This window comes from Cupressus sempervirens, chromosome 9 (assembly GCF_028749045.1).
Source record: "Cupressus sempervirens isolate cs-2001-9-10 chromosome 9, ASM2874904v1, whole genome shotgun sequence".
NCBI classification, from domain to species: domain Eukaryota; kingdom Viridiplantae; phylum Streptophyta; class Pinopsida; order Cupressales; family Cupressaceae; genus Cupressus; species Cupressus sempervirens.
Window position 1 is genome coordinate 531,494,519 of NC_143126.1, and position 72,089 is coordinate 531,566,607.

At 34.8% G+C, this 72,089-nt stretch overlaps 1 pseudogene; it reads left to right on the forward strand.

Moving 5' to 3' along the window:
- The first annotated feature begins 13,118 nt into the window (after positions 1-13,118).
- Positions 13,119-45,624, forward strand: LOC149539685 (uncharacterized; annotated as a pseudogene).
- Positions 45,625-72,089: the final 26,465 nt, after the last annotated feature.

Genomic DNA, 72,089 nt, shown 5'->3' on the forward strand with positions numbered 1-72,089 from the left:
TATATATTATACATTATATAATAATGTATTACACATATGGTTAATATATTAATATTACATATATGCTTAAAGGTGAGTCATACATATAGTTAACTAAAGATGATTAACTATAGGAATAGAGACATGTTTCCTCTTTTCTTCTCATATTTATATAAGATCTAAATTTGCATTTGGAAATCATCAATCACATTGGCAATGTTACTACATTTGCAGAAACGATCCTAGAAAAGCAACAACATGTTTTTATTAGTTACATGTTTCTGCATAAAGAAATACAAATCCAATTCATTCCAACTACTACGATATTTTAGTGTTTGATTGATATTTTATTGCTAGAAGATTTGGTTTTGAATACTATTGTGATTGCATTTACAAGTAGTAGACAACTTGCACTAATGATTTCCCAGAGGCTTTTTTGGGCTAAGTTTAGAAGACAAATTTTGCTGAAGCTTATCGGCCAATGACCTCTTGGTGAACCAGTTGAGAGGAATGAAAGGAGGATAGCAAAAGGTAGTACGACAAGCACTTTTTCAGCAATACATACTGGCATAAGAAAAACCCCTATCATGATTCTTACCATCTAAGGCTTTAGCAGTTACTTGCGTACTGGCAAAATTGATTAGGTGTTTTAGTTGTAGAAAGTAGTAAAAACAAGCCTTGTTAATAGTGCAACCAAAATGCACCCACTTCTCATCATGCCCATCCCATGTCATAGCTCCATGTACTCGTCTTTCTTATTCGCTCCTGTAAGGCGGGCAGACAAAATACAAAACTTATTCTGATTTAATTTTTAATTTTATGTTGTAGAAGTGACATATTAATTATGCTGGGAAGCATTTATACAATGGTAGCATGGATGTAGAGTCCATGTACATAAAAAGGATTTGTCTGTTACAATTCAAATACTAACAGTTCCAGGGGTGGATGAAATGGAAGATAAAGTAATTGTGGAAGATGTCATTTCTTTTTAAAACCCCCTTGTGATATTTTTTTATGGGCTTAGAGCTTTTCCTTCGAACATACAAGAATAAACAGACCCTTTCCATGAGCGGGCCTGTGCCTTTTGCCACTACCGTCTTTTGTTGTCGAGACCTCTGCCGCTCGGGAATAGTTGGTGTCTACCGCTCACCCTAGCTGTGGTCTGCTTGGGCGTCGCCGCTGTTGGTTGCTCTGCTCCACTCCAGTCCTCCCATTCCTTTGACGTCTTCTGTTAAGAGACTCTACCACAAGAAAATCACCAAGGACTGGTTTGGTGCCAACATCTTCAAACAAGTTAATTGGGTGACAACTGTTCGATAGATTGTGCATCACATATGGCTCCAGATTCCTTGCTTGTTGTTTATAGACTGTTTGACAAAATGCCTGGTCTGTGGTAAAGTTGTGATTTTCCAGGGGCATTTTCTTTTTGTAGGCATACCTTCCTTATGAGCTATGGCACCCTTATCTAATCCAATTACACTTTAGTAGCTCGCTGATTGCTTGACCATAGTGGAGTCCAGTAATGTTGTCTTGCAAAATGTTGTTTCTTAGTCAACTTCACTTTATATCGAACTCGCAGAACGGTTGGCTTTGTTGGAATCCGAGAACCACACTCTACGAGATACTGTGTAATCTCTAGTCGTTGAAAATATAGGCCTCAAGGCTAATCTGGACTTTGCGACCATGTAGCTTAGGGAGTTAGACACTATCAAGGAGAAACAATTAGAGATCGTGGATAGGCATTCTTCACTATTGACGGAGACTGAATTGAAGGTGAAGCCTTAGGCTTCATTATGCAGCCTTGCGGCTGAGGCTCCCCTTTCATGGATTGAGACGTTAGTACAAGGGAAGATGAACGATGAGTGGGTTAGGAGGACCTGTGAACTAAACGTACGAGTCCGTGGTCTCTCCTCCATTGATGATCCCTCAATTGTTGGATACTCTTTCCGCAAGGATCAACTGGACATTTCAGACATCAGTCTTGGCAGGTGTTGGTTAGGCCCAGAGAGCACTCTTTTTATCCGGTTCCTCTCCCCCGATAGGTTGCGGGCTCTTAGATTAAAGAGAAAGTTATTCTCTCTTTCCCCTAAGATCTACCTAGATGAGGACCTCACCCGATCACAAGTGGCATAACTCAAGCAAGCTCGTGCCCTTGTTGTGGCAGCTAGACAAGAGGGTAAATATACATTCATCAGAAATATTGAAGTAGTAATCCGCAACACCTTCCCTATAGGTTGGGTTTTGAGGGTAGCCTCTGAGGCCAAATGACGGGCTTAGCAACAGTTGAGCACAGGCTCTTTATGCCTCAACTACTGGAACGGTAATGGTATTCTTTGGTCTATGCCTGGCTTACTTAACGACGTTATTAGTTCTGCTGACCTTTTTATTATAGAGACAGATGAGAGCCCCATGCCTCCTCTTCCTGATATTTCTGGCTATTAGTGGCTCTCCTCTTTTAGAGATGTGGTCCGATGTTCTGGTAGGGTTAGAGGTTCTAGTGGGGTCGCCTGTCTTATTCAGGATTACCTTTTCAGTACTATTTCCTTGGTTCACTTCGACAACTATGCCAAGTTCATGTGGATTCGCATTGATCAAGGGACCTCGCTCAATAGAGATACCTATATCGTTGTTTGCTACTTCCCGCCAGCATCTTCATACTATTCAACTCACAACACTAAGGGTGGGGACCCCTACGAGGACCTTCTCGAGCACATTACTGGATTCTCTGTCATTTGGAACATCATCATTTTGGGAGACTTTAATGTGTGGACTAGAGACCTACAGCCTCCCCTCCATGATCGTAGGGCTGATCCCATGTGTACGATTGCTTCTGATCTTGGTTCTGTGGGTCTGCATTAGCGCTCCGAGGATTGTCAAGGGCCCTTCACTAGGTATGATCAAAATTTACTACAGCTTTGTGAATCATCCGACTTAGTGATTTTGAACGGGCTTTATAGCTTTCTTGGCTTCGAACTCTTCACTTGTTGGCCACATGGTGGTGGTGGTAGTGTTGTGGACTATGTTCTCTCTACTGCCTCCTTCATCCCTCTCATTTTCCACTTTACCATCTCTCGCCTTCCTCTGGCAGACCATGCCCTCCTTAGCATCACCCTTTGGGGATCCCTGACACCTCCTTTCCCTTACTTATCGGCTTCTTCTTGCCCCTCATCTTCTAGTGGCCTCCCCCCTCTCCTTCCCTCCCCGCCCCCCACGCTTGCACTTCTTTTTGCTTCGCTAATGGCGACACAGAGCTCTTAATCCATCACCTTAGACGACTTCTCCCCTAGGACCCCTTCTCCGACTTAGGTCCACCTTGTGGGAGTCTACCCTTCTTAGTTCCCATTGCACCTCCTTGCCCACTCGCAGGTCATGCCCCATGAACTAGTGGTTTGATGAGGACTGCAAATCCTTTCATCGCATGCTTCGCTTTGCTCCACCTACTTATTCCTCCTTTTCCTCTCAGTTGAGGCTCGACTACAACTGTTTTCTTCGCCATAAGAAACAGAAGTTGGCTTTGTTGTAGTGTAGATCTCTTTGTGCCACATTCTTCTAATCTCCAAAGCTCTTTTGGGCCACCATGTTTCCTTACCACCCTCCCCTCCTCCCTCCACTCTGGACCTTCACTCCCTTGCCTCCCACACCTCCACCCTCTTATGATATTCCTAGCCAGCGCCCTCCCCATCTCATCCTCTCCCCCACCCGTTGTCACCTCTTTTCCTTTTCCCACATTTGTGAGGTAGTTAGAGTTATGAACAGTAGCAGAACTCCAGATGAGGAAGGATTTCAAGCTAAATTTGTCAAGTTGGATATCTTTGTCCTGGGTCCCTTTCTTACAGTGCTCTTTAATCAAATGGTTTGTGTCGGCTTTCTTGACTCTTGGTCATGACATATTATCTATTCAATCCATAAATCTGGGCCAACTTCTGACCCTGGGAACTACAAGACCATCATGGTTGGGCATACCTTCGCCAAACTCTATGTAACTGTGTTGAATGGTATGTGTTGAACGGTATCTTGTCTAGAGAGCTCAATCAGCGACATTGCCGGGCTAGAGGTTAGGCTGGGTTTCGTATAGATTTTCAGACCATTGATCACATTTTGACCTTACGGGCCACCATTCAAGAATCTTGCCGCCACTCGGCGAAAGTTAACTGTTGTTTTGTTAACTTTTGCAAAGCCTTCAACTCTGTTCCTTGGGCGGCTCTCTTTTAGTATCTTAGGGACATCGGGATCTCAGAGATTCTCCTTACAACTATTATGAGGTTATATGAGTGTGTTGTGGGCAGATTCGAGACTTCACAGGGCTTCTCTGACCCTATCCAAAGCACTAGTAGGGTGAAACAAGACTGCCCTCTCTCCCCCACTCTCTTTGACATCTACGTCGACAAGCTTGAGGCATTTCTCCATGATTGCTCGCTCCCTGGCAATGGTTGTTACTTACATTAGGTGTTGATCTTTATTCTCCTATTTGCTGACGATGTGATTCTCCTAGCATTTTCCCCCGATGGTCTTCAGTGGCTCCTTGATGGCTTGGCCTCTTTCTGTGACTCACGTGAGCTAGTTGTAAATCTGGACAAGACTCGAGTTATGGTCTTCAATTGTTTGAGGACATCACACCTCCATTTTTACTTTCAAGGTATTGAGATCGAGATTACATCTTCATATACTTACTTGGGGGTTAAGTTTTCTAGACCTCAGTTCAACCTAAGACTAGCCATGCAACCTAGAGTCAACAAGGGGCTCAACTCCCTCTCTATTCTTGAGCGACAATGCTTTCGACACCACTTCCACTACACCATGACTAAGATGTCCCTTCTTGACTCCTTGGTCAAGCCCACTGTCCTTTACGACTCTACTGTTTAGGGCCCCTCCTTCTTGGAGTCTGACTGAGCCTCTGTTGAGAGAGTCCAAACTCTTTTCCTTTGGCGCATTATCAAATGTCACTAGTCCACACCACACAACATCATTCTCGCAGAGTTTGGTGCTCATCCTTTCACATTGGGGACCATCTTTGATTTAGTTTGGCTTCTTCACCAACTCCGGAGCTTCGCTTATTCCTTCGACGGTCATCACATATATTGCTACTTGGCTTACTGTTCCTCTATAGAGGTTGCGGGTTCAGATTCTAACCATAGGTCTCATTGTTGGTACACTTAGGTCTCCGCCCTCTTGGGCTCGATTGGTATTAGTTTGTATCATCTTCCCCCCTTTTTAGTTTTCTTTGGACGCTCTAGCCCATCTTCTTCCATCTCAACGGGAGTTGAATGAGCATGTTAGACTTGACATCTACAAATAGTATGTTATCACGACTTGGAGGAATCCCTCAGGTGGGCTCTGTTCGTGTATGACCTTTTATGCTGAGCACTTCCTTGATATTGAGGACGGGATCATCTTATGCCCCTGGCACCTCACTCGTCGTTGGACTCACGCTCTTTGCATCTTCTTGGGATCTTTTTGAGTGGGATCTCACCCACTATGTATTTAGACTGATCAGTAAATTGGCTAGGAGGACAGGATCCGTCGGCTTTGTCACCTCAAGGAGGTTGAGACCAAGTCTCATTTTATTTTTCGTTGTCCCATTTACTATGAGATCTGAGGGAAATTCTACTGTTTGTTCAAAGAATGTTGGTCTCTTCCCTCATTCTTCAGATATATTGACCAGCACTGTCTTGCACTCTACCTTCAGGAGACCATGCGGCTTTGCGAGCACACTATACAGTTCCATCTTTGCTTGACATCGACCCCTATGCAGCTCATCACCTCTTTCTTCAATCCTACGGTCCCTGGCCGAGGATTGTAGCGGCCTCCCTGCACTATCTCGGTTCACACTAGATCTGTGAGACCCCGTAGAGATCACACTCGATAGCGTCTCTCTAGTAGACCTCAGAGGCGATCTTCTAGAGTACCTGATTGCACTAATGCCCACCTTTCCATTATGGACTACTTCTCGCCTGTGAGGAGTTCTTAGTTGTTGTTATTCCTTTTCTTGGTTCTTTTGTTGTTTTGCTTTCATGTTCTTTTTGCAGACACCTTTTGGTGCTCCCCCAGCTTGCGTTTGCCCTTTGTAATGTTTCCAGTCCCTTAGACCCTCGTTGGTCTCTGTTGGACATTAATAAATTTATCTTATCTTATCTATCAAACCTTGGTTAAAATAAATAGACCCTATACTGAAATTGATATAAAGATCAACAAGCTCTGTAACGTTAGAAACTCTGTCCGCTCAGCTTATTATACTGCAAATAGAGGCGATGGAGGTAGCTGAGCTTAGCAACAACCAGGCACAAAACTTCAGAAAGCCCTTTGTTCTACAGAGCAACATTCACAACTTTACCCTATTCATTGCAAGTTGCGCCTTCAAAAGCAGTGCTAGTGCTTCCACTTCTGCTCTGCATTCCATTCTGCAATCAAGTACCGGGCACAAAACCCCTTTACCCTTGTAACCCCCATGGAGGAATCACAGGGCCAAACCCCCCTAGACCCCTCATCCCCCTCCCACCACCATCCCCGTTAACCTTACAATCTCCATGGAAGAATCACAGACAGCTTTGTAACATTGTCCAAATGAGTGAATCTGATGTTGGCTCTTACAGCCCTCTACACGCATTCTTCTAAGTGAAGAGGCAAACAAACTGAATAATCTCCTCTACAGTTCAAATCCCCCACTTCTTCACCACCACAAATTAGTAGAACCTTCCATTTCCACTTCCCAACCGGCCTGAAAATATACTCAGATTTTCTTAAAATGCTCGACTTGACTTATGTATTATCTTCCTCAGCGCTTAGATTCTTCCCTCTGAAATGAGGTTATTAATTGCAAACTTTGTATTGAGTGTTGCCCCAACTCATCCGGTGGTTCTGACATAACAGCAGCAGATTGCATCTACATTGGGTTTTAATTGTCTTTATTGGCCTTATCCATTTTGACGTGTTTGAATTTTGAATATAATTGAAGTAATTATGACCGTTTTTTCAAAATTCTATGTGGTTTTTTTTCTTTTTTCTCCTAATTATCAGATTCTACCCAATATGTGAGATAAAGGTGAGGATTTTGATTGGCTCATGGGCCTAACCATGTGGGGCAATATCTTTGTTCATATTGTGTTGTAATGATATATATTTTTTGAAATTTATACTATCATTTGCACCAAAAGGAGGTGCAAAGGTTAAGCAGATAGTAAAATATAGTCAAGTGATATATAAGAAGATACGAAGTACATTGGGCCTAAACTCTATTACGATATAATTTCTTTTTCCTCAACTTTCTTTTTCAAAATTTTTCACTATTATTAGTTCCTATCAAAGGCAGGAATACTAATGGATTCATTTAATGCGAATATTCTATTTGTTTGACCAATCAGATTTCAGAAATTTTCAAACTCTATAATCTATTCCATAATTCATTTTTTTATAATGTATTTTTAAAATAAAAAATTATTATTTATATGAATTGTTATTGACTCTTAACAAAAAAAGAAAGGCAAGGAGAAAAAATTCCAAAGAAATTAAAACATTTAAGCACAAATATCATATGGTAAAAGCTTGTCAAAAATTTGTCAGTCAAATTTAAATGCACTATCAATGTATTTATCGAAACTAAATTTGAAAATTCTATGTTAAAATGGACAAATGAATATTCAACTTCGAGTTTAAAAATAAGCAAGGGTTTTACTCAATTTTTGGTAGTCTCCTAATCCTAGTTTCTCCAGCTTGTTCACAGCTCTGTCCAACACTTCAAATTTTCGGATTCTGACTTCTGAGTCAAAAGTTGTGGCAGGTTAATCAAAGCTTCTAAAATACATGTTTTCAATCAAAATATCAACCTTTAAGTTCAAAGAGGTTAAGAAACACACCCAATACACATAATTCTTTTTCAATTCTTAAGCTCTCTAACCAAAAAGAGGTTAAATAGGAAATCCAAAACACGCATTTTGAAGAAGATTCTTAACCTATTTGTCAAATATGAGAGGTTAAAAATTAAGAGGTTAATGAACCTCAATAAAAGTTAGTTAAAAATTGTGTGAAGTGGTACTTATAAGTGAAAGCCACGACCTATGAAAATTGTAGTCTAGAGATTTCAAGAAGTCAATGAATTCGATTGCTGAAAAGAATCTTAAGAAGACGCAGATAACCCACCAAAGCATAGAGATTGAAACCAATCTGCATCTGAACTATTTGACTGAATGCGAAGAAAAGATGGGAAAGTTTTTTTTTTTTTTCAGATTTATGAAAATACTGAATTTTTTTCAAAATTTTTGTTCTTTTCGAATACAAATTATGCAAATCATGAAGATCAAATGCTGAAAATTTCATAATGTTTTTTATTTTGTAAATTTTGGTCAACAGTGTGTTTTGTCTGAAGCTTAGTCGTGTCCTTTGATAAGGTGCATTGTTGGGGAAGCAGTTGGAGGACTTTTATAAAGAATGACACCTGCAAAAGCTCTCCAAAGTAATCATGTTGAGTGTTTTATCAAATTCAAACATACACGGAGTATTTCATGAGCTTGTCTAATGGGAATTCAAACGCAATATTGGTGGAGACATGTAAGAAGCATTTAAATTGTCTGCCAAAAATGTCTCAAAAGCATGCGAATTTTCTTATTCTAACATTGTTCATGCCCTTTTGGTGAATGAGAGCCTCAGAAATCGATTGGTTGGGACAGTGAAAGTTCAGGGGTGTATATTTGAGCACACAGGAGAACCGTCTCATATAATGCTTACCTATTTAATGGACAATTGCTCGTGAAAAGGTGTTTGTAACTTGAAGAGAACGTAATTGGCAGGTTTGAAATGCAAATATGGAGTCCACAGAGACAATGTGAATCACTAGACGCATGGCTTATTCGTCAACGTGCATCAAAGACATTTTGTAAAGGAATAAATTTAATAGCGAGACATGATGGGGTGAATTCAACATTCAATCAAATGCGGACTTCGACTAGTCCAAAGAATTTCAAAATCTTTGGAATGAATGTGTGACTAATTTTAAATTCAAATTTCAACCAGCTTCCTACCTATGTCTCGATCAATGTTTGAGCCAGTTGTGGGGCAAGCGTCAACCCAACCGATAGAATTCACTATTTTAGTGATTTAATAATTAATTAATAAAAAAAATTACAGTGATTTTTTATTTTTTATTTAATTAAGAAATTGCAATAGAAGGAATTCAACGGCGGTTGTGGGTACCTCATTACGAGATCGAATTGGTAAGTAGCACAATGAGCCTTACTAGTTATTGCAGGGGAAAGTGAAGCAATTTCAGTTGATGGCCAACCTTCTAGCAGCCTACCGATTATATATGAGACCCTCTAAACATTTCTATTAAAATGCCAAACAAAATTTGTGGTGGTTGAATAGGCGTGTTTTCTTGGTGCTTCTATATTATAGATAAACACCCACCACTTGGAGTATGTGGTAAGAAGTTCCATCAAGGATGATGTGTAAGGAGGGTGAATACCTTGATGAATGTACTACTAAATTGGTTTCATATGGTGAAGTTAATGGATGAAGAAGTGTTGGCAGATATTTATCGAGGATCTTACCATCTTACAACTTTTGTTTTTACACAATGGGAAATGATCAAGTTTAGTAGTAGTTCTTCACAACATTTCATAGCATGTTCCAACTATAAAGAATTATATGTAGAGTGTACTAAATGGTAAAATGATGTGTAATGAGAAAAGTGAGAGGCACTAAAGTAGGCATGTGGATATACTCTTTTCAATATTTGGTGCATGATGGGTAACAAATCATTTGATCTAATTATTTCCGTTAGAGATATAAGTGCATAATTTGATCAAATCATCATAAGAGCCCTATCATTATTCAAAGGTTGTTTATAATCGTGGAAGAACATAATGCACTTAGCAAACCCATATGCAAGTGGAGGAATGTGGACATGTCGTTAAGTTATTTGGCGAATAAATATTTCTTTATGTGAAGAATCAAGGTAGATGTTAGGAGTTGTTAGAAATGAAGAGAGTAATTGAGAGGGGAGGGGTGAATCAGTTACCACAAAAACAATTCCCTCTCCCTAGATGTCAAATCAAACTTTTCATTGATAATGCAATATTGTCCAATTTGGTTATAACTAAGATATTACAGTCACTCAGTTAACAAAACAATCTCATGATTATTAATTTTTTTTTAACCTTTAGTAACTTAGTTGGAGAAACTTAAAGCATAAAGAAAGTAACATGAACACAGATGACACCAAAATTTAACGCGGAAACCTAATTTCTAAAAACCACCATGCAACTAGTTACAATATTCTTTTCGCTCTTCTAAAGTGAGCCCTGTTAGGAGCCAACCCTGTTAAAGGTTACAAAACATACCATTAAGTATGACTTTGTTAGATGATTTAGATCAACTTGTTAGGAGTGGCTTGGTTAGAGGTCTTAAAACACTTTAATCTTGAAATGTCACCTCGTTAGAGGGTTTACAATACGAAAGTTAAGTCAACTCTATTAAGAGATTTCTTCATTGTTACAATGGTTATAAGGTAACAACAATTTGACGTGATTTATGAAGCAACTAACCTTGCTGATTCAGATCTCTGTTTTGGCTTGACCTTTGGATCCTTACTAATCAGAGGTTCTTTGCAACTTATCTTCCACACTTTCGTGCTCTACTTCTTCCTTCGCTCACATATCCATTTTAATCCATATTCTACTTGTACACTTTATCCTCACAACTTGACCTTTCTTATATACCATAAGCTTTGTCAAGTCGACTTGACTACCCTTTCAAATAATCAATAAATATCTAAATAGTTGACCTCAATCAATCAATAATTAAACAATTGTAATCTGGTCACTTGGTCAATACTGAGATTGAACGCTCGGTTAACACTGAAAATCCTTTGATGCCCGACCACTCAATTAACATTGCAAGCAGGATATCCTTCATTAACCGATTCCTCAGTTAATACTGAAATTTCTTCATTACCTGATTGCTCAGTCAATGGTAAAATATGCAAGGTTAATACTACAAACTCTTCATTGCTTGGTTTAATATTGATATTTGTGAAACATCAATGACAACATAAAATTGTAGAATTGTTTCCAACAAACTCCCTCTGTGGCATTGGTGGCAATACTACATGTCAACATACACTGATAAAGGTATGAGCAATTAGATAATATACTTAGTTTCATTCCGATTCTCATCCATACACACTCCCTCTAAGATACTGTCTGGATTTGTCTCAGCAGCTTCCACATGAATTCTCCTTCTTACATCTATCATCTCTTTATTGTGAACTATTATCATTTTATCCCTCTTTGTTGTACATGCCATCATTTGAATATCTTCCTTCTGAGATACAAAACTCTTCCTCTTATTAGTCATTCTCTCCCCTGTTCCATCTTACTTAGTGCAGATCTCTGTTTAGCGCAGAGGCGACATCATTGGATATTTTACGTCTCAAGCTTCAAGTGCAGAGGCGACATCCCGTGACCCCGTGTTGAGCGTCATCCTGTGCAGAAGCGACATCCTGTGACCCTGTGCAGAGGCGTCATCCTGTGCGGTGACAACATCCTGTGCCCTCTAATCCTGTGCAGTGACTTGACACTGTAACCAGATAGGTTCCATCCTGTGCCCTCTAATCTTGTGCAGTGACCTGACGCTGTGATCCCTGCCTGGCCCTAACGTTTGACTGTTGATGCCCTAACGTTTGAGGCCCTTGACTGTAGATGCCTTGCCGTGAAGTTATCCGTGAAGTAATCATCCCCCTGCAGTGAACGTGCATGTAAAGTATGGAGAAGTCGTAATCAGTTCATACTTACACCACAAGACAGAGTATGACCCACAAGATAGTTCGTACATGATTTGTTTGACAGAATGTCCGGTACCGTTTCTGCTTTGTTTTATTCAAATACGACTTAGTATTGTTTATTCATATATTGTTTAGTATTGTTTTGAATCATGGACCCCCCACCCACTCCAGCAACATTACAACAGATAGTTGACCGCTTGGCATTATTAGAGAAGGATAATGCAGCTTTGAAAGTCCCAACTCTTTCCCTCTCAGCAATTTCCCAAGGTCTCTTAGTGCAGCTCCAGAAGTTCGAATCAATGAATCAAACTCTCCAGGATACTATTCACTCCCTATCTCAATCATTAAATGACTTGAACCAGCAGGTTGTAGCTAATTCTTCACGCATCTAGGACCTTTCTGAAACTTTTACCACACAAACATTAGGCATTACAAAAGATATCAGCTCCATTATTAAAGACTTCAGAGACATTGGAAACCTCAAGGATAAGTAGACCGAGCTTGTTAAACAACAATCATCTCTTTTGACTAAAACAGAGCAGCAAATTAAAACTGGGCCTCTACTTGCAAAAACTCCAGCACTACGCCTTTGCCAGTGGTTGAAAACATTGTCCAAGAGAAGTTAGCTGAAGACCGAGTTAGACGCTTCAGGGAACTCAACCTTCGGGTTAGAGGTCTTCCTTTGTCCTCCATTGATCCTCTCCCCATAGGCTACTCATTTCTCAACGAGCAATTGGGTATTTCAGATATTACATTAGACAGAGCATGGTTTGGATACAATGGCACCCTTTTTCTTAGGTTTCTCTCACTAGCTGATCGACTACAAGCTCTCAGGGAAAAGAAGAAGCTCTTCCTTCCCACAAAGATATTTCTTGATGAGGACCTCACAAAATCACAGGTAGTTGAACTAAAGCACTTTAGGAGTCTTGTGGTAGAAGCAAGGAGTAACAGGAAATGGGCAGTTATAAGGAATCTAAAGGCAGTTATTTGTGACTCACCTCCCAAGGGTTGGGATGAGAGACATACCCAAGCCAAATGACAGTCTAAGCACCAACAGTTTGGCAATTCTAAGCCCTCCATTGGCTCTTTGCTTGTCAACTGTTGGAATGGCAATGGTTCCCTGTGGTCTTTTCCAGGCTTACTTCATGATGCAGTTGGGGACGCTAATTTGTTAGCTGTTACCAATACTCATGAGAGTCCTGCTCGGCCCCTTCCAGGTTACACAGGGTATCAGTGGCTTTCAGTTTGCAGAGAGGAGGTCTGAGCTTTGGGTGGTGTGTGTGGTTCCAGTGGAGTTGCTTGTTTGATTAGAGATGATCTGTTCGGTAATACCACATTGGTTCTTTTTGACACTTATGCCAGAGTTATGTGGATTCGAGTTGGAGGTACCAGTTACCGTCAGAAAGATATCTTTATTGCTGTTTGTTACTTCCTGTCGATTACCTCACCTTACACTATTCATAGTGTTGAGGATGGGAACCCTTTTTCAGACCTATTCGAGAGCATCTCCAAGTTTGGGGCTATGGACGACATCATCATCTTGGGAGATTTTAATGCACGGACTAAAGATCTCCAGACCCCCCAATATGACCGTGGGTCCGATTTGATTTGTACTACTGAGAGGGATCTTACTAGTATGGGGCTTCAGCGTTTATCTGAGGATCACAGTGAGCCTCTAACTTGTTATGGTCACCACCTTCTCCAGCTCTATGAGTCCTCCAACTTGGTAATTTTGAATGGCCTCTCTTGTTTCCTAGGTTCTGAGCTTTTTACGTGTTGGCCTCATAGTGGGGGTGCAAGCGTGGTGGATTACATCCTCGTTGTTGCTTCCTTCCTCCCCTCCATCCAAAATTTTACTATCTCCCATCTTCCCTTGGCTGATCATGCCCTTCTTAGCCTTTCGGTCTGTGTTTCTTCCCACCCTTTATCACCCATCTCTACTCACCCTGCCCGGTTCCACCCCCACACTCGTTTCTGTTTCGAGGATAGTGATCAAGACCTCTTCATTTTCCATTTGAGAATATTCCTCTGCCCAGCTAGCTTCACGGATCATAGTCAGGTGTCCACCATGTTTCACTCGCTAGCTACCGCGATTTGGGAGTCGGCTTTCCTCTCTATCCCTCACCGCTCCATTTCCAACACTCACAGATCGGCTCGACGAAATACTTGTCCCATGAATCAGTGGTTTGATGACGACTGTAAAACTTTCCATCGCTCCTTGCGCTTGGCTTTTGATACTCATTCCTCTGCTTTCACCAATTTATGGCTCTCTTACAAACGCTTTCTTCGCCATAAGAAGCGATTATTTATTGCTTCATAGGGCAGATCCCTCCGAGACACGCTTATTCAGTATCCCAAGTTGTTTTAGCGCATCATGTTCCCCAGGCGTAGCCAACCCCAGTCCACCCCCCACCTTCATCTCCTTGCTTCCCATATCTCCATGTTGTATGACATCCCGAGTCAACTCGCCCCCCTTCCCAGCTCGCTCCCCCATTGTCACTTATTCTCCACCTCTAGCATTTACGAGGCCATCCGACTTATGAGATGCAGCAGGGCGGCTGATGAGGAGGGTTTTCAGGCGGAGCTCTTCAAACTCAGTACCACGATCTTGGGCCCTTATCTCTCTACGCTCTTTAATAGAGTGGTTTGTTTTGGTTTTCAGGACTCTTGGTCAAGACACATTATTCACTCGATCCATAAGTCTGGGCTGACCTTTGATCTTGGAAACTATAGGACCATCATGATTGGGCATACATTTGCCAAACTTTATGCTACAGCTTTGAATACTATTTTATCCAGTGAGCTTAATAGGAGGAATTGTAGGGCTAAGGGTCAAGCAGGATTCAGGACAGACTACCAGACCATAGATCATATCTTTAAACTACGAGCTATTATCGAGGAGGCTCGACATCACTCGAAGAAAGTCTACTGTTGTTTTGTGGATTTTCATAAGGCTTTTGATTCCATCCCCGGAGAAGCCCTTTTTTAGAGACTGAGAGATATTGGTATTTTTGAGATCTTATTGACAGCTATTATGAGGCTATATGAGACTGTGATTGGTAGACTCAAGACCACAGAGGGCCTCTCTAATCCTATCCAGAGCACCATTGGGGTGAAGTAGGGTTGCCCTCCCTTGCCCACCTTGTTCGGGATCTACATTGATGAACTCGAGATTTTCTTAGTGACTCCTCGCTTCCAGGTGATGGTTGTCATCTACACCAGGTATTGATCTACATCCTTCTCTTTGTTGATGATGTGGTTCTTCTTGCTTCCTCTCCTGAGGGTCTTCAGAGGCTTTTAGATAGACTTGCATCTTTTTGTGATATGAGACAGCTGGTTGTGAACCTTGAGAAGACTCAGGTTATGGTCTTCAATGGTCTGAAGACTTCACATCTCCATTTTCACTTCCAAGGTCGGGAAGTTGAGATTACATCATCTTACACATACCTTGGGGTTAAGTTTCATGGATCTCATTTCAGCTTGAGATCAGCTATTCAGCCTCGGATTAGTAAAGGGTTGGGTTCCCTTGCCATGCTCGAGAGACAGTGCTTCAAACACCACTTTCAGGATACATCGTCTAAGCTATCCCTCCTGGATTCCTTAGTAAGACCCACAGTGCTCTATGGTTCAGTGGTTTGGGGTCCTTCTCTTTTAGACTCGGATTGGGCCATGATCGAGCGTACCCAGATTATGCTCCTCCGTCGGATTATTAGATGTCACGGTTCTACTCCACACAGTATTATTTTGGTCGAATTCAGACTTGCAGCCATTTTTGACTTGATCTGGGTTCTCCACCATCTTCGTGGCTTTGCTGACTCGAAGGAAGGCCAACACAGATACCCTTATTTAGCCTACTGCTCCTTAGTTGCTATTGCTGATGTCGATCCGGCCACTAGAGCCCATAGTTGGTATGCTTAGGCTACTATCCTATTGAGTTCAGTGGGGATCAACATTGATCATCTTCCTCCCTACCAGTTCTCATTGGATGCCCTTGCTCATCTACTCCCTTCTCGGCAGGAGTAGAATGGGCATGTCAGACTTGACATTTACAGGAAGTATATCACACGGACCTAGGTGGATCCTCCAGGGGAATTACATCCAAGGATGGCCTTCTACGCTGAGCACTTCTTAGTTATCTGAGATGGGATTATTGTACACCCTGAGTACTTACATAGATATTGGACTCACACCCTGCTTATCTCCCTTGGCTCCTTTAGGGTGGGCTCGCACAAACTCCGGATTTAAGTCGATCACCATATTGCTAGAGGATCAGGTGTGTACACTTTGTACCTTAGCAGAGGCAGAATCTGAGATTCATTTTCTTTTCAGATGCCCCATATACTACGAGATTAGAGGGAGATTTTATTGTTTGTTTAGAGATTTCAAATCCCTCTCAAATTTTTTTAGGTACACCGATCAGCGTTGCATTGCACTCTATCTCCACGAGTCCTTATAGCTTCGTGACCATACTTTACAACTTTTATTTTCCAGGAGTCAAACCCAGACACAACTTATTACGACCTTCTTCTCGCCCTTAACTCCAGCTCGGGGTGTGAAGCGACCATATAGTTTCCCTAACACGGGCTGTTCCAGATCGGTGAGACCTCGCAGGGGACCTTTTTGCTAGCGACACTCCTCTCGTGGCACTCAGCTTCATCATAGGGCTTTTGGTAGCCGCACAGATCAGTCACTGTTGGACTTTTTCCTTGTGAAGACGGATACCTAATCTTTTTCGTGTTGTTTCCTGCTTTCTTCTTCTTTTTTTGTGCTTGTTCTTCTTTTTTGGACACCGTTTGGTGCTCCGTTTGTCTGTTTTTTTCTTGGTTTAAGCTTCCAGTCCCATAGACCCACGTTGTGGTCTTTTGTTGGACATTAATAAATTTATCTTATCTTATCTTATCTTTCACTTTGACATCAATTCTCCCTTGTTGTCACTAAAATCTCCTTCTTTGACATCAAATGCCAAATGATACAAACTTTGAAGTTACTATGTACCTTTCTTATTGATTCATATGCAATATACTCTACATTTCATGCTTGAAGTATGACAATTTGCATCAACTTGATAGATCTTCAATGAAGCTTGGTTGATGCCTCACTATCTTTTTCTTTAGTGAGCATCAGATAGGGGAATAACCCCTAGTTTACCTCTAACATACATAAATTTATCCTTGGGTAAAGCCTTAGTAAATATATCTGCTATCTGCTCCTTAGTGTTCACATATTCCAATCTCACCTCTTTGTCTTGAACCAATTCCCTTAAGAAATGATACTTCATTGCAATGTGTTATGTTTTTGTGTGCATCACAATATTTTTGGATATATTGATTGCACTTGTGTTATCATAGTAGATAAACATTGGTTCATTGATTTCCTCTTTCATTCCTGACATTAATTGTTTGATCTATATTATGTTAGAACAATTGACTGCTACAATAACATACTTTGCCTTTGTTGTTGATTGAGAAAGGCAATTATGCTTCTTGCTTGTCCAAGATACTAATATCTTTCTAAGAAAGAATGCTCCTCCACTAGTGTTTTTTCTATCATCAATGCTTCCTGCCCAATCTGCATTAGTAAAGACTCTTAACTCAAGATCTCATTCTTTCTTATGCTATAAATCATATTCTTCAGTCCTTTTTAGGTACCTCAATTTTTTTTTATTGTCATCATGTGATTTTCTTTAGGATTAGCAAAAAACCTTGGAAACTATGCCAACTGCCAATGCAATATCAGGTCTGGTGTGTACCACACACTGAAGTTTCCCAATCATTGATCTGTAGGTAGTTTGGTTTACCTCTTTTGAATCATCATTTTTTGAAAGTTTATGTCCATTAGACATAGGTGTTCTAACTAGTTTGGAATCTTCCATTCCAAATGCTTTTAATGTTTCTCTGATGTACTTTGATTGAGTGATGAATATGCCATCCTTCATTTTATGATTATATTCTAAGTTCTCATTTGGGCATGTGGCTTGCACTAGAGATCAAATAATGCACATGAAGTGCTTCACAAAATGCATGATTAAGACACTATGTGCTCGTGAAAAGGTGTTTGTAACTTGAAGAGAATGTAATTGGCAGGTTTGAAATGCAAATATGGAGTCCACATAGACAATGTGAATCACTAGACACATGGCTTATTCGTCAATGCACATCAAAGACATTTTGTAAAGGAATAAATTTAATAGTGAGACATGATGGGGTGAATTCAACATTCAATCAAATGCGGAGTTCGACTATTCCAAAGAATTTCAAAATCTTTGGAATGAATGTGTGACTAATTTTAAATTCAAATTTCAACTAGCTTCCTACCTATGTCTCGATCAATGTTTGAGCCAGTTGTGGGGCAAGCGTCAACCCAACTGATAGAATTCACTATTTTAATGATTTAATAATTAATTAATAAAAAAAATTACAATAATTTTTAATTTTTAATTTAATTAAGAAATTGCAATAGAAGGAATTCAACGGCGGTTATGGGTACCTCATTACGCGATTGAATTGGTAAGTAGCACAATGAGCCTTACTAGTTATTGTAGGGGAAAGTGAAGCAATTTCAATTGATGGCCAACCTTCTAGCAGCCTATCGATTATATATGAGACCCTCTAAACATTTCTATTAAAATGCCAAACAAAATTTGTGGTGGTTGCATAGGCGTGTTTTCTTGGTGCTTCTATATTATAGATAAACACCCACCAGTTGGAGTATGTGGTAAGAAGTTCCATCAAGGATGATGTGTATGGAGGATGAATACCTTGATGAATTTACCACTAAATTGGTTTCATATGGTGAAGTTAATGGATGAAGAAGTGTTGGCAGATATCTATCGAGAATCTTACCATCTTACAACTTTTGTTTTTACACAATGGGACATGATCAAGTTTAGTAGTAGTTCTTCACAACATTTCATAGCATGTTCCAACTATAAAGAATTATATGTAGAGTGTACTAAATGGTAAAATGATGCATAATGAGAAAAGTGAGAGGCACTAAAGTAGGCACGTGGATATGCTCTTTTCAATATTTGGTGCACGATGGGTAACAAATCATTTGATCTAATCATTCCTCTTAGAGATATGAGTGCATAATTTGATCAAATCATCATAAGAGCCCTATCATTATTCAAAGGTTGTTTATAATCATGGAAGAACATAATGCACTTAGCAAACCCATATGCAAGTGGAGGAATGTGGACATGTCGTTAAGTTATTTGGTGAATAAATATTTCTTTATGTGAAATCAAGGTAGATGTTAGGAGTTGTTAGAAATGAAGAGAGTAATTGAGAGGAGAGGGGTGAATCAATTACCACAAAAACAATTCCCTCTCCCTAGATGTCAAATCAAACTTTTCATTGATAATGCAATATTGTCCAATTTGGTTATAACTAAGATATTACTGTCACTCGGTTAACAAAACAATCTTGTGATTATTAATTTGTTTTTAACCTTTAGTAACTTAGTTGGAGAAACTTAAAGCATAAAGAAAGTAACATGAACACAGATGACACCAAAATTTAACGCAGAAACCCAATTTCTAAAAACCACCATGCAACTAGTTACAATAGTCTTTTCACTCTTCTAAAGTGAGCCCTGTTAGGAGCCAACCCTGTTAAAGGTTACAAAACATACTGTTAAGTATGACTTTGTCATATGATTTAGATCAACATGTTAGGAGTGGCTTGGTTAGAGGTCTAAAAATACTTTAATCTTGAAATGTCACCTCATTAGAGGGTTTACAATACGAAAGTTAAGTCAACTCTATTAAGAGATTTCTTCATTGTTACAATGGTTATAAGGTAACAACAATTTGACGTGATTTATGAAGCAACTAACCTTGTTGAATCAGATCTCTGTTATGGCTTGACCTCTGGATCCTTACTAATCAGATGTTCTTTGCAACTTATTGTCCACACTTTCGTGCTCTGCTTCTTCCTTCGCTCACATATCCATTTTAATCCATATTCTACTTGTACACTTTATCCTCACAACTTGACCTTTCTTATATACCATAAGCTTTGTCAAGTCGACTTGACTACCCTTTCAAATAATCAATAAATATCTAAATAGTCGACCTCAATCAATCAATAATTAAACAATTGTAATCTGGTCACTTGGTCAATACTGAGATTGAACGCTCGGTTAACACTGGAAATCCTTTGATGCCCGATCACTCAATTAACATTGCAAGCAAGATATCCTTCATTAACCGATTCCTCAATTAATACTGAAATATCTTCATTACCCGATTGCTCAGTAAATGGTAAAATATGCAAGGTTAATACTATAGACTCTTCATTGCTTGGTTTAATATTGATATTTGTGAAACATCAATGACAACATACAATTGAAGAATTGTTTCCAACAAACTCCCTCTGTGGCATTGGTGGCAATTCTACATGTCAACATACACTGATAAAGGTATGAGCAATTAGATAATATAGTTAGTTTCATTCCGATTCTCATCCATACACACTCCCTCTAAGATACTGTCTGGATCTGTCTCAACAGCTTCCACACGAATTCTCCTTCTTACATCTGTCATCTCTCTATTGTGAACTATTATCATTTTATCCCTCTTTGTTGTACATGTCATCATCTGAATATCTTCCTTCTGAGATACAAAACTCTTCCTCTTTCACTTTGACATCAATTCTCCCTTGTTGTCACTAAAATCTCCTTCTTTGACATCAAATGCCAAATGATACAAACTTTGAAGTTACTGTGTACCTTTCTTACTGATTCATATGCAATATACTCTGCATTTCACGCTTGAAGTATGACAATTTGCATCAACTTGATAGATCTTCAATGAAGCTTGGTTGATGCCTCACTATCTTTTTCTTTAGTGAGCATCAGATAGGGGAATAACCCCTAGTTTACCTCTAAGATACATAAATTTATCCTTAGGTAAAGCCTTAGTAAATATATCTGCTATCTGCTCCTTTGTGTTCACATATTCGAATCTCACCTCTTTGTCTTGAACCAATTCCCTTAAGAAATGATACTTGATTGCAATGTGTTATGTCTTTGTGTGCATCACAATATTTTTGGATATATTGATTGCACTTGGGTTATCACAGTAGATAAACATTGGTTCATTGATTTCCTCCTTCATTCCTAACATTAATTGTTTGATCTATATTATGTTAGAACAATTGACTGCTACAATAACATACTTTTCCTCTGTTGTTGATTAAGAAAGGCAATTATGCTTCTTGCTTGTCCAAGATACTAATCGCTTTCTAACAAAGAATGCTCCTCCACTAGTGCTTTTTCTGTCATCAATGCTTCCTGCCCAATCTGCATTAGTAAAGACTCTTAACTCAAGATCTCATTCTTTCTTATGCTATAAATCATATTCTTCAATCTCTTTTAGGCACCTCAAATTTTTTTTTACTATCATCATGTGATTTTCTTTAGGATTAGCAGAAACCTTGGAAACTATGCCAACTACCAATGCAATATTAGGTCTGGTGTGTACCACATACTAAAGTTTCCCAATCATTGATCTACATATAGTTTGGTTTACCTCTTTTAAATCATCATTTTTTGAAAGTTTATGTCCATTAGACATAGGTGTTCCAACTAGTTTGGAATCTTCCATTCCAAATGCTTTTAATGTTTCTCTGATGTACTTTGATTGAGTGATGAATATGCCATCCTTCATTTGATGAACTTGTAGACCAACAAATAATTTAACTCTCCAAACATAGACATTTCAAATTCTTTCCTCATTTTTTCAGCAATGTTTTGCATAACATCTCATGTTCTCCAAATATGATATCATCTACAAATATTTCTGTAAGCAATATCTTGTCCTGTGGTCCTTCCTTTATATACAAATTACAATTATCATTTGTTTTTTCAAAACCAATTCTTACCAGATCTCCATGCAGCTTTTCACACCATGCTCTAGGAGCTTGCTTTAGCATATCGAGCTTTGTGAAGTTTACACATCATGTCCTTTTCGCTTGGATCAATGAAAGCTTTAGGCTGTTCAATGCAGACTTTTTCTAAGATTCCATTCAAGAAGGCTGATTTTACATCCATTTGATATACTTTGAATCTCTTTTGTCAAGCTTTCATTTCCTTACATCTTTTGAGATATAGCATTTGCTTCCAAATACTCTAAAATAACAAACTTTATTATTGTACCCATACCATAATTCATAAGGTGTTTTGTTTGTATCTTTCTTCAGTTGAACTCAATTAAGTGTATGAATTGTTGTGTTCATTGCTTCCTCCAATACTTTGATGTGACATTCTTCTCAGTCATTAGTGTTCTTACACATTGCATGATGGATTTGTTTCTTCTTTCTACTATTCCATTTTGCTCTAGTGTTCCAGGTGTTGATCAATACCTATCTTTTGATTACTCTTTCATTGCATAACTCATTGAATTCATTTGAGATGAATTTTCCTCCTCTATATGATCTCAGGCATTTCAGATTCTTCCCTATTTCTTTATCAACTCTAGCGAAATACCATTTGAACTTTTGAAAAGCGTCAGATTTATCTTTTAAAAACATTGCAATCATCTTCGTAGAATAATCAACAACAAATAGAATGATTTATATGTCTCCACAATAGCTTTCCATATCTATTGGTCCACAATGCTCTGTATGAACTAGTTCCAAAATTTCTTTAGAATTGTATGACTTACTTTTGAATCATCTTTTACTCATCTTTCCAATTTGACATCTCTTGCACATGCCAATCTGAGGTTTCTTCAAATAAGGTATGCCTCTTACTCTTTTGTTCTTGCTTATGGTGACCAAGTTATCAAAGTTAACATGACACATCCTTTTATGCTATGCCAACTTTCCTCTATTTGAGTTAATAAACATGTACTTTCAGTGAGATCTAGGTAACACAAGTTACCTTTTGTCTGATTGCCAGTCCCAACCAGATTTTCTTTGCCATCCAATAGTTTAGCTTTTTCATTCATAAATTCTACCTTGTATCCTATATTGTTCTATTGTGCTACATAGAGTAGATTATGTCTTAATCCTTCAAACCAGTAGGCATTTTCACATTTGATTCCTTCAAATAATGCTATGATTCCTTTTCCTTTTAAATAACATGATTCATTGTTTCCAAATCTAACACTTCCACCATCATAATGTTTTAAATGTCACTACTACATTTGGGTCTAAATTGCGATGACCACTCGTTGCCCAAGCGATAGAACCACAAATTGGCTCTCGTCGAAGGGGCGTCGGATTTTTGCTGTCACAATTTGTGAGGGCAAGGGCATCAGTTGCAATTGCGATGGATAAAACTGTCATAACTTGGAAGAAGAAGAAAGAGTTTATTTTGAGGACGTCGCAATTGCGATAGTATGCTGTCGTAATTATGACATCTTAAACTTCCAGTTTGCTATCACAATTGTGACATCCATGCGATAGTTGTGTTGTGGAAGCGACGTTGATCCATTGGGACTAGTTGTCATAATTGCAATGCTCTTTTGACAATAATGTTATGCAAGTGACGACTAGCCATTAGAACATGTCGTTGCAATTGCAATAACTAGGCAAATTATTAAAAAAAAATTGCTTATAATGGCTAGGTTGCTTCTACTTTTAGAGAGGCTTCAAGCTCTCCAATCAATTGCAGTTAAGTGAGTCAGTTGCAGTTAATAAGAAGCCTTCTAATCAATTTGGACCACAATCTAGTTTGGGAGAAGATTTTTCGTGTGAAGTTGAAAATGATGGAGTGTGACAATTACGTTTAGTGAGAACAAGGTCTCTCCACAATGAAGTGAAAATGTAGTTGCCCTGCTTTCACCCCTACTTGTTCAAAATCACAAAATTCAGAAGCTTATTTGAGTCATCAGATGTCTGGGAAAAGAGGAGCAACATATGAGTAGATGTTGGATTATGCTCTCACAAACTTAGTAAAAACAATCAATGTCATCACGAGCTTGTGCCTGAGTCAGTTCTCAAGAAGAGGAAAAGAAATGAAGAATGATAGAATGACAAGAAGCAACAGTTGGAAGTTTCAAAAGTTAAAAATGCTACAAACCACAAATTGATATTTAAGAAGGCTGGGGAATATTCAAAGGAGTGTACGGAGTAGATAATAAATTGCTTGATTTGTGAGTGATGTGTCACCATTCCATCTAGTGTTAAGTGTGTACCTGAGTTTCTTTTTGACAAGTCTTATATCAATTTATGAGTAACCAAGGAGTATGTGGATAATTTAATAAATTTTTGGATTTTGTATTGAAGTGTCATCATGCCATCTAGGGTTGAGGAATGTACCTTAGTAAGTATCTTGTGTACTTTGTGACAAAAATTAGGAATGCGAGGTTATCAAATTGAAAAGAATGAAAGGAGGCTTTTATGTTGAGCCAGAAGCTAAGCTATTGTTCATTATTTGTATTTGTGAAAAGTAGCTAGTCTGTAGTATTTATATATCTTGTACTTTCTTGGTCTTTATACAGTGATAGATTTGGTAGACTATTAGCTCACTAGTCTATTTTTCATTAAAAAGAGCAAATGTTTTTTTTTTCCAGATTTTATTATAATATATTTACATCTCTTCTATTTTAAATAAAGAGGAACACAAAATTATTAGTCTTCCCGAATTATAATATAAGTTTATAAGTAGTTCTTTATGTTTATTGAGTTTCTTATTTTTCTTATTCAGTATCAATGATATGCATCCAAAGAGAATAACAAATTTGCGACTTTTGTGTTTGAGTCAGGTTGGTCCTTTTTTAGCTTGACCTATCTCTTTTGCATGTTTTGTTTTTGAAATAGTGGTTAGTGATCGCTTTTGGATGTATATACAATATTCCAATGATATTGACTTGGTATGGCACTTTATTTTAGATCTTCAATGACATGTTTCTAAAAGTGAACAAAGCAACAATGAACATGTTGCATCAGGTTGAGCCATATGTGATTTTTGGTTATGTTCTTGGTCACTTGTAAGAATTATGTAGATCAATTTTTCCTTATTTCATAGATTCTTGTGTCTATTGTTATTTGATTTTCTTGCTTAATTCTTTCTAGATATCCAAATTTTAAAAGCATAAGAGAGTTGATTTACGAGAGAGGTTATGGAAAAGTTGATAAGCAGTGGATTTCTTTGACTAACAACTTTTTCATTGAAAAGGTACTTGTGTCCATGATGCCTTTTTGTGTTAGTTAATATGCTTTCCTAGTGCTTATTATTTCTACCTTGTTGCTTGTGAATAGGTTTTAGGTAAATATGGCATAATCTGTATTGAAGATCGTATCCACGAGATTGTTATTGTTGGCCCCAACTTCATGAAAGTGAACAACTTTTTGTGGCCATTTAAACTCAGAGCTCCATCTAGTGGACTAAAGAAGAAACACAACCACTACATTGAAGGTGGTGATGCCGACAATCGTGAAAAGTCATACATTAAGATTAGACTAGCCAAGCATCCCAACACTGCACAATTATGATTAGACTAGTCAAGTATCCCAACATTGTACAACTATTTTAAATCATGGAAAAAAATACCAAAATCTATTTTGATATGGAATGTATTATAGGAGAACTCTTCAACAAAGTTGCCAAAGGAAAGATAAAGGAGGATGTAGCAAGTAAATACTTCCAACAAGTTATCAATGTAGTGGACTTTTGTGATAGCATGAGAGTTTATTAAGAGATTTGAAATTGCAAAAGTTGAGTCTAGACCAGAGCACCAATATGAATGTCTTAGACTTTAGATTAAGTTCAATGACTCAACAACTTAAGCACAATGGTCTATTGCATACAAATTTTGGTACTCCTACATATGTTTCACAAGAGATGATTACAAGAAAAGGCTACGATGGTGCCAAGGTAGATGTATGGTCATGAGGGGCTATTTTGTTTGTTTTGATGGCTAATTGTCTACCTTTTCAAGATCCCAATCTGATGATCATGTACAATAAGATATACAATTGATAAATTAAATGCCCATCTTAGTTTTCATATATACGACGTTAGAAGGATAATGGACATGTTATTAGATCCCCATCCTAAAACTTGACTCACTATTCCCTAGTTGATGGAAGTTCCATTATTCAAAACACAATGCAAGCCTTTACATTTTGAGATAGAGGATATGACCTTGTTAGATTTTTTTTTTGACAAAGCGAGCTTCAAGATGAGCCATAATTCATCCCCTTATAACACCCATGTAAAGAGGTTATCAAGCTTAAAATGTATTTGATGTCATTTTTTTTTCTCATGGCTTCATCTATTACACCTACTTGAAGAGAAAAACATAGTGAAAAGTGAGTAGTGCTTTACATCTACTCAATTATTTCCTAGTATATGCACAAAGCTTGAGGAAGTAGCTAAACTTTTGTAACTTTTATATGGAGAAAATAGATTGGATAATCAAGATGGAAGGAAAGAAGAATGGAAGAAAAGGTAACTTGGTATCTTTTGCAAATATTTTCGAAGGTGACACCTTCATTTTTGTAGTGGAGTTATTTAGACTAGAATACACATCTACCATAAGTCATAATTAAGCATAGTTTACCAAATATTCAAGACCTCGCTTGAAAGAAATAACCTTATGATCTCTTAGCTGAAGTAACCCATATTTCAGCATAGTGAACTCTTAAATTCTATCTATAGATTTCATTATCTATATAGATTAGAAAAGTACCAAATACTACATACCTCACTTAATATTTTGATGCAATCCTAGTAAACTTGTTTGCATTATATCTGGCAAGCACAATCCATTTGTCACCATCAACAATTACTGGAATAGCAAAATCTAATGTTAGAAAACTACCATAATTAAAAAAGTCGACAATTTTTTTAGATTAAAACAATTGACATAATTTCTAGAAAATTTATACATTTAACCACTTCTTTTTCAATTCATCCTTTAATTGGTCTCTACATCTCCATAGTGCAAAGACAAAAGGCCATAAAGTGTCCAAGCTATAGGGTTCAATCGATAATACCATCTCCCCCATAGAGGAATCATTGTCAAGTTGCAGGTGCCCATCCTACTTGTTAGATTGTACTTCAACATAAGTCAATCATTTATTAATGGGGGACAAGGTAGCTTACCTAATGAGGGATCTGGATCGTGAGAAAATATTCTACAACATGAAGAAATGTCTTGCTGTAACTGCAACAACATTATGTTATGGGTGATAACCATAGTCATCATCCCAAAGAATATAAAGTACATGAAGGTAAAATACATGAAGAAAAAAATGCCAAAATACTTTCCTCACTAACCACTTAAAGGAAGCCATGGAGTAAATGATCACTCAATAGATGACTACTTGGAGTAGTATGTATGGAAATTCTATTGCCCCCTACTTGCATTTCAATATCGTTAGGCCACAATGATATATAAAATATAATATTTCTATTATTTCTCCTCATCAGCATATGACTTGTATCTTGTGCAACACCAAGCATGAAGACATACACCGCTTCCTCCAACAGACATCCTATGTGACATACACTTCTATACTCATAGCCAAACATTTGATCTCATATATTGAACTCAAATATTTGATCTTAGACACTTTTACCATAGACATTAAACCCATATCTAGTTATAAGTTTTTATCAAATGCATGAATAGTTTCATTAGGTTATTGATGTTCAATATTGAGATTTCTCTCGTATTTGATCTCACAATTTATAGAGTTCTAATACTGGGTATCCTTTTTCCTCTGTTGACTGAGTACTGATCTGAATTTATGTTGTTGGTTGATGTTGAAAATATACGTAAAATGATATTATTTATAGGCTATGTAATGTGGCAATGTGTGTGCAAATATGAAAAATGATTCATCCACTTTCTAAAAATTTCAGAGCCCAAAACTAAGTTTAAGAAAATGTATAGTTTGCAACAATAGTCTAACAATTAACTAAACTTGCTAATGCAAAATTTTAGATGTGAATGACATCATACCATTGATTTGTTAAACTTGTGAATGCCACTCTGAATCGACAATGCATGTGCAACTGCATTCTATATGCATGGACAATAGGCAGAGCTGAAAAAGTCCACTACATTTACATTTATCTAATAGGTCTATTAAGTTTTTAAAATTGTTGACCATCATGAATGTTAGAACTCTAGTTGCTATGGATGAGAGAATGTCCTTAGCAAGCCAACACATAGAAAATCTTGATTTGTTTGCATGCTGAGGACATTACCCTTGCCTATAAGAGTCAAAGTTGCAATGTTCATGATGGTCTATAACTTAAAATACCTAATTAAAGACCTCTAACAAAACTGCAAACCTATTGGATTTTTTCAGCTCCACCTGATGTTGTATGCATATGAATTGAGATTGCATATTGAACTATGACCTCCTTCTACATTGCTTGAAACCAAGAGATTCACATAGTTAGTCCACCTGATTTTTCTTTTTTCCTTCCCTATATTTTTGCAGAGGCATATCCATGTCATCATCGATATTTCTTCTCACTCGTGGACGTGACCTTGCTGTCCTTTGCAAAGGTGGGTTTTCTGCAATAACAAATAAAAGGGTTAAATTTTAAAAAATTGAGACAAAAGATTTTAAAGAACAATGTAGTGCTCTTTACCTTGTCCAATCACATCATCTTACCCATTCGCTTGAACCTCAACACAGTCTTTAGAAACAACCTCTACATCCCCTGCAACTGTAATACAAGATGTTTTCTTAATCCTAACACATATTATAGTTAAATTTGTATTACTACACCAAATTCAATTTAAAATGTTTACTTGTATTACTAATTCAAAAATAAAAAATAAAATAGAAAATACATACCTTCAGTACTGTGATCCACATTCGAATCGACACCTCCATGGTGCTTGGTTGGTGTATCAAGATTGGTAGGCTTTAATCCAATGTAAATAATTAATACATTTATCAACAACACACACACATACACACACACACACACACACAAGATAAATACTGAGAAATTTTAATCATTCATTTTAATACATATAGTTATATTCACTTTAAAGTTTGAAACAAATATATAATCATTGTTTCCTTACTTAAAACAAATATAACGACTTATATATTTGGAACTTAATATCAAATACAGTAATTGCTAAAATATTCAATTTGAAATAAAAATCAATTTACCTCATCAATAGATCCAATAGAAGAACCTTGTGCACTAATTGTTCAGAGTTGTTCAACCACGATTGTATAGCCTTTTCTATAGGCTAATTTCTTTTCCTCTTCATAAGTTGTTTTTTATAACTCCATGGCCTACAATTTTGCTTGGTATCATGAATTGTTTTTGTAATCAGTTTCATCAAAGACCAAAATTGTTTACAATTTATAAATATTTTCATATAATTTTTCATTTACTTATGCTAACAATTCATGCAACAAGTTTTGAATATCCTTTCGAGCTGAGCTTGTGTTGTTTGTGCTTTTTTTTTCTTGCTTCGGTTGCCTTTGATGTATCAAGCAACCTATGTGAAGTTTGAAACATGTTAGATCACATAAGTATTAAGAGTAACTAGTACATAATTTCATTCTTAATATTATGACATACTTTCTTTCCTTAGGTGGCCCTGTTTCTCCACCATGTATTGTTCTTTCTTAGTTGCATCCTTTTTAAGAGTCTCCCACTCAATAATAGGAATATAGGGGGGGCGCTCATATCAAGGGTTGTTTTCTATTGGGGTCTTGTGGTTGTATTTAATATACTTCAAAGCTTGTCCTACCTTCTCAAGGAGCCTAAGTCTTTGAAAGATGTTGGGTCCAAAAAGTGTTGTCTTGGCATCAATGAGTTTATCCTTTAACTCTTTAGTTTTCAAATTCCACCTTTTAAGGAAAGAAAAAAACTGTTAGATTCATAAATAAATTGAAGCTACCTTTTAATTTATTTGAAGAAATTGATCAAAGGAAACATGATCTAGCAATGAAATCAAAATATGATACCCTGTGCGTATGGTCGGCCTAAAAATACACAAACATTCATCATTAAGTTTTTCATAAAATAGATGATTTACGACAAAATAATAATGGGATAAGTAGTTATTGCAAGGGACGGTATGGGAGGTTAGTGCATTTGATTATGAGTATAAGATTGTATAGTAAAAGAAAGGATCAATCTTTAAAGTACTTGGAAGTTGGGCTACTCTCAGCGGAAGACCATCTTCATTTCTCACAAGCAATCGATCACAATTCTTTAGTGGTCTCGTACATCTAACACGGGTACACCAAGGAATGTCCTCATCGTCTCTTGCATAAAATGAATCCATTATATACAAAATGCCCTCTAAGAAATAATAGTTCAAGTGAAATAAACAATTGAAAAATGAGAGGAAAAAAGAGGAATCTACTTACCAATAGGCATTGCCATCGCATCTGTGGCCATGCTACGTGTTGCAAAATTTGCAGTCGACATTACCTCTTTGGTTCTATTCCTTGTAGCAGGCGGCATAGTGAACATAGGATTAATGGTAGGAGCTTAAAAATGAGATTGTTAGAGCACAATAAAACAAGTTTGTTAGAGCTATTAAAAAAAACATTGTTTGACCAAAACACAAGTGTAGGATAGAACATGCAATTTACTTGAACCACCCAAAGTATCATCCTCTAGGGCATCGCCCTTGAACCTCTTCAAAATCCTCTATAAAAATTACACATATGCATTTTATTTAATGACATAAATAAAAGAATATACTATAAAAACCATTATTGAACTTTTGTTATAATTAAAACCTACATTAATACTTACTATATATGTCTCAACTAGGTGCATCAACTCATCATCCCTCTGTTGTATTTTTGAGTTTGAGGTCAAGTTGATGTCTATTACTTTAACCTTCTTGCTAAATCATGAAGCACCTTTTGCACTATAGCCACAAGATTAGTGCTGATGCAAAACCAATCATGAATCCATCCTTCTCAACGTCTAGCTCCTCGTGGACTACTTTTTCCTTTCCCTTTTTTTGATCAACACGTTTGCAAGAAAAATATTATTAGTGCTATATTTAAAATCAATCCAAAATAGTAGTGAAGAATAAAACATAATAAAAAATAGACATTAACATATTTCTTGCATCTAATTTGTACAACAACAATGAGTTTTACTTGTCGGGAAGAAGAAATCCCGTGAGAACCATTGTCCCCGTGCATATCCTATGGCTGTTGATCTATACTATAGGCCTTTATTTAAAAAAATAAAATCATTAAGACATGTTAAAACACGTGTTATTATTCTAAGTTAGCAAAAAATAAATAAAAATTTAATGTTGTGTTGGATTTATTAATTGGAGTTGATTTTAAATGTGCATAGTACATACCACCTCACCCATGATAGTGGTTTTGTTTGTATCTATGTGATTCAAATTGTAATCAATAAGAAGCTCTTTGCCTTCACATGTTTCTTTTATCACACATACAAATATGTGATTTCCCTTACGCACCTCTAATATTCAATTGGGTTGTTTCTTAGTTGATATGGGTCATGTACTATTTATAAAACCTGCAATATTCCCTAATGTTGTTGGCCTTTTGTCAACGTATATAGCTATTGTTTTACTTTTTTCATTAAATTTTTGTTGTATATAATTTTTCACGAGTGCATAACGACACATACTTTTTTTATATCTAACAATGTGCATCCAACTACTGTAATCATAGCAAAGTCTAACATACTCCATCAATTTAACAACCTTGTTGTAAGAGACCTTTATGCCATTCATGGAAAATATGCCCAAACCATGTAATGAGGATGATGCTATGTGATATATCCTCCCTCCAACAACAAAATCAGTGTTTATTGAAGGAAGTTCATCGGGGACCCATTGTTTATATAGATGTCTGTACCTAAAGGGCACATCAGAGTCACCTTCACTATCATCATCATAAAAACATGGCCCCCCTTGAGCAAGGAAATTTTTCATATGCTTAATGAATTTTTTTCTGATATTTTGACCTCAAGTTGATCTCCATGATTTAGACATACTAAATGTCTCACTTTCTTCTTCCATTCTTACATTTTCCTCGCTCAAGGAAGACAAAAATGACAAATACCTATTCATCAGTACCTCCACTCCATGAAATAAGAGAGATAGGTGGAAGCTCTATGGGGTGTACTAACTTACACCCGATGATCCATGAGACTGTGTGGGATGCTTGTGAAAGGGCTCTAGGTTTCTGAATATGTAAATCAATTGTCCTGTGTTAGCTAAAAAAATCATAATACATATACTCAAAATTACATTGAATATTAGCATCACATATGAATTATAAATAGTAAAAGGTACATGACAAGTTAATTAAATTAATCATTGATCTATCAAGAACTGAATATTGAATAGCACATGCATTGATCACATAACTAACATTTCATTCTTGTCATTGATAATCAAACCCACCTCTAATGTTAGCTAATCAAACCCCCCGTCATTGATTATTCTTTATCCATCTCATCACCAGGATCATTGTCATTGTCGACATTGTTACCACCACTATTGTGGTCATCGTCATTATCATCATCATCATCATCATCATCATCATGATCAATAGAAGCATCATCATCGTGATCAATAGCAACATCATTTGCATTAGGAGCATCATCAACTAACTCTTGATCGTGATCCACTTCTTCCTCTTCCTCGATATTTTCTTCTTCCATCACATTATACTTTATCAACCTTCCTCATGGATCATGTCTAACAACAAATGACCAACCCAGTTTATGTGAAACCTCTAAGTAAAATACTCACTCAAATTGGCTTGGAATAACATAGGCATCATCCCCATCTGGCTCAAACAACCTTGTATTAAGCATTGGAAATCCATTCTCATGCTCAATAATAGTTCTATGAGGATCACTTTGATTGAGTTGTAGTCTATAACATTTGACGACAAAGAGAGTTAATGTGAAGGAATTAAAGTCAGTCAAGTATATCAACCAAAATGTCATAGTATCGATTTCGAGATTCTCAAGGATGTAAGTCATTTCTAGATGAAATATTGGTCACCTAGAAGATTGCACTTATCCCAAAATCACAAGTTCACTTCATGTCATCAAACTCTTTGATGCAAAATTTATAACCATTGCATAACATAATGTTGTGGTGTTTCACCTACAATAATGTCAAACATGTATAAATTATTACATCACGAGTTCAACAACATACAGTTGATTAACATTCTTGTAAGTACTCGGAGATCTCTTAAACCATAGGCTAAATCTATTTCCTTTTGTGTAACATTGTAATCTCCAGTACAATGAGCTTGTATAACCAATGAATACACGAATTCCCATTTTAATCTAGGACCAGAATGTTGACATCGTTCAATCCATTCCTGATTTTTTGCAACAAATAAATGTATTGCATCCCACTCTTTAGCAACTATACAAAAGTAAATAGATGACTTGCAACAGATCTATTTTGAAGATTAAGAATTAATTAATTGCAATAACATCTCATAGTTTATTATCTTTCACTTTCCTAAATCTACCGTTCCCCACTAAATACTCCCCTTTGAATTTTTTAATGGATTCGAGATCCCAAATGTAATCTATATGGGTCTTTGTTGCAAGTTAGGAAGATATTGAGTAACGTACACCATTATTTGGTATACCATATATCCGTCAACCATAGGATCCTTAGGACATGCTCTTTGTCGAACCAAACCCTTCAAAAATTTCAAGTGTCTCTCAACCATTCACATTGGCCTAGGCTATACAGGTCCACACAATTCAATCTCCTCAACTTGGTATATGGGGTAGTCTTCTTGTGCATTGAAAAAAGTTGAAGGTAAACACCTTTGCATTTCACACATTAGTAGACAAATTCTTTTCTTCCAATATTTTATATCTTCTTTATGGATTTCTATAGATGACAACCACCTACAAGAGATTCGAGACACAAACCCATATAAATATGAGACTTTACAATATATTACTTGCTTGATATATTGAAGAAATATCATTGCTTACCTCGTGTATTTTCCAAGATCATAAATCACTTGTTTGATAGTATTGTCGAAGTTGTTTGGGAGCGATAGTGGTAGCACATACTACAACAATTTTCAACTGATCATTTCATTCTTTTCTAATGTAATACAATAAAATTTGAATGCAATTTCACAAATATACTATAGATACAAAAGACCTTGACTTGCCTTGATGAAGGCATGCCAATCATGCATTTTCAACCCTTGCCCAAATTCACTTTTCTTTGATATGAGATTGCTTATATTCGTAGCAAATTCTGTAGGAAATCAAATTTTTCGTATGACTTCTTTTATGGCATTACTTTGTTTCTCTGTTAATAACCAAGGAAGGGCACTTGCATTAATCTGGTCTCCATTGTTATTTAATTCAATGATATTTTTCATTACATGATTGGAATCTTGAATGTCACTGCAAATTTTGAGAAGTTTTTCTTTGTCACACCTTCCATCCAATATTTTCCATAGTGTCTCAGTTACATTCTTTCCTATATACATAATATCAAAAAAATGCACAATTTGTAGCTATATGTAGTAGGGCAACCTACTAAATTCTTTGGGATAACATTTAGTCCCTTTAGAAGGTGGTCAATGATGCCTTGACGACCTTCACGATCATCAATTACATAATTAGCCAACAAAACACAGTCAAAATATATAATTTCCAACATAAATCATTAGGTGGAGCGATACTACCTCAAATTCTATTATATTCCTACTACCATAGGTGAGGTGTCATTCTTCGTGACTTTGGTGTAGTCTCTTCTTTCCCATTGAAAAAATATTTTTCAACACTTCGATACTTATGATTTCTATAGAGGAAGTGTCTATACTCATCAAACACTTGCTTTCTTAAACTTTTGGAATGATGAGATTTCATCTTTGGACCACACATTGGACATGCAAATTTTCTTTTTGTTTGAAGACCTATAAGATAACGATACAATTGCATTAAATATGTTTATTTTTGAAATTAGTAGTATTGCGTACAACTAGATTTCAACATAACATACTACAGAAATGTGTGAACCCTAGGGCATCATGAATTGTCCACACAAGCATTGCATGGAATTGAAATTGTTTTTGTCTAGTTGATCTAGAGATATCACACATAGTGAAACCATTCCATCACACCAACAACTTGTTGATAAGAGACACAATATATACATTCGTATCTTTCATTTGCTACTTACCTAGTTGAATGAACAACATCAGATAATTATTGTGGTCATTTCACTTCAAGACTTGTAATTACATTTAGATAACAATAAAATAATAAAATACCTAGAATGGTCATTGCCAACATAATGTGTTCCCTCTTTATTGACATCCATGGAGGGAGGTATTGCTGAGATTTGGAGGTTCTTCTTTAAAGTGTGGTCACTTTTCCTCTATGTCCATAAATGTTGAACCATTCACAAGCATTCGAATAATGTCATCTTGACTTTTATTGTGTGCATGGTAATCCATAAATTGTGCCAAGCTATTACACCCGAATAATTGTTTAAGACATGGAATAATGAGGATGTAACGAAGATTCTTGTGAGACATCTTTTTTGTCACTCGATCATCTCGATATCTTCTCAAATGTCATTCGGGGCATTCTATTGTATTTTCATTTTTTTTTAATGATAAATAACATGATCTTCAGAACAAGCATCTATTTCTTGATACTCCATTCCAATATGTTTCATAGTGGCACATGATTCTCGGTACTAGCGAGGAAGAATATTTTATGGTGGTAACAAAATAGTCATCTATCCATCTACAACAAAAATATAAGTCATTAGTATAAACAATCTTAATAGTACATATTTCACCTTTTATAGACTATAATGACATATATGACAAACCTTAGCATATGTGACATTGTTATGTTGGATAAACCATTCATAACTTTTAAATTCACTAACAATAATACAACAGAGAGAAGATTTGATTGAGATCCTTCGTAAAGGGTCGTGTTTTCCTTCTCAAGTAGAGGTATATCATGGACGACCTCAATGTCATCCTCATCATAATCATTATCATCATCAACAACAATAACAACACCACTATCAAATGTGTCATGGATCAATGCATTTGTACCATCATCTTCAAATGTGTTTTCTAGGCATGATCACCATCTTCCATGGGATCATGATATTCTCCTTCAACACTCACACCTCCATATTCCTCTATATTCACACCTCCATGTTCCTCCGAGATGTGGTGGTCCATATCAAGTACTACCTTAGGGAGATCGACCTATATAAAATGATGATAATCAAACCCCCATTTCGTGGTTCATATGTATATTAATTGCGAAAAAAATATAACAAACAACTTACCAATGGATGATAATCAAACCCCCCTTTAATGTGACCATTCTCCCTACAATGTCTCTTAGTTGTTTTGATTTTGATTCTTCAAGTCTTTAAGTTGTTACAACTATTACAAGGACAATAATATTTTTCATCACCTTCTCTTTGAAAGTTAGACGACAATCTAGCGATTGTCTCCTTCTTTTGATCAAATTCCTTTGTATTATCTGACATGATCATTCTTCATAGGAATAACTTATTCTTGTACCCTTATTGAGTTGGTTTTGAAAGAATTTTTTTGGTGTACTTAATCTGTATATTTGCAAAAAAAATTGGACATATTGTACTTAATGTTTATATCTACACATGGTTTTGAAAGAAAAAATTGGAGTAATTAATGTATATATCTGCAAAAATATTGGACATGTTGTACTTAATGTTTATATCTGCACATATAGTTTTGAAAGAAAAAATTGGTGTAATTAATGTGCATATATGCAAAAAATATTGGACATGTTATACTTAATATTTATATCTGCACATATGGTTTTGAAGATGGTAGAATTATTGAACAAGGTATTTCTTCACTGAATTGCATTAAAATCACCATGTATTTCTTCAATGAACCACATTAAAATGTGCCTATGGGCTGGAGAGCACCTAACATATCAATACAAGACCATACAAGATCATTTGAGTACTTTTTGTTGTAAATATACGTTGTTTTTGTGAATCCCAATAAGTAAGTTTGCAAACTTGATATAAAGATGAAATATATTTTGCGTAAACACTATATCTGTTGTCTACAATAAATAAATGATAACTAGAAAAACTATCATTTTTCATTTTTCTTCTTCTTAAGCACTCTTTCTTCCTGATCACATCATGTGATGAAACACAAAGCATTATCTATTTTATCACTCTTTCTTCTTCACATTTCTCACCCAATGATCCAATCTCACCCCTATAAATATGCTCCATTTATATCTCCATCTACCACGTCAACACAACTCCCATTTCATATCAATTACTTATTTGGACTATCTTTCTCCCATTCATATCCCCTCACACATTTGATCATTTGAGAAAATAAACTATTCGATTCTTTCTTGTATTTCTAAGGAAGGTCTTATTCGATTCTATTTAGGTATGAATCATATGTGGAGATTTTCAATGTGCAGATCATTCATAGAATCATCATAGATTTTTGCGTTGGAATTTTTTGTGTGAGTGTCTTCATGTGCTTGTGTTTCTCAATTTCATTATGCTAAATGTATTTATCTACCATGATTGATGTAGGGCATAAGCTATGCAAAGCTTGTGAATTTGCCTCCCTTGATGGGACTATGTGAGTACTATTCTATGTAGTTCTTTTTCTCTATAATTTAATCACTAACCCCAAATTAATATCCACATTCCCCTCTCAACAAGTCAAGTTATGCAAGTAGGTCTATTCTTGTCTAACTTTGGATCTTTGTGAACTACATTTAAATCTTCCAAAACAGTAGCAGGTACAAGAGATTTTAGAACTTGCACTTGATTTTTAATCTCCATTTCCCCTTCAAAGAGTCTTTCATGACATTTTTTATGTTACGTTTTCTTTGTTTTAACCTTTCAATTAAATGATACATGCTACCTCTTAATTGTATGTGGATTATTGGACTAGTATAATTTATGGTTGACATCTAATGGATAAGAATGATAAGTAGGTCTAAATCATTTAGATGGATGGAAAGTTCTCAATGATGTTTCTTTGTGGCTATCTTCAATTACAAATCATAGAAATATTAATAGATTATGGAGCAATAAGTAAATGAAAATAAGAAATGTACACACACACATATACATATTAACATGTGCTCACATATATAATATGAATTGATTATTATTATTATAAAATAATAGATAATTTCTATTTATATTTTTACTTATATGAAATAACTTATTAATTTTCCTACCCGTTACACAAGGAATTTACTCTATTAAAGGCATACTAAAATCTATATGTAAAGATTTTACATTACTTCTTCTATTAATAAATTTATTTATCATTAATATTATTCTTTTATTGATTTTCCTTTCCATTAACCAACTATTTTTTTCTATTAAAATCAATACTAAATTCAAAGCAACATATCTCAAAACAAATTCAATTAATTTTCTCTATTAAATTCAATATTGAAGTCTATACAAGAGACATATCTCAAAACAAACCCAAATGATCACAAGCCATACATATTCTCTTCCCTATTTACTTAAATTGTGAAAATAATATGGACTTCTAAAAATATAAACGTTCCCTCAATTTGGGTTGTCTTTATATAAGAAAACCATACGTAAAAGAAAAGACAAACAATATTTTATTTTAGCCTATTATTATACATATCATTCTGTATATAAATATAGACATCATTCCTGAAGTGTAGAGATATACATTTATTTGAGCATGTATTTTGTTTTGATTGACACACAACCATACCCTTTCTGTAGCCTATATCTTCAATGTTTCCCTCAAAAAACATCTCAAATGCCCTCCATGGGACTTCTTATGAACATCCTAGGAACTATTTAGAACACGATCCACATTTCCACATTACAAAATAGGTGAACCCTATATAATTGAAGCAAGTATTACATGAATCTCTCTACAACACTCTCTTAACTTAAAATTGAAGTATTACATGAATCTTTCTACAATGCCCTCTTAACATAAAATTGAAGCAAATGTTGCACAAATCTTTCCACAACATCCTCTTAACAAAAAATTTAGTTTTAACCTAAAGTGTTTAGCATAATATTTTTTTAAACTAAACTAAACACTAGTCCTTAAACTAAGCTAACTACCAGAGATGCTTATTCTTACCTAACTGCAATCTGCAAACCCACATTATCACATTAACCCCAGTGACTATCCTAGTTGTTAGAGGCATTCACTCCTATTTGAGATGCAGTTTGTAAGTATAAATAAATAGACATGGTCACATGCAAAAAGTTCTAAAGTATAATTGAGTAACTTTTTCATTTATCTTTTGGAAGTCTTCTTTTCCCTATTCAAAGAAAGTGCAGTTTTATATCTCAAATGTCAACATTAATATTGTTGTCTTGTGATCCAAGACTCTATGTTACCTTAGTTCAAATTGTGAAGTTTCTTGCTATATCATCTCTAAATATAAAACTAGATAGATAAATAGTCATACTTGAAAAGTGGCTCTAATCATTAGTTTTATTATAGACATTTATAATTTTTTAATTGTATCATCTTTAAAAAAAAAAAATTATTGTCCAATTTGCCATGGTTTAGTTGACTATGATGTTTGACTTCCATAGGGTTATTCATGGTTTAAGTTTACGTTAGGATAATTAGCTTTATGTTCAAGCTTGGAGATGATCCAGACAACTTGTTTGTTGAATTGATTTCTCTACTCCAGTAACATATCATTGCAAGGAATATTATAAAAAAATAATAATTTGAGAATCCCCATTTAATTCAATCAAGGAATTTAATGTTTGTACAGATTCCAATTTTGTTCCTCCTCTAGTATATGCAATGTTGGGAACATCCAAAGATATAATAGTGAGTACAATGACATTTGTATTGCTTATCCTTGTCTCAATGCTTGGAGATGAGGTTTCTCTCACAACTAATCCAGAGTTGTATATACAATTGGCTTTGACTATAACATTTTTTGCACTAGAATATTCTAAGCATCCTTGGGTATTTTCATGTCCGAGCTAATAATCTTTACCTCCATTACTAATATACAAGGTAAACAAGATAAGGTTTCCTAAATGACCAATTGCTCAAGTGTTATAAAAACTTTAGGGTACTCATGGTTACTACCTCCTATACCTTGATAGTCCTAAACTATGTTTATAGGAATGTGAAAGGAACTTGAATTTAGGAACAAGAAGTATGTAGGGAAGAGGCTTCTAAAAATGAATATGAATACTAAATCCTCCTAAATATACAATATAACTTCAATAGTTGTATTGAGGAAAATAAGTTAACTTGAAAGGAATCAAATCAATAGGATAAAATCAATGTAGTTAAAATTACAAATAAAAGAAAATCACATTAACTAAAAACAATATTATTAGGAAAAATCTTATAACACCATTCTTAGCTGACACCTTGTATTGTTTGCAAGTTTTTTTCTTCTATGTATTGGTTATATTTCACCATTTGGGCAACACTATGATTAGGGAATTTTATCTTGTATTGAGTTTCAAGTGGGCATTTCCCATTTGCATATAAATATAAAAGTTCTTCTCGCTTTTCTCAATGTTTACTGGTTTTTTCTATGTAATGGAATCAAAGAGGGCTTAGCAACAGACAATAAAAGGTTGTTACAAGACTGATTATAGACCTCTTGTACTCTTTTTATCTTACTAATTGAAAAAATTATGATTCTCAATGTATATGTAGATTTTTTCTACTCAAGTCTTACACATATTAGAAACTGTTGTTATCTTTGAAAATATTCCTGAGATACAATAGTGGTCTCTTTCCACAAAGAGTTCTCACATCTAAAAAAATGTCTTGAGATGCAATAATCAGAAATATTTCTCACATATAAGGAAATAATAGTCACTTTTCCAAAAAATGATTTCTCACATGTAACAAAATATCTCTAGATGCAGTGGTGGTTAAACTTTGGGAATGTTTGCATGCTGATAAGAAAAAGGGGAAGTATTAATTACCTCCTCCTTTTGAAGAACATAAAACAACTTTAGCTATGCTAACAATGATTTTTCAAACTTAAGAATAATAAAAACCTTAGGGATCTTTTTATTACTGAATATTAGGAGAGATTATTTTTCTTGTTTCTCTCGATCATGAGTAAAAACTAGGCCACATCCATTGTCTCTATAAAAATGTTGTCTTGAAAGTAGAGGAAAATCATGGTGGTAGATTATGTAGATGTAAAGAGAGTGTTTTAGAAGATTCTGGGTCTTCAACTCATTCAATTTATTAAAACAATGTAGATTTGCTAAAATAAGAACATTCATGTCAATGAATGTAGATTTGTTAAAACAAGAATATTCATGTCAACGATTACCCTAAATAAATAAAAACCTATCTAATACCTTAACCAAAACTAGAATGAACTTAATACCTAATAAACACAAATAATACCTAATGCGACAGACAAGAGCACGAGAATGACAAGGTAATGACAGAGCAATAACACAACAAGACCTTCAAGGGCATGGGCATGGAAAATGGGGTAAGACCTTCCAACTTATCAAGGTAATGACAAGACCTTCCAACTTATCTCCACTCTTTGTAGCTCTTCATTGACATCTTTGATTCACAACTCTCCAATATTGCAAGAGATCAAATGCATAATGATTTATATCATTTTTTCTTCTTCTTTTCTGTTTATAATCACGTGGGTATCACAATTGCGACACCAACGTTAGTATTGTGACAACGTTAGGGACAATTGCAAAAAAAAAGCATGAAAATCACCCACAAATTACCTTGCTATTGCAAATTATCACAATTTGACCTCAAATGTTGTAGTGCATTCAAACTTAATTTTGTCAACAATCCTGTGATGAGAACAACCACTACCTATGATCCATGTGTCATTTTTGCTAATAGGAGAGATAAGTGCCATCTTTTCATTTTCCTCATTATTAGATTCATCCTTAACAATAATTTAAACTACTCTTCTTCATTATCATCACTATCAAAATCTTTAGCAATGTAACAAGATTTCTTACCTTTGTCTTTGTAGTCCTTGTAGCTCTTGAAGTCTTTCTTGCCTTTGAACCTGCTATTTCTTTTCTCATCTTTGTCTTCTTTGTTTGGACATCTTGCAACAATATGACCAACCTCTTCACATGAGAAACAAATCCATTGAATTTTGCCTCTAAATTTCTCTTTCCCTTTTGATACTCTTTTTGCAAGTAGGGATTCGATGACTTTAAGGTCTTCGTATGAACCGTCTCTTTCTTCACTATCAACCTATTTGCCTTTTGATTTTCCTCCTTTTTTGCGAAGGGTCAGTTTGATTTTGAATGCAGATTCAAAGTTGCTAAGAGTTGGAGCATAGTTATCAAAGTTATCCAACTCAAAAGTAGTTAATCTTCCCACAAGTGCATCCAAGATTATTTTATTTTTAGGATTTCATCTCATCTCTTAAATTGTTAAAATTCTAATTGCATAAATAGGAAGAAGAGTTCTTAGTACCTTGCTAACCATTGTCTCATCAGTTATGTCTCCTCCTACAACTCTAATTGCTCTCACATTTTCTTTGATTATTTCGCTTTATTGAACAATGTTCTCACCTTCTTTCATTCAATGAATCAAACTTTCCTCTCAAGATTTTTGCCTTGGCTCTTTACACAATTTTATCACCTCCATAGAATCTCTGTAGTTTTTCCCACATGTCAAATGTGATAGGACAATCTTTAAACTCGTCAAATTCAAAATAGTTGAGAGAAGAAGTTATATCAATCATCATTATATTGTGATCCTTTGTCTCTTTCATCTGCTCCATAGTCATAAGTTTGGGTGGTGACACATATTTGTTTTCCAAGTGGAATAGACCAATATCACTAATGCTTGATAGGTGCAACTTCATCAATTCTTTTCATGCTGAAAAGTTGTCTCTATTATGTTTGGGAATCTCCTTTCTGTATGACATCCTGATCTTTACCTTAGGTCCTTGAAACCTTTCTTGCGAGCACCAAATGCTCTAATACCAATTGTTGGAAATGAAGAGAGTAACTAAGAGGGGAGGGGTGAATCAATTGCCATAGAAACAATTCGTTGTCCCTAGATGTCAAATCAAACTTTTCACTGATAATCCAATTTTGTCCAACTTGGTTATAACTAAGATATTACTATCAGTTAATAAATAAATCTTGGATTATTCATATATTTTAAACTTCAGTAACTTAGTTGCAAAAATACTTGGTAATAATTATTGAAGAAAAAAATTTAAAAAAATGGCGAAAGCGCATAGAATTGCGAAAAAATCAGGGCAGTCACATTTTCACAAAAATAAGAAGAAAAACCATGGCAACGATCTCTGGGAAAATGATATTCAATATATGCATTCCAAAGATCCTCACCATTTAACATCAACAAATAGGGATTTTCCCAGAGATGTTTATGCGGTGGAAACTGCCAATAGTTTCTCTACACTAGAGAAAATTGAAGAAAATCAAAAGCAGAACCATCAGAGACAACAAGGGACAAATTTGCATCAAAGAATGGTAAATTCTTATACCAACGGACCTACATTTTCTTCATATAGATAAGGTAGTTTCGATTCAAGGTCATTCTTCACTATTGATAGTCTAGAAAACCAGATTATGGTTTTTTAATTTGACGAAATATGCTCAACCCCATTGGTGAGATTTTTCATCAAGACCAGTTAGTTTAGATTGTTATGCCTTTGATGATCCACTGCATCATGATAGCCTAGGTTTTTTCCTTTTCCTGCTATGGCCTCCCCTTGCTCATACATTCCACCCCATCATTATTCTGCTATCACATCTATTCGCTCCTTGTGTAACCCTAATTGGCATCCTGAGCCCAAGTCCCCTTCTAAACAAATAGACAATTGCATTATCATTTCAAGTAAAGAAGTCGAAGACTCCTAGCTAGAATGTCAAGGCATAGGAATTTTTGTGGTATGGAATGACTCTAAGAAAGATCTGCCCCTTCCCTCTAATTGGTTAGAAGAAATCTACATGGATCAAGTAAGTATCTTTCACTTTTTTGATAAAATTCTCTACTTCCATTGTTTGGATGAATCAGTTAAAAATGAATTGATTTTAGTATCGAAATGATTCTTCAGAGGTCATATAGTTAAATTTATAAAATGGTCCCCTGATTTCAAAATAGAAGGGTTAGATTGTATGATTCCTACCTGGTTTAATATTCCATCTTTACCTCTAGAGCTTCTCCAAATAGACATTCTTAAGTCTTTAGGATCTACTTTGGGAGAGATTTTATGTATTGATTCTTCATTTCAATGCTGTAATAATGTTAAAATACTTGTCAAAACCAAGTTCAATCATCCATCACAGATATAGAGGAAAGTAAGAACAAATAAAGCCACATATGATCTAACAGTGCATACCTTTGAAGGTAAAATATCCGAAATTCTAAGATTGGATGGTAATAACAATATCAAATATGAGACTCTTCCCCTTACCTTAGATTTAAATAGTAAATTCTCACGGATGAGAGTTATGAAGAAAAGGAGGAATCAAGAGTTGCTAGATCAGAGCATTGACACTTCTTATCACGAGGAATTTGAATTTTAGACAAAACCTTTTTGCTTAAACGAATCAGACAAGGGATAGATAGACGATTCTCCAGCCAAAAAAGTCAAGCTAAAATCAGTAATAGTGGAAAATTATAAGGAAAAATCAGAATGTACAAAAGAGGATAAGCCCAAAAGGAAATAGAAAGTTAAAAGGAAAGAAAAACCCTTAAAAAGCAATATGGGATAGAATTTGACAAAAGAATCTGACATAGTCAGTATAAATAGTGAAAGCAGAGAAATACAAAATTTGTAGCAACAATCACAGTGGAAGGAAAAAGAGATGGGAAATTCAAATCCCCTATCAGAAAAGCCAAAGGTAATTAGCCTCCCTCTTAAGGGTGTGTCTTCAGAAGTTGAAGTGGAGCTTTCATTCGAAGATGGTAAAGATAGAGTTACTTCAAGTTCTCAACAAGTAGAGGAAACATGAGACAATAAAGAAAACAATATAGAAGATATAGAAAATGCTATGTTATTTGATACAAACTCAAATAAGATAGAAGGACATCAATTTTAGAATGATATGTGTGAGATGGTACATGGCCAGGTGCAAAAGCAATTACTTGAAGATAAAGAAGCTACTTTGGTTTCTCATAGATTATATAAGTTCTGGAAGACTCTTGCACATACAATAAGTTCTCCATTCTCACCAAACAACAATCAAAAAGGAAAAGAAAAAGCAGATAAGCCTTTGATAGAGGTAGTTCAAGATTTATTGAATAAATATATTTTGGATACAGAAGCAAAAAATGTGAGCACAACCAAATTAGAAAAGGACAGTCTTAATCTACTAACGGATGAATTGATTTAGGTATTCAGTTTTGAAAATATCTATAATAGTTATGAAGCTCAAAAGGAAGAATTAATAGAGAGGATTCTTAAATTAGGAGGTAATAATTATACTTGTGAAGACCTGAGAAGAGATCATTGAGAAGGGGGATATTTCTATGAGAGATTCCATGGTTAATAGGCAGGAAACAGATATAGAGTAGAAGGATGAAGTTAAAAGTATTGATTTCAAACCAGACTCAGTTGTAGATTTGGAAAATCATCCTGGTCTTATAGATCAGATGTTAAGAGAATTTGAAAATGAAGAAATAGAAAAGAATTCTAGCAACAAAATTGTTACTGTTCAGAATGTAGAAATTAATCTAGGGCATCATGGGATTCATATGAATCAAGAAGGTCTTAAATCTCCCAAATGCAGAAAAGTGAAAGATAAAAGAGGAAGAAGATCCTTAAAGGAACTCAGGGAAGCAAATGGGCTCAGTAGAGAACAACAAAAGATAGATCAACTATTCAACACAGGAAAGGGGAAGGACCTTCCTGAGGAACCATGAAGATCACAACATGGAATGCTAGGGGTCTCAATGCCCCTAGCAAAAAAAGGTTACTAAAACAGAACCTTAGAATATTTGAATCTAATATCATTTTAATTCAGGAAACAAAACTAAATAAGATAGAAGGTGTTAAATTAGATAAAATGTTAGGCATATGGAAGGTTTTCTTTCAAGAGTCAGTAGGGGCTTTAGGGGGTTTAGGAATCTTTTGGGACCCCAGGAAGGTCACCATTGATATTCTTTATAGTAGCAACAACTAGATCAGTGGGAGTGTATAGAGTCTAAAATTAGATCTTAAGTTTCTTCTCATTAATGTTTATGGTCCTATTAGTAATATAGACAAAAAAATAGTTTGGGATGACTGCCAAATTTATGAACAATTTTAAAGGAAGTCTATTTTTAGTAGGTGGAGATTTCAACACGATTCTAGATATCAATGAAAAAGTAGGAGGTAGTCAACATATCTCTCAAGCTTCTAAAGATTCAAAGAATAGTGCGATACCAATAGTTTGATTGATATCCCAATCAACATTGGGAATTTTACATGGAACAATAGAAGGAAGGATTTATCTTACATTGCTGAAAAACTAGATAGGTTCTTGATTAAAGGTGAGTTGGATGTCAAAAACTTGAATTTTCATTCTTCCATGTTACCTATCACGGGGTTCGATCATTACTCGGTTAGATTCAAATTTTCAGAGCCACATAAACTTGCGAGGAATCCATTTAAAGGTAAAAAAATGTGGTTCCTAGATCCTAGTTTCATACATAATATTAAAAGTATGGTGGACACAAGACAACTTTGAAGGATTGAAGATGTTCATTTTTGTCGCTAAAATGAAAATGCTTAAGGAACAAATTCTCAAGTGGAATAAGAATAATTTTAACAATATCTTCAAAGAAAAATTAGATATAGAAAAGCAACTAAAGGATCTAAACTTAGAAGTTTTTAAGAAAGGTATGAACAATGATAGTTATATATGAGAAAAGGAACTATTGGTGAAGCAGGAGAACAGTCCATCTAAAGAAGAAACCTTTTGGAGACAAAAATCTCGTGAAAGATGGTTAGACAAAGGTGATAGAAATATGAAATATTTTCACAACTCCACTCTATACAATAGATCAAAGAGTAAAATATCCAGTATCAAAAATCACTTGGGTATCTTAACTGGCAAACCAAGTGAAATAGAAAATACTTTCGTAGAATACTTTCAGAATATCTTAAACAATTATGAGGGTTCAAACAAAACAACACAAGATAATCTTCTCAAAGTTATCCCTAAAATAGTGACTACTGAGGATAATAAGGTTCTAAACCAATTCATTACTCTGGAAGAGGTTAAGTTAGTTTTTTTCAACATGAATCCTGATAAATCACTTAGCCTAGATGGATTTCAGGCATTTTTCTTTCAAAAATTTTGGGATATCATTGGTTTAGATCTCTGGAAAGTGATTGAAGCCTCTAGGAATGGTGGGGCTCTTTTATCAGAAATCAATCATTCTTTTCTAACTTTGATTCCTAAAAAGTTAGATCCAGAGACCCCAAGAGATTTTAGGCCGATCACACTTTGTAACACTATTTACAAAGTTTATTCAAAGGTTTTAGCAAATAGACTTAGGCTATTCTTCCTAACTTAATCTCAGAAGAACAAACAGGTTTTGTCTCGAGCAGATCCATTCTTGATGGCATCATTATCATTCAAGAAATGATCCACTCTGCCTATAAAAATCAAGAAGCATGCATGTTCATGAAACTTGATATCCAAAAGGCTTATGATATGGTTGACTGGAAGGTTCTTGAAACCTTTGGATTCTCCCATCAGTGGATCAATCTTATTTTTAAATTCATATCAACCCCCAAAATCTTGACCCTTATTAATGGAACTCCTGAAGTTTTTTTCAATATTTGTAGAGGTATTAGAAAAGGAGATTCTCTATCTCCATTTCTTTACATTATCGTGGTTGAGGCCTTTAGGAGAGCAGTGGTGGATGCTGATAAGAATCAAAAGAAAGCAGGCATCACCGTTACGAGTAACATGCCCAATATCATGCATCAAAAATATGCTGACGACACTATTTTGCTAGGCAAAAGTATAGTGGCTGAGGCCTTTGGTCTTAGAAACATTATTAACTCCTACATGGAAGCTTTAGGTTATAAAGTGAATAAATCTAAATTTGAGATTTATTTCATTAATACAAGACTTGAAATAGACATGTAGACCTAAAAAATCATGGGCTACAAAAAAGAGAACTTTCCCTGTAAGTACTTGGGTATTGCATTATAGAAAGGTTTAAAATCTAGTAAGGTTTGGTGCAACACCTTGGATAAGATAAATTCAAGGCTTGGAAGCTGGAAGGACAAATGGTTGACTAAGGCCAGAAAAAGTATAAAGATCAGATCAATTTTATCTGCCATTCCAACATATCCTCTTTTGTGTCTTTCTCTTCCCAAGCAACATCTTCTTAGATTCGAATCTACACTCACAAATTTTTTGTGGAATGATTGTGAAGAAGATACAAATTTGGCACTCATCAAATGGGAGAACATTTGTAAACCCAAAGAAATGGGTGGGTTGGGGATCAAGAATTTACAATAGCAAAACAAAGCTTTAAGTGCCAAATTAATTTGGCGTCTTTTCAAGGAAAGAGATTAGAAGTGGGTGAAGATTCTTTACAATAAATATCTTAACGTGGATGATCCTCTCTTGATCTTCAAGATGAAAACTTTACCCAAAGGTTCTAAGAGTTGGAATTTTATGATAAAATGGCATCATCTAGTTTGCAAATATTTGACTTGGGATATAGGTAAGGGCGAGGAAGCTTTATTTTGGGAAGATTCTTGGGATAGGCATCCCCCTTTGATCAATGACACCTTTCTAAAGGATCTAAAAGAAAAATTAGTCAATTTATGGGGTAGAAAAGTTGGTGATTATAAGATAGAAGTTTCTTTTGAAAATAAATCAAGATGGATATGGAAATCCTTGGATGATTTGGGCTTGGACTCAATTGCGACAAAAGCTTTCGAAAAGATTTTAGCCAATAGGAGGATTAAGCAAACAAAGAGGAAAGATGAGCTTATATGGGTAGCATCAAATGACAGGAAATATAGTGTGAAAAATAGTTATAAAGCCCTGATTCATTCTCAAAAATGGGACAAAGTGGATATTCATCTTAAACTCTACAGGGATGTGGCATGCCTTCCAAAGGCTGGATTCTTTCTATGGTTGGCTTTTCAGAAAAGAATTCATACTGCGGATAGACTAAGGAAAATTGGTTTTCAAGGTCCTTCGAGATGCGAATTATGTAAACAAAGTAGTGAAGACATTGATCATCTTTTATTTAGTTATCCATTCTTGCAGAGATGCTGGGAATGGCTTAAAATGATGTTAGGTTGGTCTTTGCCTTTACCAAAAAATTTCTTTGATCTTCTCAAAGGATGACCTTCTAACTTGGTTAAAGGAATTTATAGTAAACTATGGAATATTTGTCCCTCCATTATAGCATGGGAGACATGGAAAGAAAGGAATTGCCACATTTTTTGGAACATAGAAATGCAACTGAAAGAGTTAACTTTAAATATAGAAGCTAGCATAGTTGAAACGGTTAACTCATACCTAAGAAATGCTCGATTTGAAGAAGGATCCTTTTCCTTTTGGGATGTTCAAATAAAGAAGAATTGATAAAAACTAATCAACCCTCCTTTGCTCTATGTCAAAAATAGCAAGGAGGCTAGGAAAAACTGCAAATGGACCCCACCTCCAAAAGGTTGGGTGAAACTCAATTTTGATGGTGCAGCTAGGGGCAACTTGGGTACGACAGGTATTGGCTATATCATCAATGATGACACTAGTCATTGGATAGCCAAAAAAGCCATGCCGATTCAAGCGACTTCCAACAATCTAGTAGAATTAGAGGCATTGAACCATGGTCTGCAGCTATGTCATCAGTTAGGACTCTCTAAAGTAATAATAGAAGGTGACTCTCGGATTATTCTGAATGCTATTAGGAAACATTCTACCCCAAACTTGGTCCTTAACTCTAAGTTAGAAGAAGTGCTAGCTTTGCTTGATAAACTTGAAGACAGTAGGATTTGTCATATTTTTTGAGAAGGCAACCAGAAGACAGATTATTTAGTGAACTTGGGGGCCGATGGTGTCAACTCCTTGGTCTTTAATGCGGACCCCTCTTCTGTTAGCTTTTAGATTTTGCTTTCTTCTTAGACTCCTCGATCTTTTATCTCTTATACATACATACATACATACACACACACACACACACACACACACACACACACACACACACACACACACACACACACACACACACGCATATATATATTATTTTCATCTATTCTTTTCTATCATTTAATCTGTTGTTCATACATGTTTATATAAATTATACACACACACACACACACACACACACACACACACACACATATATTTATATATAGTATATATTTTTTGTTTTTTCATCTATTCTTTTTCTATCATTTAATTTGTTGTTTGCATATTCAAATTTTACTTTATTCGACCCCTATGACTTTGGGTTTTTCTGTTTACATTATCCTATTGTTTCTCTCGGTATTCATATCAACCTATTGTCATCATTCTAGAGTATGGTATTTGATCGCCATGGGTATTCTCGTGATATTGATTTCCCCCATTTTTATCATTATGGTATTTGCATCTTTCTCATGTCTAGGTTTGCAAATGATGTTATTAGTTGTTCTCATTATGGGCTTCTAGATTTTTCGATTGCCCCTATTTTCATTTGGAGTCACCATCCGTCATTTTCATTTGATCCCCTCTTTCTCTACAAATGGATACCAACATGTAGGTCTATCACACTACCAAAAATCGCACTATGGCCTTCCTTGGTAATGTCAAACCAGAGAGATGGAGCATATTGCTCAATCCGGTTGATGACATGACTAGGATTTTTGTTAGTAGGGCCATCAGGGAAGGGGTTTTTGATTACAGGGCTTCTTGGAGGACAAACAATGACATTATTGGTTCATTCATTGGATGTTTGGCAAGAGCAAAGGTCAATCCAGGGGACATGGTTAGTTTATGTTGTGATATTTTTGATCCAGTATGGAGGAAGGGGCTTGAGCAGGCTATATACAACATAGATGATAAACTTCACATACCACTCCCAGAGAAATACATGAGTCTTTCACGGGGATCGCCAGATCTAGAGATAACATTTTGACATCCGACCTCAATTATCAGAGAGAATCTGGCTTTCTACCGCGAAAGGCCTAGGATGGAGGCGAGCATCAAGTTTTTGCTATGTTGGAGAAGGATTGTAGAAGATGAGAGCAAAGATTGGATAATAGACTATCTTAATATGTTTAACACTTATATACAACTTGGAGTGGTATTTGACAACCTCGATGTCCTCAATTTCTGTACGTCGAACTTTGAAAAACAAGTAGGGTAAAATATGACTTCAAATTCCCTCCGAATTTCTTGGTTGAGAAACTGAATGACATCCCAGAGGTCATCATGGTATATTGGAAGTAAATGGTTAATTGGTAGATCTAAGGGAAAGTCTTTTTACTCAGACCTATATTTAGGATTTGCATTACTACTATCCATCACATATTAAGGATTCGATATTTATCATCCAATTTTTAAAAAACTTTATGTAGGCCTGTTGTAGTTAGATTCTTTGGTTGCAAATTTTTGTAAACCTTTGCATTGATGGGTATAGCAACAATCGGATCCTAATTGTAAATATGCTACTTTGTTAATATAACATAGACTTTATAGTTTGACATGACTATATGTTTAATGGCTTGATCGAGTTCTATCTGTGGCCCTTTTTGTTTTGAGTTGCATATATCTTATTTTCGTGTTTTAATAAGCTAAATTTGGGGTTTCATATGATGATAATTTTGGTGCTCTAAGGATAGCTTGCTCTATCCCTAGATTGATTTGCTGAAATTAGATTTTAGGGTTATTATTCCTATTTGATACCATTTACAGTGGAAAATGAAGTTAGTAACTGGTTCACAATTTTGCTGTATGATGGTAGCAGATTTAATTTAAGGATAATTAATTTGAAAATCTCTAAATTTAGTCTTGTGGAGATTTGAATCAGCTAATTTTCCATATATTTTTCTGATGGTTTAGCTTAGATTCATAATCCAGTTGTCCATGTTATCTATCTATTTTTTTTATAAATGCTTTTGGGGATCCAAGATTAGTTGTTTCTTTTTAAAGATTTTTTAGCATTCTCAAATTTAATGGAGTGGTATATTCTAAGTATGATAGATTTTATTCAGGGGTTTTTTTAGGGTTCTTCTGTTCTGTCATCATGAAGGGGTCTTACTCCCAAAGTTGGATAAATTCAATGTTGTTCAAGTGATGTGTTTATGAATTGATGTTTTCACATATTATTGACATTTGAATCTTTTGAAGTGTCTCTGTCTCACAGGTTAAGTACCTTTTGTTGTCTCTTTGACAGGGTTGCAGCTTGTCATTTGGAAATTTTAAGTTCATAAAAGTGTAGATTAGATTTGAGATCTCTATTCATATAGTTATCAATACCTATCATTTTAGTTCTAAGTGGTGGATTGAAGTATTAAAGGTTTGATGTATTCTTTGATTACCTAATGGGTTTCTCGGGTTTTGGTATGTTTTAGTTTTATGTGCATATTCCTTGATTGGTTGTTAGCATAGATAATGACTTCTTTAGAATTCAAGTTTTGGTAATATTTGAGGTTTGTCTATTAATCTTTACATTGTTAGATTTAAGCTGGTTGCTAGTATTATGATTAATCAACTTGATTGGTAAGAGAAGAAGACAGGGATGCTTAGTACAATACTATAGAAGATTGTAAAGAGAAAGATGAATTTTCTTCAAGAATTTTACAATGTATCTTGAAGTTTTAAGATCATATTTCTGATTTAAATCTATGTAATATTTGAGTTAATTTTTCAGGGCTATGCCCCTTTAATGATGTAATATTATAGGACTATGGTCCCGGGCAAGACTAGAGGTTTTCTTCCCCATTCTTTCCTACAAGTGCCCACTTGAACGGTGGATTACTATTGTACTAATTATTTTATTTTAATAAAATTATCTTGGCCTTTGGCCATTTACCAATAAAAGAAGAAGAAGAAGCTTAGTTGCAAAAACTTAAAGCATAAAGAAAATAACATGAACAGATATGACACCAAGATCTAACGTGGAAACCCAATTTGGGAAAACCACCATGCAACTAGTTGCAATATTTTTCACTCTTCTGAAGTGAACCCTATTAGGAGCCAACCCTATCAAAGGTTACAAAACATACTGTTAAGTATAACATTGTTAGAGGATTTAGATCACCCTATTAGGAGTAGCCTAGTTAGAGGTCTTAAAACACTTCAATCTTGAAATGTCACCTTGCTAGAGGATTTACAATATGATATTGAAGTCAACTATGTTAAGAGATTTCTTCACTACTGCAATGGTTAGAAGGTAACAACAATTTGATCTGATTTATGAAGCAACTATATTTGTTGATTTAGATATCTATTCTTGCTTGACCTTTGGATCATTACTGATCAGATGTTCTTTGCAACTTATCTTCCACACTTTTTGGCTTTTCTTTTTCCTTCGCTCACATATCCATTTTAATCCATATTCTACTTGTACACTTTATCCTCACAACTTGACCTTTCTTATATACCATAAGCTTTGTCAATTCAACTTGAATACCCTTTCAAATAATCAATAAACATCCAAATAGTCAGTCTCAATCAATTAATAATTAAACAATTGTATTTTGGTGTCACTCGATCAATACTGAGATTGATTGCTTGGTTAACACTGGAAGTCCTTTGATGCCCGACCACTCAATTAACACTACAAGTAGGATATCCTTTATTAATTGATTACTTGATTAACACTAAAATGTCTTCATTACCTGACTGCTCGGTCAATATTGAAATATGAAAGGTTAATATTGCAAACTCTTCATTGCTTGATTATTAATGACATTTATGTAACATCAATGACACGTACAATCAAAGAATTGTTTCCAACATGAGTATGATGGGTACAAGAATTGGAAATGAATTGTGAAATTTGATGGGGAGCAATCTTAGCAAATTTAACAATTGGTCTTTCCTCTCAAATGTATATGTTTCAAGTTATATTTATAATTTGTGACTTTGGTCACTGAGGGTTAATTTATGAAGGTTAATTAACCAACTCTTCTTGTGGAAAATATTTAGGTTAATTAATTTCTCTTAAAATGCACAAAAGTGAGTTAGTTACTAACTAAGAGAGAATTTAGTTATGTAATGAAATCTACAGATACAAGGCTCTTTGCAATGTGGGGGGAGACTTTTATGAAGGGGAAATGGTGAAGGAATTTGTAAAGGCACTTTTAGATTTTCATTATACATTTCATGTTCTTGAACTTTATATTTTCAAAAAATAATGATGAACTCATATTTTTTGTATGTCTTGAATGCGTTCACTGTTTACTGAATCACTTGCTTCTCGTATGTTGAGTTAGTGATATCTTGCATAATGATACAATCAGATAGTCTTCCTATTTGGCAAATGTATTCATTCCATGATATATTTTTATGAATATATCATAATAGCATCTCTTGTTGTATGTCAACGTATGGTATTCATATTTTTTCATCATTACATTTATCTTCTTAAGATGTTCTTGCAACTAGTTATCCACTATAGAGTCCCATTCGATATGCATAGGTCTATCAATGGGGTTTTTTATATTCACTTTGTTTAGTTCTATGCTTTCTATCCTTTTGTGCTTTTAGGTAAAAAGTGGAAAAAAATCACAAACACACCCATCATACGAGGGAGCTACCCCTCTCAAACACAGAGGAAGACTGCAAGTTGATAGTGATTGATTGCAATCTGTCCAACTATTGGCACAATTGTTAGTGTTCATAGGGAAAACATGGTCAATCTCATAATAATCTCACAGTGAAAAATTTGTTTACCAACAAATGCACATTCATAATAGATGACTTCTATCACTTTGTGTTTTATTTTATCAATATTTTTTTACCATAGTGGACTAGGTCCTGACGTACAAGAGTAAAGCTCTCTATGATTGATCTCAACATTAGACTAACAGAAGGAGTCATAATTTTCACTATCACATGTTTCAGAAAAATGAGGACTAGTTGAAATTATTGTACCCCTTTATTGAAAATGTTATTTATTAATCCAAATGGCATGAACAAGTTATGTGGGGCATGAAGAAATGATTTCTACTCTTGAAGGTTTGGAGTTAATTATTTAAAAATCTAACGAATTAACAAATATTCATTTTATCAAATTCGATTTTTTATTTTATTGATAAGTATAAAATATGATCGAATCATTAATACTAATATATTTTTACAAATAAATTTAAATACTAATATTTTTTACAATTTTAAAAGTATTTTTATTAAAATTACAAATTTAAATAATTCAATGTTACCAATTTAAATTCATGTTGACATTATAATACTTAGTTGTGTAACTTTTTGTGAATTGTACTAAAAGAATAAAATTGCTAGTATATACAAATTGATTTTAATAATTTTCAAAAATATTGATAATATCTAAATTAGAAATTTCATTATATTTATTTATAAATGGTTAAATGACTGATATTTTCTAAATAATCATTTAATATAAAAAACTCTTCACACCATAAAAAAAAAAAAGATAAAATATTTGACATTGAAATTTTAAATTAAAGAGAGAATTTAATTCAAGTGTATTAACATACTTGATTATCTTCATCTTTATTAATAAGTAAACTCTTAGGTCTTTTTAACCAAGTCCACCATATTTAAAGTTATGACAATCACTGAGATATTGGTATTATTACACTGGAGATTATCATACAAACATTATTTTTGCCTACCATTCTCTATAATATATGAGTAAATATTACTTACAAAAATTTGTGGTAAAGATTTATAAAAGTGTTCAAGTTTATTGTGTAAACTTAACAACTATATTCTATGTCTACTTGATCCTTTCTATTAAACTAGGGTTGAATTTTCTCATCTTACCAAAAGGCCTCTTAATAAGATGTATGGTTCTTAAACACATTCACATTTCACCATTTCTTAACAACCATTATGCATTAGGCAAGAACTATGGAAAGAACTATGAAGCCTTGTGCCTCTTGTTATTCTAACATATTGAATATTCAGTTGAATAATTGCCTGGGATATAAAAATTATAACATACAATTGAGTCTCTAGAAAAAAAAAGTTGTTTAATTATCTTATGGATTGTTCATTGAAAAAATGGTAATCAATTCATTCATTTTACTAGGGGAGAATCGAAACACCCTTGGAAATCCAAGCAAAAGGGAATTTTAAAAAGTCTAAATTTAAAAGTTGAATGTAGGGCTATGGAAATAAAAACATTCAAGGAAAAATAATGGTTCTAATAATGACAATGATAAGTGATAATATTATTAGAATGAAATAAACTTACATCCAAAATTAACACAATTTTATAATGTAAACGACAATTAAACAATATAAACATACTCTTCAAAGCGCGCACACACACATTTATATTTAAACTTCAATATATATACTTTTCTTAAAAAAAACTATATAATAACATATTTAAGAGACTACAAAGAAAGTTTAAGATAAAGATAGTTTTATTAACAACAATTTTACATTTTATCAGTTACCATTAAATTAGTTTAGAGATTTTATTTTATGATTTTATAATAAATTGTTTTCTTCCTTTATTCACATTTAGGTAATATATTATCTTTCTAGGTCTTTTATATTTATAAAATAAATATTAGTTCTTATAGCCCTCCACACATTCTTCAAAGAGAAGAGACAACCTGACTGAAGGAAGGCAAATGTGATGTTATTATTTTAGGGGGCAAATGTCAACATATTTATAATATTTATAATGATATAGCAAATATAATTATTAAATGTAATTTGGAGTATTCCCTCTCCTCCATCGAATGCTTCTTATTATCATTTTTCTCTCTTTTTTATTAATGTTTTTGCTTCTTATTTTGTGTCTTTTTTTTCATCTTACTTGAAATCTCTCCTCTTCTTATTAAATATAATATATAGAATAATGAAATACATCTTTTAAAATATGAACAATTTAAAATTTAAAATAATTGTAACTTGGAGTCTTTCTTAAAATAATATAAAATATCAATTTGATTAAACACATTCTTAATGAAGAAGCATCTCCCAACTTTACACTTTTGTTTGCAACTCTTTGGAGATAAATACTCTATAAGGGTAAGCAATTAGCAATAAAAGGATGGATTATGACAAAACCTAGATAGCAATGATAAACAAGTCTATGACTCATAGAATACATGGGTAAAATCTATTAAAGAACTAGGAAACACTCTATAACCCAAAAGCAAACAATATTATCTACTATGTTATGCTACATAGTAAAATTGAAAAACAACAATGGCCACTTGTTAAATTCACTCAAGAATGTATATAAAAAACACAATTTCCACCTCATCAAACATTAACAATCTAGATTGTAAATATATTTAGCAACTATCAATAAATTAAAACTACAACTCCTACATAGACAACACGAACTCTAATTTTTACCTAGATAAACACAATTTTATAAATTGAAGAATGACTACCATATAATCTTAAATATAAGCTTCTTTTATAGTACATTTTTTTAAAAATACCACATTATGAAGACTTGCCAAACCCTCAATGATTATTATGCTGAGAGGCGTTCTATACAATGGCAACACAAATACCTAACACGAGAATAAGCCAAAATAGATTCTTTATCAATAAAAAAGAAAAAGGAGGAGTTACAAACTTTTAAATTAAATATTAAATTATTAAATCATAAAATAAAAAAATTACTGGAATAATAGCTGGCTGAAATAATAGGAAGCCAAATGGAGGCCGAAATAATAGGCCCAAAAAAATAGGACATGAAAAACATAGGGTCCAAAAAATAGGTCCCAAAAAAATAAAGCTGAAATAATTTTGTTGAAAATTCAAATATGATTTTTTTTTTGGTTAAATATATTTTTGCATGCACATTCATGCTTTGTTTTTGTAGGGACTAGAAGAATTTACAACAAATTCGTGGAATGCCAAGAGATGTCCATTAAGGGATATGAGGAGCCTCTCACTAGTTATAAAACAAAGGCTCCTCATTTCATTTTCATTTTATATTTTTGTAGAAAGGAAGAGTTGGAGATTATTGGAGGAGTAGATTGAAGTTTTTGAAGAGGAGTAGATTGAAGTTTTGGAGTAATTTTTGTGCCGGTGAGATTTCTATTTTTTATATTTTATTTTTCATTTAGGTTTAGATTCAAAATTAGTTATAATATTCTACTTTGATTTAGATTTCAAACTTTTAATTAGTTTTATTTAGATTTAGAATTGCATTCAAGATTGTTTAGATTTACATTTAATATTTTAGTCTTGCATGTTTGATTTAGATTTAGAATTGTATTTAAAATCTATTTGATTTGTATATTTGATAATACTTTTTATTTGCATATTTTGAATGTGCATGTTTCAAATTAGTTTTATATTTGCATATTTCATATTAATTTTAGATTTTCATATTTTAAAATAGTTTTGATTTGCATGTTTTAGATATGAATGTTTCATAATAGTTTTACATTTTTATATTTCAAAATGTTTAAATTTTCATGTTTAATAATTAAATATTATTAATGTGGATGACAATATCGTCAAATCAATGAAATTTATATTTTATTAAAGTTAATGATTTATTTAAAATAGATGAGTCATATAATTACTATATATATTTTATAATTATTTAATTAGATTACAAATATATTTTATTTATTGTTCATTAATATATTAATATATAATGTTTCTATTTGTAATGTTTGAAAAGTGGAAGATAGTGCCACTATATTTCAAACATTAGAATCTAAATGTTTCATTTAAAATAGTTTTGATTTTGATTACATTGAGAGGCGTTCTATACAATGGCAACATGAATGCCCAACACAAGAATATGCCAAAATGAATTCCCCATCAATAAAAAGAAAATGGAGCATTTACAAACTTTTAAATTAAGTATTAAATTATTAAACTATAAAATAATTAAAAATTCCTGAAATAATAGTTGGTCAAAATAATAGGAAGCCAGATGGAGGCCGAAATAATAAGTCCAAAAAAATAGGGCCCAAAACAATAGGACCCTAAAAAATAGGGCCCAAAAATATGGTTAGAAATAATTTCATTGAAAATTTAAATATGATTTTTTTTAAAGATATAATTTCGCATGCATTTTCATGTTTATTATTTGTGGGAAGTGAAGAGTTTGAAACAAATTTGTGGAATGTGTAGAGACATCCATTGGGGGATATGAGGAGCCTCTCACAAGTTATAAAACAAAGGCTCTTCATTTCATTTTCATTTTATGTTTTTGTAGGAAGGAAGAGGTGGAGAATATTGAAGGATTAGATTGGAGTTTTTGAAGAGTAGATTGAAGTTTTGGAGTAATTTTTTTGCAGGTGAGATTTCTATTTCTATTTTTTACTTTTTATTTAGATTTTCATTTAGTTTTAGTTTTATATTTAGATGTAGATTTAGATTCAAAATTAGTTATAATATTCTACTTTGATTTAGATTTCAATTTTAGTTAATTTCATTTAGCTTTAGAATTCTATCCAAAATTGCTTAGATTTACATTTAATAGTTTAGCCTTGCATGTTTGATTTAGATTTAGATTTGCATTCAAAATCTATTTGATATATATATTTTTATAGTAATTTTCATTTACATATTTTAAATGTGCATGTTTCAAATTAGCTTTAGATTTGCATGTTTCATATTAGTCTTAGATTTGCATATTTCAAAATAGCTTTGGTTTGCATGTTTTAGATTAGAATATTTCATAATAGTTTTACATTTGCAAAAAAGTATTTATATTTTCATATTTCATAATTAAATTTTATCATTAATGTGGATGGCAATGCCACCATATCAATAAAATTTGTATTTTATTAAAGTTAATGATTTATTTAAAGTAGATGAATCGTACATTTAGTATATATTTTACCATTATTTAATTAGATTACAAATGTGATATATATATATATATATATATATATATATATATATATATATATATATATATATATATATATATATATATATATATAGTTTATGTTTGTAATGTTTGAAAACTGGAACACAATGCCACCATATTTCAAACATTACAACCTAAATGTTTCATTTAAAATAGCTTTGATTTTTATTTATCTTATTTTGGACATTATTCGTTTGAATTTTTTTATATTAATTACTAATACTTTTTATTCTGATTATTTATATATGTTGATGTTTGTTTATAAGTTTGCAGGTTACTATTTGAGTTATTGATGCGTCAAACAGAGAATCAAACATTATTGATACTAGCATGACTACTTCAGTGGCCTCAAATGATTTCTCTAAGACTGAGTTTGGCAAATGCCTACAAATAATTAAAGAGTCATGCATAGCTATAATTAAATTTGTGGAGAACACAATATTTCCAATTGACTGCTTTGAGGACATGAAAGTAATGCAAATGAAAGATGCAAAAAAATTCCCATGTGACACATATGTAAAAGTGGATGGATTTCCCTTAATGATGAAAGAAGTCATTCACAATCATTGTTCAAATAAAGGTCACAATACAATCCTAATCATTCAAGAATGTGGCATGTATTTACATCATTACAAATAAATGTTTTTTATAGAGTTCATTCTTGTCACTGGTTTTAGACTTTTATTACTTCTAATTAGTTGTATAATTAGGAGTTGTGGTTCCCCATTATTCTATGTAACTTTCATGAAGAATAGAACAAGAAAAAAAACTCTATAAAAGTTATTTTTAATGGATGTGGCTGGTAAATATGTTAATTAAGAAATAAAATCATAAGTCTACATTGATTTCCTTCATGACATGCATGTTTATTGATTACGATTCTTAATCATTACAATAAAACTTGCATTAGCACTATTAAAAATTCAACAATATATAATGTTCTTACATTATCATGGAGAAAGATTTTCTATAAAGTTGATTCTTATCTATTCTTTCACACTTTTTACATCATCTAAATAGTTGTAGTGGGACTTAAAATTCCCCTTTCATGAAAAAGATACAATTGATTTTTTTTCACTATTTGAGTCATTTTTAAAACCTATATCCCAATTTTGACCATAGTTCTACTCCAAATACTCCAACACTACACCTAAATCACATACTTCCCTTAACCATGTCCCTTATTTTAGTGTAACATGTAACCACTTATCAACCCTAACCATAACAATAAGTGTCATATAAACGAAATTATAAACCTTAGATCCTAACTCTAACTCTAACTCTACATGTGACTTTACTAAGCATTTAGGAAATTATATACATAATCTTAACCTTATAGTTAATACTAGCTAGAAATAATATTATATTTTTAATAGGGAGGAATATATATATATATATATATATATATATATATATATATATATATATATATATATATATATATATATATATATATATATATAGAGAGAGAGAGAGAGAGAGAGAGAGAGAGAGAGAGAGAGAGAGAGAGAGAGAGAGATTAGGGGTTTATTTAGAGAGTGGGGAGGGAGAGAGTATGGAGTGTATTTAGAGAGTAGGGAGGGAGGGGTAGATTAGTGAGTGTATCTAGAGAGAGAGAGAGAGGTGTCTAAAGAGAGAGGGGAAGAGAGATTATGGGTTGAGTCCAGATAAAAGGGAGGGAAAGAGAGATTAGGAGGTATATCTAGAAAGAAGAGAGAGATTAGTGGGTGTGTCTAGAGATTAGAGAGAGATAAAGAGATTAGGGGACGTATCTAGAGACTAGAGAAAGATTAGGGGGTGTATTTAGAGAGCAGGGAGAGAGGGAGATTATTGAGTGTATTTAAATAGTAGGGAGGGAGTGAGAGAGATTAACAAGTGTATGTAGAGATGTGTGTGTGTGTGTGTGTGTGTGTGTGTGTGTGTGTGTGTGTGTGTGAGAGAGAGAGAGAGAGAGAGAGAGAGATTAGGGGGTAAATCTAGAGAGCATGGAGAGAGAGATATTAGGGGGTGTATCTAGAATTAGAGAGAGAGATTAGGGGGTGTATCTAAAGACTAGAGAGAGAGAGATAGGGGTGTATTTCAAGAGTGGGGGCAAAGAGATATTATGTTGTGTATTGAGAAAGTAGGGAGGGAGAGACAGAGATTAGCAGGTGTAGAGAGAGAGAGAGAGAGAGAGAGAGAGAAGAGTGATTAAAGACAATCTCTAGAGAGAGTGGGAAGGCATGGGAGAGGGAGGGAGTACATTATAAAATGTTAATAATATGTGTCACAATAGCACTAATCATGGGCATTATAATATGAATAACCCACATAAAAATTCAACCTAATAGTTACCCTAACACTGACCTAAAGTTTAATAATAACACTAAGATCAATTGCAATTAGAGTACTAATCCCAAAAATAACCTTAACCACAATAATAATATAAACCTTGATTCTAACTCTAACTCTAACTCTAATCCTAACTCCAAATCTAACTCTAACTCTAGGTCTAATTGCAACCCTAACCCTAATGCTAACCCTAAATCTAATCCTAACACTAACCCTAACTCTAATCCTAAATCTAACTCTAATTATACCACTAACCCTAACCCTAACCCTGTATAACCCTAAATAGATAATTCTAATTCAAACATGTTACCCTAACCCTAATTCTAACCTTAATTCTAACTATAACCCTAACTCTAACCCTAACCCTAACCCCAAATTTAACTCAAACCCTAACTCAAATTTTATTCCTAAAACCCTAACACTAACTCTAACCTTAATTATATCTTGAACTCCAATTCTAACCCTAACCCTAACCCTAACCCCAACTCTACCTCTAACTCTTACTTGAACCCGAACTCTAACTCTAACTCTAACCCCAATCCTCTATCATCCTTGGTGCCTATGCCTTTGCTACGAGTGGATCTCAAATGGAAGGGATATAATTGGGTAAACTTAAATAGACGGAACAACCCCTATAACCCCAATTCTAACACTAACATTAACACTAACACTAATCATTACCCTAACCCTAATACTAACCCCAACTCTAATTATAACTCTAAGGCTAACCCTAACTCTAATCCTAATTCTAACCCTAACCCTTATTCTAACCCTAACTCTAACCCTAACTCTTAACTCTAACCATTACTCTAACTCTAATTCTAACTCAAACTCAAACCCAAACCCTAACTCTAATTCTAACCCTATCCCTGACCCTAACCCTAATTCTAACCCTAACTATATTTGTAACCCTAATTCTATCCCTAACCCTAATTCTTACCGTTACCATTACCCTAACTCTAACCTTAATTGTATTTGTAACCCTAATTCTAACCCTAACCCTAACCATAATGCTAACTCTAATTCTAACTCTAGCTCTAACTCTAATTCTAATTCTACTCCTAACCCTAACCCTAACTCTATATAACTCTAAAATATATTCTAATTCTAACCCTAACCCTAATTCTAGCCCTAATCCTAATCTAATTATAACCCTAACTATAACTCTAATCCTAGCTATAACCCTAACTCTAACTCTAACTCTAACTCTAATTGTGATTCTCACCTTAACCCTAACCCTAACTCTAATTCTATCCCTAACTCTAACTCAAACATTAATTATAATCCTAACCCTAAATCTAATTCTAACTCTAACTCTAACTCTATCTCTAATTCTAACCCTAACTCTAACTCTAAATCTAGCGCTAACCCCAACTATAACTACAACTCTAACTCTAATTGTAACCCTACCCCTAACACTAACCCTAAACCTAACTAACCCTACCCCTAATCCTAACCCTAACACTATCAATAACTCTAACTCTAACCCTAATCTTATCCCTAATTCTAATCCCAACCCTAACTCTAACACTAAATCTAACCCTAACTCTAAGTTCTAACCCTAACCCTAACCCCAACTCTATCTCTAACTCTAACTCTAACTCTAGCTTGAACCTTACCTCTAACTCTAATTTTAACCCGAACCCTAACCCTAACCCTGATCCCAATTCTAACTCTAACTCTAACTCTAACTCATCTAACTCTACATTTATTGGCGACATAGATGGTGTTTGATGGTTATATGGCACTATTGTAGGGGTCGCGATCAAATACGTTTTGATCCCAAAATCAGTGACTTTTCTAGGAAGGACATGATACAATGCAATGAAAGGTGGCTCAAGCTGTGTCGACAAGTCAAGTAGTGAATTCAATAGATATTGAAATAAGTGTGTCGACAAGTCAAGTAGTGAATTAGATAGACATTGAAATAAGTAACTTGACAGGAAACTTAAGAGAGGTGACACGTAGTAAATACGATTGCCCATTTAAATGTAAAGTGTCAACGAGATGATATGATATGATATGATAGATTTTAATGACGTCCACGAGACTGAAGTAGTCTATGGGACCCATGCAATCACCCTCCCGAGTCAGAAGCCAAACTAGTCAGTTGCAAAGTTTTGGTTAACTTGTCTCTCCTTCTCTGAATTTTGATAATCAAATCCGCTGTTCTCTTCACTTGATCTTTCTCGAATAAATAGTTGAAGTCCTTGTTCTGCAGTATTTTTGTATAATCAGATCTGATGTCGTTGTAAGCCAGGCATTCCTTGACAAAGTGCTGCTCTGTCTCAACTGTTCGCATATTACAGAATAAACATGTTTTGTCTGCCCACTCTTCCTTTGGAACTTGCCATCTACCAGTTTCACATCGCAGCTGATGTGAACTAGTTCTAAGTTGTGCCATCAACATTTTTGCTTTCCAGTTAATAGGTGCCCTTATATAGGCCTTTTCATCATGACTAGAAGTGGGATTAATTCTTTAATGTAATAAGATTTTTTTCGCCCTATGTGTCTTGTCCACAGAATATTGCGAAATTTTTCATTGACAAACTTTTTTATTTCTTTAATGTTATTCGGGCAAGTTTGGATGTTGATATCCCATTTTTGCATCCATTTGTCATTTTGTTTCATCCATGTGCTTTTCCGCCTCACAAGTTTTTCCTCTATTACCAACTTGGGCCAACGATGTGTTTCCAGACCTTGGGTTTTCTTCAAATAGCTTATCATCCGAATCAATGCGACGACTTCTAATGGAAAGGAACCCACCTCCGCCAAAAAGATTTCATATGGAACTGTGGTCTTGACTTTAAAATTGCATGTGATGAAGTGTTTTTGAATTCTTTCTACTTGCCGCCATTTCTGTTTGGACATACTACCGCCCCACACTTCACATCCGTATAGAATAACCGGAATGACCAGCAAACCAAACAGAGTTTTCATAGTCGTCCAATCCCATAATTCTGCGTTCCTGCACTTGTTTTGTAAAGAGTATAATGCCTTCCAGCCCCCTTGGATCCTTTTCGATCTGCAAGTATCCCAGTTGAGTTTGTTATGAAAATCGATGCCCAAGTATTTGTACTCTTCCACAATCTCAAGGGGGCTATTTTCAAACAGAAACTTGTCTTGTATGCCCCTATTCTTCTTTAGCGAGAAGATCATAATTTTGGTTTTGCTAGAGTTAACTTGCATTCCTACATCATGACAAAAAATTTCTAGTGCTTTCAAGTGCTCTTTCAAACCTTTAGTTGTTCTAGCAAGAATTATGAGATCATTTGCATATAAGAGCAATCTTATCATGAAGTGGGCCAGCTGCACTCCCTCACCATTGGTCTTGTTTATCCACTCTTCTAACTTGTCAATATAGAGCCCGAATAATGTTGGAGAAAGCGGACACCCTTGCTTAACCCCGATGTTGCTGTCAAAATCTTCTGATATCCCTTCTGTCGTTCTGATTTCAGCTTTTACCTGCTCATACAATCTGTAAACCGCTGACCTAAGTTCTTTAGGGACTTCCAGCTCTATCCCATAGTTTATTATGTGGGGCACCGTGTCAAGAAACAATAGCAGTGGTGCTAGTAAATTAGGCGGCAATATGCTCAAATGCCATGTGGCCACCCTCTCCACTTTAAATCTTAGGGTGTACACATTTTGGTTGGGAGCTTTTGCATGTCCTCTGGACGGTTCAGAAGGGGTGTTTTTGCGCAGGGCACGAAGGATTCGTCGACATGGCAAAACCCCCGTTCATACACTACGACTGGAAACACGGGTTGAATGGATTGCTTAGCTAGCTGTTGCTCAGTTTCTGACACCGGGGTTTCTCTTCTTTCTACAACTGCATCTCTGGTATCTCATCTTTCTTCAATGTCTCTACATTCAATCGCTTTGATACCGCCTCATTTTCATTCTGCCATTGTTAGAAATCCACCAACAGTCCTCATTTCATCAAAAATTTCATGGCGTATATCATGTGAAGCCATACCCACAAAGCAGAAACATTTAAATCCACAAATAAAAGAAAAGAGACAGTGCCGCCATGATGCCATGAAAGACTTCTTGCTCAAGGACTGCTGTTTTTCTTCCTCTGAAATCACAATACTCATAAGCAAACAGCCCAGTCTCTTCAGAAGAAAATCCATAGATAGACCGAATCAGGTACTTCATGTGTTTAAAGACTGTGGATTCACTATAGAGCAGGTAAAAAGAACCATTCTCAGAAACCCAATTATTCTTTTCTGTTCGGCCATCCATTTGAAGCGTACAATTGAATACTTAACAACATTAGGGTTAGCTGACGAAAATGTGAACTGTATGGTCTCCGACCATCCCAGAATTCTCGGTGAGAGCTTGGATAGAAGTCTTGCTCCGAAAATCTTACTCCTGATCAAGATTTTTGGGTCAAAGGATAACCTATTTAAGGCTCTTAGGAACGCACCAGGGATTTTGTCTTGTGATGTTGAACTAGTGAATAATAAATTGAAAATTCTGGAAAACGCAGGGCTAGTAGAGCATGAGATTAAACAAATTCTTGAAAAGGATCCTCGATTCCTTAGTTCCTCTGTAGGCAAGATAGAGAAGAACATGAAGTTCTTGACATGTACTCTAGGGTTAAACCCAAATGTTGTGGTTAAATATCCCATATTAGTAAACTTAAGTGTAGAGAAAAGGATAAGGCCGCGTTATCAGGCGTTTCAGTATCTAAATTCATTGCGAGCTCGTCATGACCTTACTAGGGGTCTGATTACGTGTCTGGTAATAAGTGAGGAGAATTTTACCGAAAGGTTTCTGTCCGGGAGTCCTGAGCTCAAAAAGTTATATGAAAAATACAAGGGCAAGACGGTGGATGTTGAAGTACCTGAACTTTTAACAACTCGCCAAAGATAACTTGGAATTCAACGGTGACTTGCAAGTATGTCTTATTGATCTTACTGAGGAATTTGCTTATATCCGTAGAAGAGACTGTTATGTACAGTGCCTTTTAAAACAATTGGTTTGAATAACTTAATTCAAGGAAACTCCATGCGATTGAACTGTTATATATTGTCAAGATGTTGTTAGCTGAAAATTGATCATCGTTCAAAATAGATTTTATGCATAACTAGTAGTAGCTCAGAGATTTGCACGACAAATTATTTTTAGATGCCAATTCTATATAATTGTTGGTCTTGTACTTGTGGTAGAATGGAAAGTTTGTAAGGCAAAGAAAAGTCCTCATAACTAAAGCACGCTGTAGTTTAATCAAAAGAGGTTTTTTGTGTGTTCAATAAATGCCTTGTTTTATCTGTTTCTTCCCCTATTTTTATAATATCCACCAAATCCACATTTTTCTGCAATCCATATTTTTCCCTTTAATTGTGAAGATTTTTTATTGTTTTACCGAGTTAAATAGAACATTTATTAATGTTCATGTATTAAAGCTAAACTAAATTAAATTCTATCATAAACGAGTCTTTACATTTAGTGTAGAAACCACTGAATGTTCCTCAAAATTTTACCAGGTTCAATCTTGAATTGGCAGTTTTTTAATGGATTCAACAAAGATTACATGGATATCAGTATCTCTGTCTTTAAGCAGATTACAATCATTTGAATAAATCCATATGATACAACTGACAGCATACTCTTGGCCTACAGCATTCACTTGGAAATTTAAAACAGTAAAATTTAATTATCGAATTTGCAGACATAGGCCTTTTATCGACCTCTCTCTAATCAACACTGATGTAAAAGAGCCAACTCCAATTGCTTCCAAAACATTACTCACTGCTCTACGTTGAGGCAAAATAAGCAATTGCGAGACTCTCTACTTAGATAAAATTCAAATGACAGCACAAACAAACAACTTGATTCAATAATTTTACATTACTTTGGCCAATAATGGCTTCCCTTTCACTAACAATGATTTCTAGGATTTCTTTGAATCAAATCAAATCTGCTTTCTACTCTGTTCTTTGCACACTCTTAAGTAATCTGTGAATCTTTTCTATGATGTCATCTACCAAGACCTTCTTTCCATTAGCTAAACTGCACAAGTCTTCCTCCTTCATTCACCAATTTTATTCTATCACAACTTCCTTATTCTCAATGCAACATTTTTTTGGTATCCATTCAACCACCCATTGGCTTATTCTCCTTTTACTCAAGCAACCCCTGTGATCTCCTCTTGGTACCCCTCTGAGTTGATGCCCTTACTATACATCCCTAATATGCGACCCCTTTAGAATGATCCCTCCACATTTGGCTTGGGTTGAAATAATTTCTACGTCCCTGCTTATCTTCCCTACAGTCACATGCAGCCACACACAATTTTGCCCCACCAAAACTACACTCAATCTGAAAGAGGCACACACCATACACGTTAATTGCAAAAACTAAAGAAATTCCCCACATTCAAGCCATTTTCAGGATCTTTAATGTGACGTTCAAAAGACATAAATACCCACAATCGAATGCTAGAAGAAGAAAGTATGAAATTCTTAAAACTGAAATTGCTCCTCCATGTGGATGCCCTGCGTCATCATATCTATTCTTGGAGTATAAGAGGGATTTGTTCTACCAAAATTACCATGAACCTAACCTGACTGATCCTATCTCATATTCCAGATTTGAAGCTTGGTAGATGATGTCATACACCATCATCCTCACCAATTTGAATTGACCATTTAGGTTACTTGGATGTTCTTTTTCACTAATCATCAATGACCATGTTCTCAATGCAGTCCTGCGTGTTCCACAGAAGAAGATCAAGCCAAACTATTGTGAATGCATTCATGAACAATGATGTCTAAAATGAGTATTTACTTTACTCAAATTGGATATGATACTGTAGAATTGCATTGTTTAGTTGTACAAATAAACTGTTTTGTATTGTGGTATTCTTGTCAAGGGAACAAGCAAAATGACTTGTAAATGGAAACAGCTCAGTGGCATTAATTAAAATCTTTTGAATCAAGAGAGAGTTTTGCATCCCTATTTATCAGGATGTTGAATCCCTATGTGTACAGACACGGATGTTTATTTGGAAGTATATAATTATACTTACGGTACATGAACAAAAAAAAAAATCTTGTTTGTAGATAAGCTAGTTTAGATGCAGTAGGCAGTTTTCAGTATCATGCTTGCTTTATGAGCAACTACAAACATACTTATCTGGTCTGATCGCTGTGTTGCAGTCACTATTATTCATAATTAAAGTTTAGTTCCCTACTTTACAAGAGGTCGCAGGAATAATTAGATCTAGATTAAAATGAGATACATGTAGCTTATGTGGGCTCCATTAGGTAATCTCTGCCCTCCAAGGGATTTGATCTGAGTAGACATCTTAGTGAGACTAATTTGTACAAGCTCACTCTTGAAGGAAATAACCTGTCAAGTACATCTGGGGAGATTGAAGCTTGGAGTCCAACATTCAAAAAATTGCCTCCCTCAACCAAGCCATGAATAACTAGATCTTTTGGATGATTAAGACCTCTTTAATAGAACATCTTTCCATTAAATAGAGATCTATTATGTTATCAGGTATGCTTTGTATCCGTCCAACACCCATACTAGGTGCATCTGTGTAAGGGTTTACCCGTAGGTATGCTTGGGTGTACCTGCAAGTACCCAAAGGCGCTCAGTAGCCCAAAATAATTTCAGAAAAAGACATTTACAAAATAAAATCCCCACCCAAAAGCTCTAAATCACTCTTAAAATTTTCATTTCACTCAATACAAAGATCATTTTACTCTCTTAACTCTCTCTTCTCATTTTGGCATTCTAAAGGGAGCTGATATTTGTGTGTATTCTCATTTTGGCATTTTGAAGGGTAGCTGACATGTATACATGTTATTGAAATCCTTAACTTTTATTTGACTTTTAATAAATATCTTTATCAGTACAGGTGACATGTTCTATATTCCACGTAATGCAAGCGACATTTTTATTAGTTAGATGCTTCTGCACAAAGCAATACAAATCCAATTCATTCCAGCTACTACTGAAGATATTTTAGTGTTCGTTTGATATTTTATTGCTGGAAGATTTGGATTTGAATACTATTGTGACTGCATATCCAAGTAGCAGATAACTTGCACTAATGATTTCCTTGAGGCTTTTTTGGGTAAAGTTTAGAAGACAAATTTCGCTGAAGCCTATCGGCTAATGACCTCTCGGTGAACCAGTTGAGAGGAATGAAAGGAGGATAGCAAAAGCTAGTACAACAGGCACTTTTTCAGCAATACATACCGGCAAAAAAACAGCCCCTATCATGATTCTTACCATCTAAGGCTTCAGCAATTACCTGCGGACTGGCAAAATTGATTAGGTGTGTTAGTCGTAGAAAGTAGTAAAAACAAGCCTTGTTAATAGTGCAACCAAAATCCACCCGCTTCCCATCATGCCCATCCCATGTTATATATAGCTCTCTGTACTCGTCTTATTCCGATTTAATTTTTTATTTGATGTTTTAGAAGTGACATATATTAGTTATTCTGGGAAGCATTTATACAATGGTAGCATGGATGTAGAGTCCATGTACATAAAATAGATTTGTCTGTTACAATTCAAATACTGACAGTTCCAGGGGTGGATGAAAATGGAAGGTAAAGTGATTGTGGAAGATGCCATTTCTTTTTAAAAGCCCGCTGTGATATTTTTTTATGGGCTTAGAACTTTGCCTTCCAACATACAAGAATAAACAGTCCCTATCAAACCCTGGTTAGAGTAAACAGTCCCTATACTGACATTGATATAAAGATCAACAAGCTCTGTAAGGTTAGAAACTCTCTCCGCTCAGCTTATTGTACTGCAAATAGAAGTGATGGAGGTAGCTGAGCTTAGCAACAACCGGGCGCAAAACTTCGGAAAGCCATTTGTTCTACAGAGAAACATTCACAACTTTTAACGTATTCATTGCAAGCCATACCTTCAAAAGCAGTGCTGGTGCTTCCACTTCCGCCTTGCATTCCACTCTGCACACAAGTACCGGGCACAAAACCCCTTTACCCTTGTAGCATCCATGGAAGAATCACAGGGCCAAACCCCCTAGACCCCTCACCCTCCACCCGCCACCATCCCCTTTAACTTCACAATCTCCATGAAAGAATCACAGACAGCTTTGAAACATTGTCCAGACGAGTGAATCTGATGTTGGTTCTTACTAGTTACAGACCTCTACACACATTCTTGTAAGAGAAGAGACAAACAAACTGAATCTTCTTCACCACCGCATATTATTAGAACCTTCCATTTCCACTTCCCAACCGGCCTGAAAATATACTCTGATTTTCTTAAGATGCTTAACTTAACTTATGAATTATCTTCCTCATCACTTAGATTCTTCCCTCTGAAATGAGGTTATTAACTGCGAACTTTTTATTGAGTGTTGCCCCCACTCACCCGGACATAACAGCAGCAGATTGCATCTACATTGAGTTTTAATTCTCTTAATTGACCTTATCCATTCTGATGTCTCTAAAATTTGAATATAGTTCAAGTCATTATGACCGTTTTTTCAAAATTCTGTGTTGTTTTTTCCAATTATCAAATTCTACCCAATATGTGAAGTAAAGGCCAGAGGATTTTCATTGGCTCATGGGCCTAACCATATGGGGTGATATCTTTGTTCATATTGTGATGTAATGATATATTTGTTTGAAATTTATACTATCATTTGAACCAGAAGGAGGTGCAAAGTTAAGCAGATGGATGGTGTAATATAGTCAAGTGACATATAAGAAGATACAAAGTACATTGTGCCTAATAAATGAATCAGTTTCAAGACATTATTTCTTTTTCCTCTATTTTGGTTTACAATTATTTTCACAATTATTAGTTCCTATCAAAGGCAGGATTCCTAATGCCAATATTCTAAAATTTTTCTAATTCTATAATCTATTGTATAATTTATTTTTTATAACGTATTTTTTAAAGTAGAAAAATATTATTTATTTGAACTGTTATTGACTCTAACAAAAAGAGAAAGGCAAGGAGAAAAATAAAATTTCTTAGCAGAAATTCCAAACAAATTAAAACATTTAAGCACAAATATCATATGG